The following is a 72,089-nucleotide window of genomic DNA, read 5'->3' on the forward strand; positions in this document are numbered from 1 at the left end:
ACCACTTCCGCGATGCCTGAGACCGCCAGCCAACCGCCAACCCCATCGCCTGTCATCTGTCCCGGTGCAGCGCGTCAGCGCGACCCAGCCATCGTCAGCGGCACCGATGACACGGATGTAGAAGACTGGTTGGCGTCGTATGAACGCGTAAGTGCGTACAACAAGTGGGACGACACCGTGAAGCTCACAAACGTCATTTTCTATTTGAGCGACGTCGCCAATCTATGGTTTCGCAACCATGAGAGTGACATTTCTACCTGGACGGCTCTCAAGACCAGCCTGACCAAAGTTTTTGGCCGTCCCGCTATACGTAAGCTTCGCGCCGAGCAACGCTTGCGAAGTCGGGCACAACAACCCGGCGAAAACTTCACCAGTTTCATAGAAGATGTCGTAGACCTCTGTAAGCGCGTAAACCCTACCATGAGCGACGCCGAGAAGATCTGACACATTATGGAAGGCATTGACGATGACGCCTTCCAGATGCTCGTCGCCAAAAACCCCCAAACTGTGTCCGACGTTATAAACTTCTGCCAAAGCTTCGATGAGGTGCGCAAGAGGCGGCTTTCAACACGACGTGCTGGCCTTCAGCAGGCCACTCTTTCCAGCTTGGCTCTCTCCGGGGATGGTGCCCAGGACCAGCAGTCGCTAATTCAGCACATTCAACAACTTGTTCGCGAGTAAGTCGCACGCCAGCTTTCCTTGTCCACCTTCACTTGCCCGCCAGCACCTGCGCCTGCGCCGCCGCTCACTCCCACTCTTCAGCGTGTCATACAAGAGCAGGTCGCTGAGGTTCTGCCTTCACCTCCTCAGCAGCCGTTGGTGGCGGCTCCTCTCACGTACGCTGATGTTTTGGTGCGGCCACCACCCCCTGTCGCCCCTGTGTACAGCCGGCCTCCCCTCCTATACGAGCCTCAGGGACGCCAGCAAAATGAGCAACTTACAATCCCACCTTATCGTCCAGTTCTCCGCCGTCGACCACAGCCACGCCCTTCCAACCCCTGGCGCACACAAGACAACCGACCTATTTGCTACGCCTGTGGAGTCGCCGGCCATGTGGCTCGTTTGTGCCGCAATCGTGGTCCTCGTCCTTACGACTATACACGTGAGCCAATGTACAACCTTCCTCCGTCCCCCTCGCCTGTGTTTCCTGAGCTTCCTCCGCAGTCCTCTTCAAGTTACGATCGCCGCTCCCACCGCTCGCCTTCTCCTGGCCGTCGTTCCCGTTCTCCGATGCTCCGCCGCCAACCAGCCGTTAACACGGAAAACTAACGGCCGCAGTTCCGGAAGCAAGAACTGCGCGCTCAGGGACCAACTCAAGACCTGTTCACGTACCAGCCAACATTATTACCATATTCATCGAGGGAGTTCCTATCGAAGCACTTGTAGACACTGGCGCAGCCGTTTCTGTTTTTAATTACGCCCTCTGTCGCAAACTCAAAAAGGTGATGACGCCGCTTCCTGCAATTTCTCTTCGCACAGCCAGCGCTCAGGATATTCTATCATTAGCCGCCTGCACCGCCCGCCTTGTTATCGACGACGTTCAATACACAATAGAATTCCTCGTCCTCGCCCGCTCATCACACGACGTTATCCTTGGTTGGGACTTCCTCTCCAATCATAACGCCATAATAGACTGCGCCCGTGCTCAACTTGAGTTATCACCCCTCAGTGACACTTTTTTCGACACACCCGCTGCTGCTGCAGCTACCGCGCACGTCGCAGAGGACACCGACGTTCCGCCTTTCTCCTCAGTGCTTGTGCCTCTTTATTGTGCTGCTCTTTCCGACGCCACTGTTATCTACACACCTTCGTTAAGATGCGCTGACCAAAAATGCGTGTTGCTGCCCCATGCTGTGCTGACAATTTTTCGCGACTCAAGTGCTATTTTTGTTTGTAACCCGTGCCCCTGCCCTACCACTTTACTTCGTGGCCAGTCACTGGGTAGTGTTGCTTTGCTCGTTTCCATGCTCACATATCCCTTCGGCGATACCATCGCCAGCCTTCACATCAGCACCATAACACCTATTCCTGTCGCCACTCCATCATCTCTCGAAGTTTTTCACCGGTCCATCGACGCTGGCCTGACGCCCTTACAACGAGCCCAGCTTGTCGCCATCCTACAACGTTTCGCGGCTTCGTTCGACTCCCAGCAACATTCGTTGGGGCGCGCAACTACCGTTACTCACCGTATTGATACCGGCACCCATTCCCCTTTGCGCCAGCGTCCGTACCGTGTTTCAGCCGCCGAGCGCCGCATTATTGACGAAGAGGTGACCGACATGCTCCAGCGCAACGTAATCCAACCGTCGCACAGCCCTTGGGCGTCTCCGGTCGTCCTGGTCAAGAAAAAAGACGGTTCCATCCGATTCTGTATAGATTACCGCCGACTGAACAAGATCACGAGCAAGGACGTTTATCCTCTACCTCATATCGACGACGCCCTTGACTGCCTGCAGGGAGCTGAGTTCTTTTCTTCAAAAGACCTGCGTTCCGGCTACTGGCAGGTGCCGATGGCAGAGGCCGATCGCCCAAAAACCGCTTTCGTCACACCCGATGGGCTCTATGAGTTTAATGTCATGCCATTCGGACTGTGCAATGCCCCTGCCACATTCGAACGCATGATGGACAACCTACTCAGAGGGCTCAAATCGCACACTTGCCTTTGTTACCTTGACGACGTTGTCATCTTTTCCCCAGATTTTCCATCTCACCTCCAGCGCCTTGAGACAGTTCTGCGATGCCTGACCAACGCTGGCCTCCAATTAAATTTAAAGAAGTGCCGTTTCGGAGCACGGCAGCTAACCATACTCGGACATGTCGTCTCCAAGGATGGCGTTCTTCCCGATCCAGCAAAATTACGCGCTGTGGCAGAATTCCCAAGCCAACTAATGTGAAAGAACTCCGCAGCTTCGTCGGCCTCTGGTCGTACTTCCGCCGCTTCGTTCGCAATTTCGCCACAATCATCAACCCTCCCACCAAGCTTCTGTCCAGCCACGATCTCTCAGCCTGGTCTCCGCACTGTGATGATGCCTTCGCGACACTCCGCCACCTTCTGACGACTCCGCCAATCCTGCATCATTTCGACCCTTTTTTTCCCACGGAAATCCACACTGATGCCAGCGGCGTCGGCCTCGGCGCAGTACTCGCTCAGCGGAAGTCTGGCTTTGATGAGTACGTTGTCGCTTACGCAAGTCGGACCCTAACAAAATCTGAAGCAAACTATTCCGTCACCGAGAAAGAGTGTCTCGCTATTCTCTGGGCAATAGCAAAATTTCGCCCCTACTTGTATGGCCGTTCTTTTGATGTCGTCACCGATCATCACTCCCTCTGCTGGCTGTCTTCTTTGAAAGATCCTTCTGGTCGACTGGCCCGTTGGGCTCTGAGGCTCCAAGAATACGACATTAACGTCATCTATCGCTCTGGCCGTAAACATGCTGATGCTGATGCTCTCTCACGTTCTGCCTCGCCGTCTGAAGCCACTCTTGCTATATCCGTTCTACATCCCACCGACATGCCCACCGATATGACTTCCGAGCAACGCAAAGACGCATGGATCGCCTCACTCCTCGATTTTTTATCTGGCCGCGCTTCACGACCTCCTTGCCGCACTCTCCGTCGCCAGTCTGACCATTTCGCCATCAGAGACGAGCTCCTCTACCGTAGGAATTACCTTCCAGATGGTAGAAAGTGGCTGCTTGTAATTCCGACCCATCTACGCTCCGTGATTTGCTCCCATCACCACGACGATCCCCAATGTGCCCACACCGGCTTATTGAAAACCTTCACTCGCCTGCGACAGCGGTACTACTGGCGTGGGATGTACCGTTATGTTCGTCGGTTCGTCCAGTCCTACCAAGAGTGTCAGCGCCGAAAACACCCACCTCGCCAACCCACCGCTCCTATGCAGCCGCTGGCCTGCCCAGCTCAGCCCTTTGAGCGTGTTGGAATAGACCTATACGGCCCGCTTCCTAGCACATCAACAGGCAATCGCTGGATCATCGTTGCAATCGATCATCTCACACGCTACGCCGAAACGGCGCCTTTGACATCTGCTACAGCCCAAGACATTGCCTCCTTCATCCTCCATCACATAATTCTTCGCCACGGGGCTCCCAAAGAATTGCTGAGTGACAGAGGTCCCGCTTTCCTTTCTGAAGTTGTCGAAGTTGTTCTAAGAGAATGCAAAATCGTTCACCGCGCCACCTCCGCGTACCATCCGCAAACAAATGGAATGGTTGAGCGTTTTAACCGCACCATGGGCGACATGCTAGCAATGTACGTCGCTTCCGACCACTCCAACTGGGACCGCGTTCTTCCATTCGTCACATTCGCTTATAACTCTGCCACACAAGCAACCACCCATTTCTCAACATACTTCCTCCTGTACGGTCGTGGGCCCTCTTGTACTATGGACACCATTCTCCCTTACCGACCGGATTCTTCCGAATTCACGACTGTTTCACAAGCTGCAACTTATGCCGAAGAATGCCGCCAGCTTGCCCGGTCCTTCACTTCTCACGCCCAGCAACAGCAGAAAACCACCCGAGATCAATCTGCACTTCTTCCTACTTACCGTACAGACTCCTTGGTCTGGTTATGGGTGCCTTCCTCCAGTCCCGGCCTTTCATCCAAACTTCTGAGCAAGTATCAGGGCCCCTACCGTATTGTCAAGCAAACATCCCCCGTCGACTACCTCATCGAACCCCTTACGCCATCCACTGACCACCGTCGCCGAAATCATGAAATAGTACACAGTAACCGTCAGAAACCTTACTACGATCCGGCCATCGTCTCATCGCCATGAGCCGCCAGGATGGCGTCTTTTCGCCCGGGGGAAGTTGTAAAACAGGTATTCGGCTCTGATATGTTCAGCGCCTATTGCTGAAGAGAACGACGACAACTACGTTCAACGCCCGTGACGCGCAGGAAGGAAAACGACAACGAAGCTCGCTTCGACGCTCGTACGTGTGCTGACACGTCTCACGACTGATCGCAGAACGTTCTATTGACTGTTGACGACATATCGCCCAGGTAAAGGTCTTCTACAACACTATATACACCACTTTTAAGTTTCCTGAGACCATAGCAAACATTTGCTGAACTGCACTACTCTGAATTGAAGCTTTCTGCTGCGTAATGACACTTGCAAATGTTGTCCGTCTTTGTCAAATAAAAAGAAAAAAAGAAAGGATTGAATCGGTGATCTTAGAGTAATGAAGAGATACACAAATCCTAGTATTTTATGAGAGGTGATACCAACAGTATGTGTTGCGTCTTGAAGCTATGCACACTATACACATATATGCTGAATCATCATATTGCAAGGAAATGTCTATTAGATGGCATATTTTTCAGTGTCACTGTAGGCTGCGTCACGCGAGGTGCATTGAGGAGAGCTGCACGTGAAACTCCAGGAATATATGTTGTGCAGTTTCCACCAGCAGTGCATAATCATTATGCTGCATGGAAAGAGCAGCTTGGTTGCTTTAGCTTCTTTACTGTATGCTGTAGGCCACAGAGTTAAGTTGAAATATTTGTATGGTCAGTTTTTTAATTGAAGTAAAAAGTTTGCAAACACCCCACACTGCCTTCACTTGAAGCTTCACCGGTAAGCTATTTTTGCATATCACATATCTTTCCTGACTGAGAGTTCAGGCTTTCACCCAACTGTCCTTGCTTTTGCCATAAGCTACAGGCATTAAAAAATTTCATCACCATTCAAGAGTTAAACAATGAAGTAGTGAGGCCCATATCACACAAGAAAAGATCGCTCTCAGGTGACCAGTGTGAGGTGACAGCCATAGATGTGGCGCCCATAAAGGAACAGTGGGCGAGCCGAATTGGGCTCGCCCACTGTTCTTTATAGGCGAGCACAATTCAGCATCTTCTGTTTCCAAACAAATCACTTGATCTGTAAAACGCCGTATAGTCTTCCAATATTAACAAACAAACAATTGCCACTGTAACTGTTTATGAACAGGAGTTTTCGTAAGGAACTTGGCAATGAATTTGGGCCAAAGCTCCGATTCGCCGAATCACAGACCGCGGTCAACCTGACGTACATGACAAGCACGCAGTTAGTTTGTCCAGCATCGCGAGAAAAGAAGCTAAACTCACGGTGGTCGTTCGATAGCACTGCTACATTTCTGAATGTACAAACTACAGGCGCGCATACATGACAAACATGCAGCGTTAGCGCGTAGACGCCCGACATCGTGCTTGCCACTGTTCGGCGACTGTTCGGAAGCCAGCGACTTCCTAAACCGAAACAATTAAGTCGAAACCAGACGAGGCAGCCGAAGCGGATTGAAGTGCTAGCCATAGCCATTATGAGTTGGTGGCGTCGCGCCTTTTTCTCTTGTGTGCTGCTGGGGGCCTTGCTGCTGGCGGCTTCATTCTTTTGAGATACACGAGGCACAGAGCGCAACACAATAGCTCGTGCGATGTGCAGAAGCGTGGTCAGGTTGTGTGCACACCTGTGCAAAAAGTGTGTTCGCGTACCCGACACGTAGTGCGTTTCCTTTGTGCGCTTTCACTGCAAACATTAGGCTGACGACGGGACTATTGGAGGGCGGCCACCACCCGGCATACATTTTACATCTCGGAGGTAAGTTAATTTCCATCTTTCCTGTAGATTCTCCTAAAAACTTTGCTGCGCAGAACTGATGATGCATGCCAACACAGCACTAGTTCGTAAACATCAAGACGCGCATGTCATTATAACATACGGTAGTTTGGTTTTGACGAGGGAAGGGTGAATGCGTTTGCAGTGTCTTGGAAAAGAGACAGTGCTAGGGGCTGCACGCTCAGAGTAGAATATGCCGTACAAATCATCACTCGTAAGACCATTGCGAGGTGCACGATGCTGGCGCCTACTGCAATTCAGCCTTCGGCAAGAACTTAGAATGGGCCAATTCCAAGTGCCTCGACCCGGGCCTTATGTTGCGCTGCAGTTGAAGATCCGGCGCTTGTGCAGTTGCATTTACACGGATTGAATAAGCGGTAAAATCTACCTGCGTTTAACAGGGCTAGATCATTATTCTTATGTTCCATAAATATTGCGTATTATGAGATATGGAGCCGGCGAACATGCGACGGCAGTATAATTCAGCAGCAACCGTACTTAAACTCCATTGTCGAGCCTTGGGTAGTAGGAGGGAAAAAAAGTTTTGAGCTATTTTGAATTGTTTCACGTGTATTGGGCTTGACATTTTCTTTTTCATACTTTGGTCATGACTGAAGTAATCCCCAAAAACTACTGAGCGCATATAAATGACAGACACCAAACTCAGACCTTCAGTTCAGAAATGTGAGTTAGGTGTAAAGGTAGTTATGCATTCAACAGTACCAATAATATTGATTTTCTTGTTTAATTATTTACTAATGAAGCGAAAAAAATCTGACTTAGGGCTGAGATGCCCCATTGGCATCTTCTCTGATATGAAATGTGAATCAAAATGTGTGAAGTTTCTCCGTACTCAGTATACCCCTGATTCATCACAGATGTGGGAATATGAAATTCATGCAGGTTTCAAAATGAAGAGTGCATGCAGAATTCCAAGCAAAACAAACATTTGCTTCTTAAAGTATCATTCAGTTGTGCTGTTTTTGTTTAAATTTATGCATGTTTTGTAGAAGCAACTGTAGATGTTGACATGGAATTAGTGTAGTGTCTGGATCTAGATTATCAAAGGCTACCACATTTATGAATTGCTTGGTTTCCACATGCACTTTCAGACATTGTTTGAACAGTCACATCACATTCTGCATTTGGCTTCTTTTTACTTTTTTGCATGGAAGCGTTTCCACTTAAGAGTGCGTAGTCTTTCACAATTCATAATTGATCGGGTGAGCATGTTTTGGCATGATAAAAGGTTTGGAAGTTCGAGAGCATTGGCCCTTCATGATGCACAAGGGGCAGACTGCTTACTGCACCGGTACCACTATCTTCCTAGATTCCTAGATATCACTCATATTTCTATACAGAATACATACTTTCAGAAATACATATTTCTTGTCCGACTCTGCACATTCTTCAGTTGACATAATGGGAGCTAGGGACGAACTTTTGCCTTTCTTGGTGCACTGCTCCTATTTCGTTTAAAGAGCCGCCACATCTTGTGTAACCCGAGTTGGGGTGCAAACACTGCATGTCCATAGGGTCGTGAGGGAGCAAACTTGGTGGCACTGTGAAGGCCATGAACAATATGCTGATGATAGGCTGCATTTAGACTGACTGGCTTGCATTTCTCGGTGTGTTTTGTATGTGCGAGGGTTCCATAAGCTGCCACTTATATTGCTTTGATTTGATGTTGAGGTGACTGGCATGATTAAAAAGTCAATGTGATGATCGAAGTCTTCAGATCATTCAGAACATGCTGTGATTGTACTCCTGGCTTAAGTTGCAGACATTGTTTGCTGGTTATACCTTTGAGAGGAAATCTAGTAGATGAAGCTACGGGCAGAGTGCTTGCTTGGTATTCCAACCTAACCACCCAAACGTCACTGTTTACTGGAAACAGATTTTTCAAGCTTCCAGCCTTCCGCTTGTTTACTCATACATTGCAGTGAAGCGCATTTACGCCTTAGCACATGGCAGGCTCAGGGACTCGTTTATCGCCACTGTACTAGGTTAGACCTCCAGTTGACTCGAAATGCCTTTTGCCATTGCCATGAAATAGTGTTTAAAAGAAGGTTCGATGACAGAAATACTGTTTGCTCTCTTAGTAGGTAAAGAAGAGTTAGCATAACATTTCTTACGGGTTACATTACCTGGAATTTCTAGATGCGCGTTGTGCCTGCTATGGGCACTGAATTCTTGGTGTGAGATCAGAGGTTCCTGCAGAATCGCAGACTTTTATAATGCCACTTTGAGCAGATCGAGGGATAGATGACAAGACTTTGCTAATGGTCAATTCCAATCACAGGCTTTAGTGACTTACAGAACATTGTTTTCTGCTCTTTTTGGAGTAACTGTATTCTAAATGCAGATCCGGAACACAGGTCCCATCTTCCCAATGCAGATGGGGAGCGATTGCTGAGCCAAGATCGGTCCCTGGAGCAGTGAATTGCTCTGCCGAAATCAACAGAACCGGCTAGAAGTTTGCCTGAGTATTTGTTCAGCTGCACCTTCCATTTCCAGTAGCATGCTCTGCTGTGCTGACTGTGCCCTCTGTGCTCCATAATAGATGATCAGTACTTGCCGCTGCTATGGATGCAAATTGCTGTCATGAACTAGTGTTACTCTTGAGGACAGCAAGTCTAAGAGCAGGAGTATTATGCAATAATCTTTTTTAAAGACCTCAGCTCGGAGTGACTAGAAGACTTTGTGCGGAAACCATCTTTATGTGCTATTCATGAATTTAAAGCCATTCCTGAACTCTGAAACAGTGAAAATGGTGAACTGCGACTTCCTTTTATTTGAGAATAGTGCCAAAGAAATTTTACCCTGCTTGCCCGCACTCGGCTATACGAAAGAATGGCATAAACTGTTGATGTGAATACCATCCCAAGAAGCAGCAGGAGAAATGCAGACCTATTACAGGTTTAGAAACAGCTGGCACGTGTAGACGAAGCACGGGCTAGCACACAGAATAACAGGCAATTCTGTCAGTCCATGGGCACCACCTACTTGCGCTGGCATGAGTTCCAAACGCAGTCGGGACACAATCTGTACTGGATGCAGGTGCTCTTTTGCGGAGCAGACAGACCACTTCACTTCTGGGATTGTAACTCACTGTATGTGCAGAGGAAAAGCAGGTGAACGTGTCTCTGTTGGCATATGTCGCATTGCCTGCTGTCATCCCTTTTACTTTCAATATGTGCTAGTGACAGGAATACTCATAGCACAAGTAGGAGTGAAGACACTGATCTGCGCCATTATGGAAATGCCGAGATGTTAGCATGGGCAAACATCTCTTTGCATCACCGCGAAGGTTGCTAAGGCTCAGTTCCATGAGTTCCATGTACGAGCAAGCTAGTACAATGCGGGCATATGTCAGACAGCTCTTTAGCTATGGGCCTACAGCAACTGCTGCCATATCTTTATTGAGAACTCTTGACTAAAAAGGCAACATGTTACAAAGAGCAAAGTAAATGACAAGAATGACTTTTTTTTCATTTAACAAAGCTGGTGGTCACAGTGAAGAACTCATGCCACGACTGTTAATATGCTTCTACTGCCCCATTTGTAAATCAAGCATATTGAAATTCTCGAATGAGCATGCTCACAGTCGTGAGCAGCTCTGTTAGATGTGTGTTCATAAGGGTGACACATTGTTTCATTGTTCAAACGAATTGTAAACAATGGGTGGTTTGGAACGTAAAGGAGAAAGAACAGAGAAGCTGGCTGTAGAGGCAGAAATACTGCAAATGGTGAGTGGTGGACAGGTGCCAAGCTGTTGTGATCTGCACCTGAAAATTGCAAGGAGCCTCGTGCTACTCATTAGCCGCAGCTTGGCCAAACCCAGCTTACATAAGTTTGGCTTGTACAAAACATGCTTGCAAATGTAACCCTCTTCAAGGCTGCCTACACCCTACTGTGGTGGTTTCAATGTTTAGGGCATTTGACTAGTGAGCTGGGTGACGCGGTCTCGGTCCGAGCCGGGGTGGTTACATTTCGGTGGTAGCAAAACGCTAAGTCCCCATGTGCTGTACAGTGTCAGTGCACATTGAAGAAGTGTAGATAGTCAAAATTATCCAGAGCTACCTACTATTGCCGACCCTCATTGTCTAAGTTTCTTTGCCATGTTGAACCCTATCATCAAATCAAGGCTGCCTACTGTTAGCATTAGTAGATGACTTTGCAATGCCACAAAGTCTACCCCTCCTCACCACTCTCCGAAATTTCGTTGTTTGCAACTCAACTCAGGATACTCAGAGTTTGATGACCCCTTTTTCTGAAACACTAGCAGTTGACGAACTCACTCCCATGCAGTGAACTCTGAGAAAAGTGCTTATTTGGTCATAAACGTTTTTTTTTCATAAGAATTTGGACAGTCATATGACCATTGAAAAGTCATCTGCTGAAATGTTAATGTGACAAGCTAGGTAGTGTTGTGATGCTGGGACTAAGTCGACCCGGCCTTCACTTGGTAGCGTGCAGAGACTCCGGGTTGATGAAGGATTGAATCTTCGAAGTTGGTAAAATATATATAAGCAGGCTTAATGGCACTTTGAGAAAAATTATTTACATGACAAAAGGGTATATCAGCAAAATGGCAAGCGTTAAGAGTTCATAGCGAGAAGCGTCTGGATGAGCCCTTTACCCAGGGTTCAGAGCGTCATTTCGTGCTCTGCAACATCCTTAAATCCCCCTACTTCCAGCCCCTCTCCGAAGATGCTTACCAATCAGTTCCAGGGCACACCCCTCAGATATCGGCAACCAATCGATCACATCACTGCACTGATGGTCTGATGCACTGACTGGTCCAGTATTGTTTCGTCGGGCGTGGTCACTTGTAGGCGAGTAGAGCTTGGGAACGGCGAGGAGGTAAATTTCGACTCTTCTGCAAAGATTCCCATTGTTGGTTCCGGCAAAAGGATTTCCTTCTTAGAAACCCAAGTGTACGTGCGCGCCACGAATACTGCTCCTAGCATTGTCCCTTTCCGGCAATTACAACTTTTTCCTGCATTTCCGGAAAATCCTCTAATGGCCGTAATCATCATGCTCCTTTCTTCTCCTGTACGTCAGCGGACGTGTCACGCCGACCGTCTTCTATGGACAATAGGCATTCCTCACTCAACCATAGCGCCTCTCGACGGGAAGGCTGAACAGTTGAACAAAAGCACTTCCGGCTATTTCTCACACGGCGGCGTTTCTTTGTATTGTTCTTGACGTTCCCTTGACAGGGCCAACTTGGCAGTTGTAGGGTCCCGACAAAGCAAAGCATGCTCACACAAAAAGTTTCATGCGAACACGCTCACTTGGATCCCTTGCACAAACAGCACATATCAATACCATGCCCACAGGCGCACAATAGTGCACGCAAGCGCGGACCATGCACGGTCACAACAGCCTCCTCCGCCGCCAGAAGAGTCACGGAGGGCAGCAGTCGCAGCTGATGCATAAAGAGACGACTTAATGGCCTGCACATGAACGCTTGAAGCTCGCTGTCGCTTGTCGCGTTGTCTTGATTGTCGTAGGCCAAATTGCTTGAGCTGTCTCTTAAACTCAACCACATGTCTAAGCAAGCACTCGGCTCCCGTCTGAAGAGACCAGGTCAAAAGAAAACTGCCATCGTTGTCCGAGAAAAGCCCACACTCAAGACGCTAAGGACCCACGTATGCCTAGAAAACCAAACGTGCTGCTTTACATAGTCACATATATACAAGCGCACGAAAAAATAAAAGAACCTGAGTATCAATTTGGATACATGGTGAGGAGCACCTCGGACCGCTTAGAAACAGCGGCTAAGCGCGTCCGCATTCCCATTTAACTTCCCCTTTTTGTATCTTATTTCAAACTTTTACTGCTGTGAAATCAAGCTCCACCTCAGAAGGCGACTGTTCTTCGATGTCGCAGTTTGCAGCCAAGCCAGGCGACAATGGTCCGTCTCTACGGTGAATTTGGCCCCTCCAAGATAGCACTGCAATTTTTGAATGGTCCATACAATGCAAGCGCACTCTTTACGCCTACCGGGGCTTTGCACTGCGTAGTTAGTGTTAGAAAGCTTTGCAACGACTTCAGCAGGTCGTTCCCACTGTACTTCGAGCTTATTCTGCCTTGAACCTCTCAGCAACATCACCTGGTCCCCGATACGAAACGTCCTTCGACGGGCTGACTTATCATAGTGCACTTTGGAACGAGACTGGGCTGACTTCATGCTGGCCTCAACGAGTTCCTTAGTGTTCTGTAAGCGATTCAGGAGGTTCAGAATGAATTCCACTACTGTTGGTTCTTCTCCGCGGCCCTCCCGGGCTTCGCGCACCATTCGCAAAGGCGAGCGCAGTGACCTTCCGTACACCAACTCGGCTGGGCTAAATCCAGTGGATTTGTGCGGCACTGACCGCAATGCGAAAACTGCTGCAGGCAGGCAGGTATCCCATTCGCGCTTGTTTTCATAGCACAGTCCCCTCAGGACGCGTTTGAGAACAGAATGCCATCTTTCTAAGCTGTTTCTCTGCGGATGGCAGATCGAGCTGTGCACTACCTTAATGCCGCATCGCTCGAGAAATGAGGTGGTGAGGACACTTGTGAAAACGCTACCCTGATCACTTTGGACCTTGGAAGGGAATCCAACTCGTGCAAACACTGACAGCAGCGAATCCACTACACTCTCGGACGTCACCTCGCGCAGCGGAAAAGCCTCTGGAAACTGTGGCTGGGCATAACATAGTGAGGATATAAGGGTATCCTGACTCTGTCACAGGAAGTGGCCCAACTACGTCTATTACTAACCGGTGAAACGGCTCGGTAATGATTGGTACTAACACCATCGGAGCTTTCCACTTATCTTGCGCCTTTCCAACTCGCTGGCGCGTGTCGCATGACCGTACAAAATTTTCCGTGCCCTTAAGGCATGTAGACCAATAGTATTCTTGCTGCTTTGGTTTCCTTATTCCAAGGTGACATGACTACGAGCTGCCATGGGAAAGTCGCAGTAAGTCTTCGCGGTACTTTTGGGGAACGACTAATTGGTCCCGCTCTACTCCGCGCTTATCCTTGGATAAGCGATACAGCACTTCATTCCTCAATATTCTTTGCTGTCTTAGTGGCGTGGTGGCGCTCCCCTATTTCCTTTATCTTAGGATCATTGGGTTTGCTCCATAGCTAAGTCCTCTCGGGTTCCACTTAGAAGTCTCGTGAGGTTACTAGACAGTGGCGGCAAGAGGTTACTCTCAAGAACGTCCTCAATCCGCGTCTTATCAAGCTCACTTTCAAGTTGACTTATCTGAGATGCCTCGCTCTCATAGTTTTCTGACCCGCTATCGTCCGCATCGACCACTGTTTTAACTGCCGTTTCCTCCGCTGTGGAATTTTCTGCAATGAGCAGTGTAGCTAGTTCTCGCGCTTTTGAACGTGTTAAGGCTTGCACAACTCTCTCCGAAAAGGATGCCCCTCTTTCGCAGCAGCATGTCCGATTTGTTGGAAAACAAATACCGATAGAGCTAAGGAAGCTTTCCTGAAACGGCAGCCTCGGTTGTTAACTCGCCGAAAGGGCCCTCGATGACCACGTTCGCGATTGGCAAGCACACACTCTGTTCCTCCACTCCTGGCGGATCCATGCACACTGTCTAGTATAGTCGGAAGGCGACACATACGCCGGATGGACAACATCCATGGGTGCGGCCGAATCGCGCAGTACCTTGCAAGGCTTCCCGTTGACTACTAGGTCATGCATGTAGGGCTCCAAAAGCTTCATGTTTTCATCGCAGTCACTGACATACGAGAAAGCACTCTTTTCTTTCCGGCAGTTGACGGCAGTGTGACCCCGCTCATTACACCTAAAGCATGTGAGCGACTTCCTCGCCTCAAGCTTGTTCTTTGTGTTCTGCGCGTTGGTCACTTCCCCACTTTTCTCACTGCTGTCCTTTCTAGGGAGTTTGCCTGAAGAAGCCTTCCTTTCTTTGTTTGAAACTCTAGCAAAGTCCCTTTCCTGACGGTTATTCACACTCAACTTGGGATTGCGGGGCCTATCCACTGCTGGGTTGCTGAATTGTCGACGCGAAGAGTACTCCTCAATGAGTTCGGCAGCTTCAGTTGCCGACTTAATGTCGCCTCGGTCCTGTAACCAATTTCTTTCTTTTTCTGGGAGGCAGTTATAAAACTGCTCCAAAAGAATTCGCTCGACTACAGCGTCCCTATCACTGTAGGAATCAGTGCTCTTTAGCCACTCGCCCACATTGACTCTTAAATTGTACAGAAATTCAGGGTAAATCTCGTCCCTGGACTTAGTAGCATTCCGAAAACGTCTGAACGCCTCGGCGCTAAGCCTATACTTTATCAGAAGGCAAGCCTTGACCTTCTCGTAGTTGTCCGCGTCCTCCTTGCTTAGCCGCGACAACCTCCGCTGCCTCGCAGGGGAGAACTGTCAATAATCTCTGAGACCAAGTGTTTCGCTGGAAGGGCAGTTTTTCGCAGGTTCGCTCAAAGTTAGTCAGATACAGACCGATATCCCCTGATATCACATATGGCTGCAGGTACTTTGACATCTTGAAATCTGCCTTCTTGTTGAGAAGAGGTACCGCTAGCTGGGGACAATTGTCCGACCTCTTGCTCAACTCTACTTCTAATTTTCGGAGCTCAATTTCTTGCTCCAGCCTTTCTTTCTTCTCTCTCAATTTCACGCTCACGCCTCTTTTTCCCGCTCTTTCTGCTGTCTGAGCTGCTCCTCCTTTTTTTGTCCGATGAGGTTCCATGCTTCACTGAGCTCCTCATCATCGGTTCCCAAATCAGTGATTGCCTTTGAAATCAAGAGTTTTCGTGCCAAACCACTTGTATCAATTCCCAATTCCTCACACAATAGCAACAGTTCCTGTTTCTGCAGCTTTTGTAGGTCTATGATCGCTCCGAGTGTCGGCTACTTCCAAACCAACTGTGCAAACTACCAAACCTAAAGGCGTTTCAACACTCGTTACCAGTTCTAAAATCTAACCCTGTTCTAGAACCTGGTCCACATCAGAAGAAAAGCCAAGCACTCACCCACACATGCGATCGACGTTCCGAGCTGCTCTCTTGTTGGCTGATTGTTGCTCCTGCTTGTTGCTTGAGATGCCTCCTCCGATCACCAGATGTGGTGGCTTGTAGCTTCAGATGCCACCTCCGATCACCAGATGTTGTGGCTTGTAGATTCTGATCCACCTCCAATCACCTGATGTTGTGGCTTGAAGATTCAGATCCCACCGCTGCCACCAGTTGTCGTGACGCTGGGACTAAGTCGACCCGGCCTTCACTTGGTAGCGTGCAGACTCCGGGTTGATGAAGGATGGAATCTTCGAACTTGGTAAAATATATATAAGCAGGTTTAATGGCACTTTGAGAAAACTTATTTACATGAAAAAAGGGTATATCAGCAAAATGGCACGCGTTAAGATTTCATAGCGAGAAGCGTCTGGATGAGCCGTTTACCCAGGGCTCAGAGCGTCATTTCGTGCTCTGCAACGTCCTTAAATCCCCCTATGTCCAGCCCCTCTCTGAAGATGCTGACCAATCAGTTCCAGGGCACACACCTCAGATATCGGCAACCAATCGATCACATCACTGCACTGATGGTCTGATGCACTGAATGGTCCAGTATTGTTTCGTCGGGCGTGGTCACTTGTTGGCGGGTAGAGCTTGGAAACGGCGAGGAGGTAAATTTCAATTCTTCTGCAACGATCCGCATTGTTGGTTCCGGCAAGTGGATTTCCTTCTCAGAAACCCAAGTGTACGTGCGCGCCACGAATACTGCTCCCAGCATTGTCCCTTTCCGGCAATTACAACTATTTCCTGTATTTCCGGGAAATCCTCTAATGGCCGTAATCCTCATGCTCCTTTCTTCTCCTGTACGTCAGCGGACGTGTCACGCCGATCTTCTCCTTTGGACAATAGGCATTCCTCACTCGACAATAGCGCCTCTCGACGGGAAGGGTGAACAGTTGAACAAAAGCACTTCCGGCTATTTCTCACAGGGCGACGTTTCTTTGTATCTTTCTTGACATTCCCTTGACAGGGTCAACTTGGCGGTTGTATGGTCACGACAAAGCAAAGCATGCTCACACAAAAAGTTTCATGTGAACACACTCACTTAGAGCCCTTGCACAAACAGCACATATCAATACCATGCCCACAGGCGCACAATAGTGCGCGCAAGCGCGAACCATGCACGGTCACAACAGTAGCTTTATAGATAGCTCGAATATGATACCAGAAGTGCTATGATGGTGAACTATGCTTAGTGTCTGCAATACCTTCGTGATGAATGTGGTGAATGCAGATTAGACATTTTGCTCCACTTTTATTTTACCAGTGGGTGCCTGGTGAGTTGTCAGTGCAAGCTATTGATAGTTTCACTTTCTTCATGCAGTTTACATAACTGTGGAATGCTCTTAATAGCAGAAGTATTATATTTATGGTTCACTAACTACTGTTTTTTTTAAATATAAAATAAGTAAATACGCCGTCAGCATCCCTTGAGTGGAGCGTGGTATTCACCTGGATGCCATAGATATTTTAATCATGCCATACCCCTCAGTTACTTTCAGTTTTCACTTCTACAAGTCTTTTCACGGTGGCACATCACTATACTCGGGGATAACTGTGGCTATGGGTTACTTCAGCCCTAGTGACCTTGCATTAACTCTCCAACTTCCTCCCTTCACTTCAACCCAGTACACTCCTAGCCCAAATAGTGAACAAACCACTCTTCACGGCAAGGGGACAGAAACTTTTCTCCTTTCCTTTCGTACCTAGACTCGGCTGCATAGCCCCAAAACATTGTCCCCATGTACAGCAAGATTCAATGCCACATTTCTTCTCAGTGTCAGAGCACCCTCTGCTTGTTCTGTACCACCCTTGCAGCAAGCAGCCCAGTGTTTTGTTTACCACAGAAAATCATGTCTGCGCAAGCTGTGTTGGCATGGAGAGCTGCATATCTGAGCCAACTTTCATGCTTTATGATGAGGCTCTCATTGATTGGCTTTAAGTTTCATGAAACGTGGTCATGTGTGTTGATTAGTGTCACATGAAATAAAATTTCCCTGACAATCATAAGGATGGCAATTTGGGTGAGTTGGTAAGGTGTCATCTTGAAAATAGCAGCACAAAAAAACAAGGACGTGAAAAGAAGCAAGCAGAAGCTAACTCGCAACTAAAGTTTATTGATGCAAATAAGAAATATATAATGCCAAGCAACACCGCAAACCGCTCAATCACCAATAAGCAGACAGCAAAATAGGAATGACTAATACTTCCGAACGGTCCCATTTGAGTAGGTATAGGTAGAGGTCAACTTGGCTGCGCATTGTTGGTTGGTTGGTTTGTGCAGTTTAACGTCCCAAAACAACTCAGGCTATGAGAGACGCCGTAGTGGAGGACTCCGGAAATTTCGACCACCCGGAAAGAATGCGCTGGTTCCTTTCAGTTTCTTTCTGCTGCGCACATTCTGGCTGTCATCCATTGTAAATCAGCTGGGAAATCATTGAAGCTAGACACATTTTACAACTAGGTAATGAATGTGTTAGTGAGCCATCCATCGTGTTACCAGTTACCATGCAGTGAGCTGGGTTATCTAGATAGGGAACTGTTCTTAAATTTTAGTGATTCATGTCTTGCTTTTCTCTTATCAGTGATTGAGTGGTTTGCGTTGTTGCTCGACGTCTTTATATATTTCACGTGTGCTTCAATAAACATTAGTTGTAAGTTAGTGCCCGTATTGTCTCCTTTCATACCCTTGTTTTTTCTTGCTGCTTCTTTCAAGATGAATTACAATCTTCGCTACTTCGGTCATAAAATGAATTTTAATGAAGTTTCACATCTCTTAGAAAAGTAGTATTGTAGTTGCAGGCTTGTATTAGGCCCTGCAGTACCAATTAAGGTGCTCGCTCGATGTAAGGCATAAAGAAAGGGAGGGCCTGTCTGATCTCGAACCAAGTGGGAAATGATGGATTATGGATAGGCTAAAATGTGTTCCAAGTGCTGTGCTCGTCCGTTCTATTGTGACAGGAGCAGTGCGCGCTAATGAACAGGCCCGCACCCCTCTTCGTGCTTCGCCGGGAGGACTCGCCGCCTGCCTGCGCTCAGCGGGACGCCCCCCACGGCGGGCTCTCTCACTCTCCTCTAGTTCTGGAAAACAAGCCCCATCCCCATCTCCGGCCTACGTTCCCTTCGTTCTTCGCCCGGCAGTTCGGCCTACTCCTCGGTCGACGCTGGTCGCACACTCTTATCTAGTGAATAAACGAAGTTAAAAGTTTAACAGTAGCGCGTACGTCTTTTCTACATCGACGATGCGCAAACACAACAGGCTATTAAAATGCACTTGCAGTTAAAGTCAAGTAAATGCTTTTTTATTTGTAACTAGGGGCACTGTGATGCCTGACTTGCTCTTTTGCCAGGCTGGCGACGAGATGGAGTAAAAGGAGTTATTTTATTTCACTGTTGGTATGTCTCGGGTGATCTCAACATTGTTTCTTCTCTGGAATTGTAGGCAATCGCCCTTCAACTAATTGAATCCCAAAGTGAAATTTTGAATTAAAAAAATAATAATTTAAGATTATTTAGCAGGCAGAGGCAAATTTCATGCAGCGACCTGCACCAGCATGTCGTGCATCATTTCAAGAAAAAAAAACAGTATTGTGGGGTTCCTACTCTGTGCCTTTATTTATTGCTCACAAAGCCTCTGCATGTACGTGTTGCACTATAATGCCGCGAAACCTTCAAGATTGTATTTGTTGTTTTTAACAGCCGCCGGCATACAGGCTTATCACTCTGATTCTGGACCGCGTATCAGTTCCGTAATCTTTTTTTGTTAATACTCGATGTCGCGAGTCACACCTTTATCAGTTTTGTTGTAGCGCAAGATGCACCGAGATCTGTCTCGAAGGTTCCGGCCACTTGGGTGTCTTTCCACAATGTTCCAGCTTGTGCTGGTAGCTGTTTGCAACGTTATCTAGATTGTTCTGTGCAGCCTTTAAATTGAGCGTTGACGAGTGTGACGGGCATTCCTTTGTTCGATGATCGACCAGCACGTTTGTTGCTATCGCCGCCGCCGAGTTGCTTAGTTCTTTTACGCGCGCAAGTCAGCCCAATAAAGAGTTAATTTCAGTACCATCAAGCCTGTGTCTTCTTTTGGGGTCAACGGCCTTGTCACCACTACGTAACAATATTACGTTTTCACTAATTTGTTGTGTCATGGTACTTTTTACCTTGCAGCAAGCTCCATGTGGCTTCGTAAGCAATGGCTCCTTGAAGCTCTACATATACCTTTGCCGGAATTGTGCTGTGCTGTGGTGGGTAAGAAGCAGGACATTGATGTAAGTACTGAAGACATCTTTCAGCATGTGTAGTTTTTTATTTGCCTAACCCTCTACTGCATTTGTGACCCCTCATGTTTATTTTGACATTTAGGTTTCATCAGTGTTTTCTTTGCTTGCTGCCCTTGCTTACCGGCTATGACATTTGGCTGTTGAGTTTGAGAATGCGGAGTGGAATGGTGCCTGTTCCCTGTTGATAGAAGCAAAATACAAATTTGACCACATTTGGTGCCACTGCATAGCTTGAAGATCTTTTTTGGAAGAGGGCTCTGGAAATTAACCCAGAGCCCTCCTTCATGATGTCTCTCATAGCTCATGGTGAGCTTTAGGGTAATAAAAGGACATTGAGGACAAGCTGAAGCTGGCTTTTATTATAAATTACTGCATTCGATCCACTAAAGGGCTACTTACTGAAAATGCGAGCTTACTTTAAGATAGGAAAAGCCAGAAATTTTGAAACAGATGTCATTACCAGCTGATTTCATAAGTTCTACATGATGCATCCATACTTTATTGGGCACAGGCCCCAGAGGCTGGTCTGGTAAGCCGTTCCCTTCAATATGATGATCATGGAGTGTGGTTTACACAGGCCTTTGATATCATTGAGTACCCTTGCTTTTCAGGAACTATTTCAAGGAGCTTTGGAACTCCTGAAATTATTTGCTTCTTAAACTTCTAAAAAAAATTGCATGGTTTTTCTCTAAAAGTGAGCCTACATGAAAACTAAAAGTGCACTTCAGAGGGAACAATCGAAGACAGCATGAGCCTTTATAATATAAACCCAAAGTGACAGCCTGGCATGCGTCCAGACCAGGGTTACAGGTGGCTCTCTTTTCACAGTTGCCACCTCTCTTGTCCCTATTTAATTTTTCTTTTTTTCAGCATGTCTGTTTTCCTAAATTTCACACAACATTTATGCAAAGCTGCTGTGAATAAATTTTTCTCAAATTGGAACTTCTTGAAGACCTTTCTGGAGGGTTATTTTTCTGGTCTTCCTGTCTTCAACTAGACCTGTTGATGGCTGCTTTCTTATAAATCAGCTCCGACAAGTTTCCTCTCTAAAAGGCACTTTTTTGGTAGGTAAACGTAGTGCGAATACATTTTGTATGTAAAGTCAAAAGAGAAAAGAGGGGAGTGTTATTGATAATACTATGCCATATGTAATCATAGACCATGAATGAAGTATGGAGTTTTTCTGGCAGAATATTTCTGCAGTGCTTCTCTGCTCAGCGCAAACCCCTTCACTGTGGCGGCCAAACTTGTTTTGGGGGCAGAAATAGGCGGCTGCGAGGAGACATTTCTTGTGACAATGACCACATTCATTACCTGCTCCAATCAGAAACAAAATTCATACCCCCCCCCCCCCCTTCCGCCCCTTCTGGTTTTCAATAGTGAAGGCATGCTCCTCGTCAGATTCGTGCATAACATGAGGTTTGATACAGAAATATTCAGCATTACACCCAACTTCTGCTCCAATGGGAATTGGGAGGATATTTTTGCATGTCTTCAGTGCACAATCACGTGATACATCAGTGACATAGCCTATATGTTACGTACACATATCTTGTGGAGTTTGTATCTTTTTTTTTCTTGAGAGAGAAGCGCTGCTCAGTCAAAAGGTATGATGCAGGGGAATTTAGAGTGAGCGCCGATTCCGTGCGTTGGCAATCTTTTGCTTAGCTTTCATTCTTTTTCTTCTGGTGGTTTAGCGGGTGTGCTGGTATTCGAGCAATGCAAGGACACGGAGTCAAGAGTCTGCTTCTTCACAGTGCGCTGCAGGGATTGTACATTTGTTTTCCTCATTGTAATGAAAACATGCAAGGCTGGTGCATGAGTTACTTGCACACACGCACGCCACACATATGCTGTTTTGCAGTGGCAGAAAAGAAAACTGTCAAGACTGAGAGCATCTTCTAAGGGCACATAAACGTTGGTGCTTGAAATTAAGCTGTAAATTCAAAAAAGATGTGGCTTAGCTTATGAACCAACAATTTTCCGGCACTATCGTTTCACACAACGGGTTTAACTTAAGGTACAAAGGTGGCCGATCGAGCCCTGTGCTCAAATGCGCTGCGCAAAGAAGCAATCAAATCTTGAGCGCTCCCTATACTGCTGCTCAGGCCACAGCAACCCAAACCTCGTTTTAACAAAATTGACGTGACTATGTCACTCCTGCATGTCTTGCATGGTCTTTTGTTTTCATTCTATTGGAAGGGAGTGAGAAAAGGGTTGCCTGGTCTGCGCGGGAAGGACGCAAGGGTGCTGGGATGTTGGCCGTCCTTTAAAACGAGTGGCGGGTGGGAAGGGGGAGTGGAGGTAATGGGAGGGGAGTCTAGCTGTCCTGCGAGCTAAGCGCACAGCAGTATGCATGCTTTCTTTTTTATTTAGCTGCGGAAAGGATGAAAGAATCGAAGGGGGGGGGGGGGAGGGGCAGGCTGGCCAATGCATGCGGCATGGTTTCAAGTGAGTGATGGCTTGGAGCTGCCTCGGCAAAGCACAGAGCAGTGTGCATGCTTGCTTTTCTTTTTTTTTTACTTAGCAGTGTGGAAAAAATGAATGAATCGGGGGGGGGGGGGGGGGGGCAGGCTGGCCAACGCAGGCAGCACGGTTTCAGGTGAGTGATGGCTTGGAGCTGCCTCGGCAAAGCACAGAGCAGTATGATCAAAACGCGCGACAGAATTTTGTGTCGTGAATATGTCGCGCGACACATATTTTTGTCGTGCGACAAGCGTCTCAGTCGCGCTTTTGTCGTGCGACAGATACTTGTGTCGCGGGTTCTGTCGCAACGACAAAATTGCCTGTAGTGGTTTCTGTCGCAAAAAAGTCTTCTGTCTTGTCCTTTGTCTTGCGACAAAGGTGTCTGTAGTGGGTTTTGTCGTGCGACAAACATTGTTCTTGTCCTTTGTCGTGCGACAAAGAGGCCTGTCGCGGGTTGTGTCGCACGGAAGAAATATCTGTTGCGGGTTCTGACTTGCGACAGATGTCTGCTTGGGATGTGTCGCATGACTAATTTCTGTCGCGGAATGTATGTCGCGCGCCGCATTTCTTTCGAGAGATGTGTGTCGCGGGACGCATTTTTTTTCGCTGATATGTGTCGCGCAAGAGACTTGTTTCACAAAAACATTTAACTGAGTGTCTCCGAACAGGCGCTGTCGGACTGAGACGGTCATTATACATTCAAAACTAATTTACCGCAGTGTACCCAGGATAACATAACCATTACATTCACCGCCGTTCCCAAACTCGGAGGGGAAAACTTTATTGATGAGAATTTGGTTTGTTTTTTCTTCGTGAGAGGACGCTTCCCCTCAAGCCGCCTAGGGGGTGGTCGTCGTTCGATAGCTCTCGGCGACCTCCTTGGCCCAGGCCGTGATGGCGTGTTGCCGGCCTGGATCAGAGCTAAGTAATGCAGCCTGTCACTGTTCCGAATCGGTAATCTACAGGCCCTCCGGGGGTTTCAAGGTCTCACATTTAAACAAAATGTACTATAGGTCTGCCCTCTGATCTCCGCAAAGGGAACATGATGGGCAGTACTCGCTAGGATACCATTCTGCTAATTTATGCGGACAAAAGCACGCACACTGCAACAATCCACAATTTCAAACTTCCCGCGGAAGGGCTGCCAATGCTTACCATTGGTTAAAAGTTAAAGAAAACTAAAGCTTTATTTTGGCTCTCAAAAACCTTTCAAAAACCGGTTTAATTTTTGTTTTAATAATTAAATAGCCTCAAATAATTATTGGCGCGTTTGTATTTATATATATCGTCTGCGCCTTCTCACGAGTCACTGCTCCACAGTTACCGTACTACGCAGCTGTTTGCAAATGGCCGTTTGCTTGGTTGAATCTCGGTGGGCTGGGTCGCGTTTTGTGTTCTCTGCCGTATTTTACTTCTACCTGCGTGTCAAGTCGGCATCAGCTTCTTTCCTAGTCCCAGCGAGCGTCGTGAACTAACAGCGGTGGATCCGTCGTCGTCTCGAGTGTTTCTGTGTCGTCTCGGTATACGGTCGGAGGCAGCTAGGGGTGAGTACATCGACAGGTAAGCCTTTCTCCACTTCTTTATGCATTCAAGCGGCTGTTATTTAGACATGTCACCATTGTGAATTCAGTTATTTATATTTGAGGTTTGAAAATCAGTGCAAGTAAATATGCAGACACATATTCCACGACATGCGCGGATAAAAAAAGAAAATTCATGACTAACTTACAGGACAAAGTGTGCAATATAAACACCGCGGACCCCAAGGGTCCATCAAGAGATTTGCGGGGTTCGTTCGCGCGATAGCTGTAAAAAAAAAAAAAAAATATGCGTAACTATGGCACAAAGTGTGCAATATACACACTGCGGACCCCAAGGGTCCATCTAGAGATTTGCGGGGTTCGTTCGCGCGATAGCTGTAAAAAAAAAATCATGCGTAACTACGGCACAAAGTGTGCAATATAAACACTGCGGACCCCAAGGGTCCATCAAGACATTTTTGCGGGGTTCGTTCGCACGATAGCCGTAAAAAAAAAAAAAAAAATCATGCGTAACTACGGCACAAAGTGTGCAATATAAACACTGCGGACCCCAAGGGTCCATCTAGAGATTTGTGGGGCCCGTTCGCGCGATACCTCTGAAAAAAAAAAAAAATCATGGGCAACTACGGGACAAATTGTGCGCAGTATAAAGGCGGAGTCACACTGCGGAAACACAACAGCGACATCAACCGAACAAGTTCGCCAAACAAGCCGTCAACAAGTTTCCGAACCAACTTGTTCCCCAACAGCATGTCACACCGCACGAACAGTCGGGAAGCCAAACAGGTTGCTGCAGTGTTACCTCGGTGTGACAGTGTTTGGCAACCAAAACAAGCAGGAAACAGTGTCCGTCAACGCTGTTCGGCCTGTTCGCTGGCCGGGCGAATTTCCGGACGACAACAGACCAACCAAAGTACTCATATTTGAGCTGATTGACTCATTCCTGCGAATTTCCTACTTGCAGATACGGTTTTCTTTTTTTGCAGAGTTTCCATGCAAACCATTTCCCACGTTGTGGCATCTTGCAGGCAGCGCATTCACCCGTTGGCAAGGGCACGGAGCTTCGGCAACGGCGCCTCCCGCGGGTGGCGATGATATGCGCTTGCCTGCCAGCCGTAACGTCGTCGGCTGACTTATTGCGCCGGGAATTCCCGCCTTGGCGGCGGCTGTGGGAACCTTGAACCAAACGTGAGCGTCCCGTGTGTGTGCCTGAGAACATGTAAACTGACAACCCCCATCTGCAGCGTCCCCCCGACGATTCGGCGCCGCGGTGGCTGGCGCCGTGCCATCCGTGTTTACCTTGTTTTGGTAGTGGTGTTTTCTTTGTGGAATGGGCCTAGCGCGCAGCAAATACAGGGTCCATGCTTTGATGCGAGAGAGTGCGATCACGGGACACCGAGCAGCAGTGCGTGGTGCGTCGACAATGAGAGCGGGCACGTGAAGAAATGGGCGAAGGAGTGAGTGGTGCGTCAGCACAGAGAGCGGATGTTTGAAAACTGTGTGCGAACGTGCGTGTGTGAAATGAAGAAGTGTATTTGTAATCGAGTCGTTAATTATTAATAAGACGTATGACGTGATCGAATCAGCGAAGCTCGCGTGGGCGAGCTGTATGGTTGTGCGGTCAGAACGCCGACTCGTCGTCCGGACGAGGAATTCCACTCGTGTTGTGTTGCAAGCCATGGTGGTGGTCTGTCGGATTCGTGTTCTCACGGTCGAGGCCTCACAAATGCCTCTCATGTGACTTTCCTGTACTCCTGTAAGTATGTAGATAAATCTCATGTAATGTCTTCTCTGCCGTAAGCCTCTGCCCATTCCTCCAAACTGCTCATCATTTCTCAGGACGGGACCTGAGGAGATCGACCACAGTGAGAGCCGAACCGAGGGTCCCACAATAACAGTGCCCTCGTTCATCATTAAAGCAAGCTCAGCGTAATTGGGACAGCCTCTTTGTCTATTAAATTTTTCACAGGCACGTGTATAGCGCATGAATTTGGGCGAAATAGTAGCAAAATGGGCGGCTCCTGACATCAGCGACTCAACGAGCAGCAAGTTTCCGCGGTGTGACACGGTGTCGCCCAACTGTAGGAGAACAAGTTCGCGGCAGCTGTTGGAGGGCGACAACGACATGTTTCCCAATAGTTCGTGTTGGCGCGATGTGACAGGGTCGCCAACACTGCGCCAACACGCTGTTGACGGACAGAGTTGACCAGCTGTTTCCGCAGTGTGACTCCGCCTTAAACAACCCCCTCCTCCCCCCCCCCCCTTTTGTGAAAAACAAATCATGAGACAAAGTGCGCAATACCAAGCTATTTGCTGAGTCCTCAACCCCCCCCCCCCCCTTACACACAAAGAAGGGTTGCGCGATAGCTGTGGTCTGGCTAGACGCAGTTCTACTGGGTTTTGCAGCGAGTTTCATAGCCTACTTTAGTTTCACAAAGTCAAAGAACCGCAAGTGCAGTGCAGAAGCAGGGAGTGCACGCAAGAGAGAGGAAAGATCGCCCCCACGCCCTATAGAAGCACGAGCTCTGGTTGCACTGTCACACGGGGCTGCAGTGCAAATCGTCTTGGTGGTTCGACGAGCGTGCGGCGAGGTTTTGGAGGTAGTAGAATCCCTGTAGCGGCACGCATACCAGCGGCGACACTCAACGATTCTTTCATTAATTTTTTTTTATCAATTGACTGGGTTTTCGCGTGACAACAATTCTTTTCAAAACACAATTCTTTCATTATTCTTTTTTAGCAACTGACTAGCCTTTTGCCTGACAATGATGCTTTCATTAATTTTTTTTTTAGCAATTGACTGGCCTTTTGCCTTGCAACGATGCTTTCAATATTTTTTTTAGCAATTGACTGGCCTTTTGCCTGATAACAATGCTTTCATACGATTGTTAGGGTAACTAATCTGCAGAAGCTAAGTTCTTGTGTAACTGCTAAGCAGCAGAGAAGTGCCACTGCTTTACTTGCTTTAACAAGGTGCAGAGGTGCAAACTGAATTCTTTTCTTGAATTGCCACTCTGCTGTCCTCATATTGCAATAGCTGTTTCCCACTGACAAGCTTAAAGTTGTTCCTTGCGAGCTGTCATATTTATGTCATTCATGACCGCCCTGAGAAATGTGCCTCTAATGGGGCTGCAGGTTTTTGCCTTAATACAAATATCTTGGTTATAAAGGCAAATATTTGGTACAGAGCATATTTGTTGTCATCTGATGTATGGCAATCAGTGCAACCTGACTCACCATTTCCTTTTAGTGCCCTTTTCAATTTAGTTTTCAGTCCCTCTAAGGTGCCCGCTTACTTTGAAGGAGTGTAAAATTGTCCCAGTGGTTTTCAACAATTGCAAGTACTCAGCCATGGGAATTAAAAAGCAAATGTAAGAAGCCAAATAGCATACACCTAAGTTGAAAAAGAGTGAATAATTTAGAATGCTGTTTCAGAGGTAGTTGCTGGAAATGAAACCATCTTATGTGCTCCTTTAACTTTCAGTCCCAAGCCAGCCTTAGCTGATACAAGCCGTAGTTCCCCCAGCAGCACTGCACTGGTCATACTTCCACTGTAGCCACCAGGTGTGAGTTTTTTCTTTTACAGATATTCTCATGTTCTTTACAAATATGCATAACGTTTGTAAAGTACCTTCCTGCTCTAAATCTAAGGATTCAAATGCATGAACCGACTGCATGCTAAACAGGGTGGTATGTACTATAAACTGTAAATGAAAGTAAATGAATAACCAATAAGACTAGCGTAGTGGCTTTAGGGCCATGCTAGTGTAACCTGACTTTTCAGTGTCCTTTAAAACTCATTTGTCAATGTCTGTGAAGTGTCCTCTTACAGAGGTGGAGGGTAAAATAGTACCAGTGGTCTTCAGAAATAAAAAAACTTTAGATGAGGGGAATTTTTTACTTCCTCCCCGCTTGAGTTGCATAAACATTAGTTGTAGAGTGTGGCAAAATTTCGAAAGTGTCAGAGATATCTGCTAGAAATTAAACAATTCGCTGTATTTCTTTACCTTTCAGTCCCGAACCAGCCTTCAGCTAGTACAAACCATAGGTCCCACAGCAGCACTGTACCACTTCTACCTCTGCCACAGCCATCAGGTAGGAAATGTTTATGCTTTTCAGATATTTGCATGTTCTCACAGGCACAGAATTTTTATGAATTTTGCTAAAATCATAAGAACATAAATGCTTCAGCCTTGTAAATACTATCTAGTATATGGTATGTATTGTCGGCTAAAAAACTAAATTGGCCACCACTCATTGCCACAGAGAATCAGTAGTGCTACACTGTTGTATAGTGCCGCTTGCTTGTGGCCAAAGTGCCATGAGTTATGAAAAATTTCGCTCTCACTCTTGCACGGGGGATTGCCAGACAAGTTTCTAGTGTGGCGTTCGGCAGCTCTGCTGTTCATGGTTGTAATGAAGAGGAGTGCATATTGCACTGTGGCAAAGCAGTGGGACGGCCGTGATCTATCAAACTGCTGAAAGAACGAGGTACTGCGGCCAGGTATGCCGGAAAACTACCCGAGATGCAGCATCGGTGGCTATCGCAATGTGCACTTCAACCCAGTACAGCAAGAGATGGCGTGCTTTGCTGCAGTGCTACTTCTTTTTGGATACTGTCTTTATTATTGCCTCTGCAAATGCGCTTGATATTCTGTTCAGTGAGTCCTCTTAGCACTGTTTAAATTAGGTGCCGTGGCATATTTTTAGCAGCATGTAGATCTCATATGGTAAGTTATAAAGTTTTTGGATGAAACCAGATAGAGAATCTTATCCGTTATAGGAGTATCCTTAGTCCAGTAAAAAGTTACCGTCAGACTCAGTGCCAAGTCTGCTGAAACAAGCCATTGTTTTTGATAGAAGCATATTGTCACACTAAGTAAACTGTTATGCCTGGTTCACACTGCAGAAACATTTGGTCAACCTTTGTCTGCCAACAGCACATTTGCATAGCTTTGGCAACCATCTCGCCACTTTAACAATAACTGTCTGGAAATATGTACCTGTCACCCAGCTACACAGTGGAAATTTCTACGGGAACACTTGGCGAGCTCCTTGTCTCACTGAAAAAAAAAAAACTGACAGTGCTCCCTTACTGCTCCTCAAGCATAGCCACTCGTATAGTCCCATACTGCCTGCGTGCTCATTTCTGGGGTCAAATACTGTGCATGGAGGAGAAAGGGAAACATGCGGCACCAGCACAGCTGGTTTCAACGGCAGCCTGTCTGACTGCTTGCAAGGCGTCATGCTACGTCATGCAACAAAGCGATGAAGAAGAGTTTTCTTTAAGTGCTGTCTTGATGCATGGAAACTGTTAAAAAATGGTCAGTTACCTTTAAGTGCATGCTGTGGTGGTGTGTTGTTGCCGGAAGTTTTGCTCAGCTGGCGAAAAAATCAAATAATGCTGACGGACGCTGTCTGCATTTAGTTTTCGTTGCCCGAGGCAACACCCGGCAACGTGCCTTGTTTCTCAGCTCTTTGGAAACAAGTTTGTAGTGAAAAAATTTCTGGCTTGCTGGCAAATGTGTTTTGTTCATGCCGCTGATGTGTTCCTCCAGTGTGAACTGGGTTTTTGGTAGCAGATATTATTATTTATCACCTTTCATTTTTCATAATGAAGATTATGTTTGTGATTCATATTCCTAACAATCTCCTCATGACATTTGCATAAGGGACAATGTATCCAGCCATTAAACTGAAGCTGTTGTCAGGGGACTCACTGAAAAAAATGTCGAACACATTGCAGAAACAATGCTGAAGAGAGTATTAAAGAACAAGTGAGCATGTTAATGGCTGATGCAATGCCTTAGGTCATGTTGCCCAAACTGGCAGGATGGGATGTATGTGACTGACAATAACTTCAAGATATTAAAAAAAAAATAAACAGGAAAAACATCACTTAATTTCGGCTGTCCGATAGCTCTGCGACAGCACGATGAGCTTTCTCACTGGTGGTGTGCGCTCTTCGATGTCATGACCATCAACATCAGGACAGCTGGATAGCACGCTAGAAATTTATCAAGCTTGGCAGGCGGCTTTGAGAGGGAAGGGGAAGTTTGTCATCACTTTTTTTTTATCGGAAGCTTGCCAGAAGGCATATTATAGAAACTGATGTAAAATATTTTCCGTAAGGAACCGGAGCAGGCGCCCGCTCTTATTGTTGTCGGTGAGCCATTTAGAGAAGTCCTCTTCCCTTGTTGTGGTTAGTCCCACTTCCCGCAGAATCTGTGTCCTTGATGCCTTTGTCCCTGCACAAGTCCGCAGCAGGTGGCGAATGCTCACTTCTTCAGCTGGTGTGGAACACTTCGGGCATGTGGTTGGTCCGATGTCTGCTTGAGATTGCCATCGGCATGTTACCGACGGAGTAAGGGCCGCCCCAGCTCTTATCCTCCTAAGGGAAACCTCCTCCAATCTCGTTAAGTTACGAGGGAGGGGGAATGTACACGGGGTTATGAGGGCACATGTACTTCTCCTTAAAGAAGATGCTAAGATGGGAACTTGAGTACACTGTCACAAGCCAGTGGTGCGATGTAATAGTGTCGAGTTGCAGTCTCACTGCTTTGAGCAATAGTTTACTTTTCTGGCTGTTGCTACTGTTTCACCGATCAGTTCAGTTCAGGCGTTCAGTCGTGTCCGACTCTTCGTGACCCTATGGACCATGTCACGCCACGCTTTCCGGTCTCTCACTATCTTCTTAACATCACATAGCTTCATCTGCAATGCCTCGAGAATGCCATCTAACCATCGCGTTCGCTGCCTACCCCTTCTCCGGCGACCCTCAACCTTTCCCAACATCAAATCTTTCTCCAGCGACTCCTCTCTTCTCATCAGATGACCAAAGTAGCTGAGCTTTAACTTTAGAATTTGACCCTCCAATGAGCAGTCAGGGTTTATGGTCGACAATATCGACTGATTTGATCTTCTGGCAGTCCAAGGAACTCTTAAGTCTTCGCCAGCACCACAATTCAAACGCGTCAATTCTTCGGCGGTCAGCCTTTTTCACAGTCCAACTCTCGCATCCATACATCACAACTGGAAAGACCATAGCACGGGTTATACGGATCTTGGTTCACAGACTAATGTCTCTGCTCTTTACTAGGCGGTCAAGGCTAACCATTGCTCTCTTTCCCAGAAGCAGGCGTCTCCTAATTTTATGGCTGCAGTCTCCTTCCGAGGTAATCTAGGCGCCCAAGAACAGAAAATCTGTCACAGCTTCCACATCTTGTCCATTGATGCTCCAGGACTTGATAGGGCAAGACGCCATGATCTTCGTCTTTTTAATGTTCAGTTTAAGCCCAAACTTCTCACTCTCTTCTTGTACGCGCATCAGAAGTCTCTTGAGTTCCACTTCACTTTCTGCCATTAAAGTGGTATCATCCGCATATCTAAGGTTGTTGATACGTTTTCCAGCAATCTTCACTCCAGCTGAAGGCTCGTCCAGACCGGCCTTCCTCATGATGCACTCTGCATATAGGGTAAATAGGCAGGGCGACAGTATGCAGCCTTGCCTCACCCCTTTCTCAATCGGAAACCAATCAGTAAGACCATGACCAGTTCTGACTGTGGCCTCTTGCCCTTCATAAAGGTTCCTGAGGAGACAGATGAGGTGAATTGGAACTCCCATCTCTTGGAGAGCTTGCCACAATCTGCTGTGATCTACGCAGTCAAACGCTTTTGCATAATCAATAAAGCAGAAGTAAATGGGTTTCTGGAACTCTCTTGCTTTTTCCATGATCCAGCGAAGGTTGGCAATTTGGTCTCTAGTTCCTCTGCCCTTGCGAAACCCAGCTTGCACGTCCGGAAGCTCCCGATCCACATACTGCTGCAGCCTACCTTGCAGGATTTTTAACATCACCTTGCTAGCATGCGAAATAAGCGCGATCGTGCGGTAGTTGGAACAATCTTTGGCACTGCCTTTCTTTGGAATGGGGATGTAAACTGACCTCCTCCAATCCTGTGGCCACTGCAGGGTTGTCCAAATCTTTTGACATAATGTATGCAGTGTGTTAACAGCGTCGTGGTTGAGGTTTTGAAGCAACTCAGCTGGAATACCATCAATTCCGCTAGCTTTGTTCTTAGCAAGGCTGGCTAAGGCCCATTCAACTTCACTCTTCAGGATGCCCGGCTCGAGATCAGTAATCACAACCGTCCTACGTTGGGCTTGCACATCCGGGTCCTTCTTGTACAGTTCTTCTGTGTATTCCTGCCACCTCTTCTTTATCTCTGAGGCTTCAGTGAGGTCCTTGCCTCGTTTGTCCTTTATCACGCCCAGCTTAGCACAGAAGCTTCCTTTGATATCTTTGATTGTCTTATACAGAGCTCTTGTGTTCCTTAATTGGCTGTTGTCCTCAACTGCTTGACACTGTATGTTCAGGAAGGCATTCTTATCTCTCCTTGCTATTTTCTGAAAATCCGCATTGAGAACCTTGTATCTTTCTCTTTCCCCCATACCTTTTGCCATCCTCCTTTCCTCAGCTATTTGCAAAGCCTCTTCAGATAACCAGTTTGCTTTTTTGCATTTCTTTTGCTTTGGAACTACCTTAGTAGCAACTTCTTGTATTATATCACGAACATCAGTCCACATCTCTTCGGGCTCTTTGTCTTGTAGATCTAATTCTTGAAATCGATTCCTCACTTCCACAGCATATTCTAATGGAATCTGATCCAGATCATACCTGAAAGGCCTTCTAGTTTTCTGCGTTTTCCTCAATCGAAGCTTAATTTTGGCAACAAGAAGCTGATGATCGGTGCCACAATCGGCCCCAGGCCTTGTTTTTACTGCTTGTATAGCACTTCTCCATCTCTGCCGGCAAATAATATAATCGATCTGATTCCTGTACAGACCGTCCGGTGAAATCCATGTGTACAGGCGCCTCTTGTGCTGTTGAAAATGAGTATTCGCTATGGTCAGGTTGTTTTCTTGACAGAACTCTACTAGCCTCTGCCCAGCTTCATTTGGCTCACCAAGACCGAACTTGCCTGTAATTCCGGATATTTCTTCACTCCCGACCTTAGCATTCCAGTCTCCTATGAGAAAAACGATGTCTGATGATGGGGTGCGGTTTAAAAGGCATTGTAGGTCCACATAAAATCTCTCAACGTCAGCTTCTTCAGCAGGCTTAAGATACACAGTCGTAAATTTGTTCAGGAGCAGCTGTTCTGGATATGGTGAAAAGAATTTTCCACAAAACGATTGAAGGTTTTTCAAAATATATTCTCAATTAAAAGATACATTTTACAGGAATGCATTTGTTTCTTTTAGCACTGGCGTCTCTAGGGTCACCCGCACCTGGTGCAAAGGAGCGGCACCCTTTCTCCCTCCCCATGTTTTAAGCACCAATTCGTAACTTCCTTCTCTGTCCTCATGGTTTCCTTTGAAGTCAAGCTTGCTTTTGCACCCAACCATGCAGAACAAGTAAAGTGTATTTTTTTAACCCTTAGACGCAGCGATATTGTCCCAGGAATGACAATTCATTAAAACATTACGTCAAAAGAACATATTTCCAAAAAAGGCAGAAGCACTAGCATGTGTAAGTTGCGAGGACATTCATTGACTTAACTAAGTGGCTTAATTAAGACAGGTGATTGCCCAGTATGAGAAGTATTGGAAGTCCACTTGTACCTCGAAAAGGTGCAGACTGATTTCCGCATCTAGACTGCAAAGTTACCAATGCTGATTGGTGCCATACCAACAAAAAATGTTAAGCGCCAAATGGCCTTTTGGAGCTGGGAGACAGGGGGCATCCCCAGGCTCAATTTTGTTAATGATTTCAGTTGAATTTCTCATTTTAACGATGACTTTGCCTTTTCCAGAGAGAATAATGCACTACGTGAGCACCCTTGGGTACATTCTCAATTCTCCTTTTAAAGCACCTGGCCTTTCTAAAAGTGCCCTCCTTCTCATATTTTTTTTGTGGTCAGCACGTCATGATCTGACTTGCCATTCCACTCAACAACAGGCATTCTGTGCCTTTCGGCGTTTTGAAATTGTGAGGCGGATGGGACTGGATCGAGTAGCGAGAAAGGCACAGGAGATAAATGAACAAGACAACTGCCTGAGAGATACTGCCAGCAATGCCCGCTTGGGAAAGGAGACTGAACTTCATATAAAGAAAAAGAGGCATGGCAGTACGGCTGCTGACTGGTGTCATCTAACATGCTTTTGTGCAGGGGTTTCTGATGGGTATCAGATTAATGCTGGTGTTTTCAGGGTGCACCCGCATGCACAGGCCCAGTTCAACATTAATTTGGCATGGAGTCTGGCATAAACTAAGGCCTGTGTTTTCAAGAACTCCAAACAGAACAATTAGTTCACGAGAAGGTCGCATTCTCCAGTCAGTGTCTCAGCAGTACCAATACGCGCTTTTACACAATAATTCATTTTGCTCCCCACCACTTCCTTTCTTTCACTGCCCAGCTGCACCCTCTGAGTGCTGCACTCTGTGCGGACCACACCTCACGCACCCCTTTCATGAGCCACGTCTTTTAGTATATCATAATTGATGTTATGACGGATCTTAAATATTTCCTTCAAAGTTGTTCTGTTCATGCTAGCTGTTCTGTCACTGCTAAAATTTTCTTTTACTGTAGCTAAAGAAAAACATTTTTTTTTTACTAGAATGGGCTGTGCTGTTGTTGCACATTTAAAAAACCTTTTTATGGGTAGAACATTTGTGTGTGCAAAACACTAATTGTTGTTTTTGTTTCAATAACAGTGAACCACTGTGAGTGCCAAGGCCTCTTTGGGTGATGCTGCAGTCTCACAACAGGCAGGAAAGCAGTCAAAAGGTGTGTTTCTGCTCATTATACCGAAAAAAATATTGGAGGTTTTATGGTAATCTTATATGGTCTTCAGCACTTTTGCACCAGTATTTATTCCTTGGGAGGGAAAAATAAACATAACTCAATAAGTGTAACTTAATGAGTTTGAGCATTTATTACAAATGCAGTCTTCCTGATTCATTGAGCTTTGGCAGCCCACTGACCACAAGTCACTCCTGCTGAGAGGTAGTGTGATGGTGATGTGGGCAGCCTTTCAAGCTCCACATTCTGTCTTCAAGGCTAGCTCTCTGGGCAGTCAATGTAGTTCTCTACTGCACTGTGCAGCTGTCTCATTGATATTTATTTTACATATTTATTTTCATTTCACAAGATAGTCAATCATATACATGCACCTTCATCATCATTATCATCAGCCTGACTACACCCACCGCAGGGCGAAGGCCTCTCCCATATTCCTCCATTTAACCCGGTCCTGTGCTAGCTGCATCCACTTGACCCTTGCGAACTTCTTAACCTCATCCACCCACCTAATTTTCTGCTGCCCCTGCTAAGCTTTCCTTCCCTTGGAATCCAGTTTGTTATGCTAAGCGTCCATTGGTTATCCTCTCCTCACACTACATGTCCTGCCCATGCTCATTTCTTCTGGGCACTTTGCTATTTGCTAAATGACTAGTTTCTTATTTTCGCCTCTATCATCTGGCACATATGCATCAGCATGCAGTACTAAGCTACTGCATTGTGTGAAAGCACAAGACACAGATGTAAAGCCCTTTTAACAACCCCTCCAAATTACTCGGCTTAGGGATGGCAGCTCTGATGCCGCTCTGTTCCAAGGGTCAACTTGATGGGTTGATTGGGATCTCACCCTCCCATTTCAGATGAGCTACTCTAGGTTGCAGAAGTGCTTGGCTGCTATAATTTGTGCACAAGTAGCAGTTTATGATTCTCATCTTTTGTTGATTTATTTTTGCTGTTAAACATTTCTCATATTTCTCAAGTAAGAAGCCAGCAACAGGAACACTAGCTACTGCAATGCAGACAGCAAAGTATGTGCCTGTAGGCAGGAAAAAACTCTCAACACCTCTCGTCTACCCTTTGCACCACTGAGTTGCCGAGCATTGCACTGCTCAAAGCTAGGTTTTATGAATGCCAATGTTGTATTGACTGGTGTGGAACTAAATGTCTCTATTGAACACCATTGAGTTTTATACACTTTTGCTAGAAACATGCAGAGTCCAAGTTGACTGACTTTCTGAGTTAACATGATGAGTATAAATGTGAGCTCACTACCTTACTTCAAGGAAGTGTGGTGCAACAAAGACAAACACTATGAATTAAACACAATACAGGCATACACTACCAACTGTAATACAAAACAGAATGCAAACTTCGTCTTTAATGCCCAAGCACAATTTCCTTCTCTACACACAAGTCCTTCATATTCGCACACCTCTTTTTTCCTAAGCAGATATGTCTGGCCAACAGTAAATGTTTGCAACCCTCACATCCCAGGTATCGTCCAAGCAGCGAATACAAGACCAAATCCATCACTCACATCATCCAAACAGAACTCATAACTTCCACCACTGAGACACAAACTAAAAAACCAACCACACATCTGGAGCTGCCACAAATTGCGTTCACTCACAATGCATCTAAAAGGCAAATCCAGTTTGAGTCTTAACAGGGAAAAAATGCATCAAGGCAACCCTTGCAATCACTGATCACCTTGGCCGATCTGGTCAGCTGCAGTTAATTACATACTGCGATGGCTTTTGATCTACTAGCTTTGTTCTATACAAGTACACAATTCTTAATTGCCTGGGTCACCTTCTGTTAGTATTGGCTAGCCAGAACCACTGCAAAGCCTCCAGGGTTGTGTGGTGCATGAGGGGAATATTGGATGGGCTGGATTGTACCCCAAGGACTTCTCAGAAGATGGATCTAGTACTGCAGGAACATACTCTAAATAATGTTTTTAGATGATAACCTTCGTCTTCTTCAAATGGAAAAAGGGGGCTTCAAAGTGGTTCTGGCTGGCCTATATGAAAAGAAGGCTACCGTGAAGAATTTTAGGAAGAATTAAGAATTTTCTGCTTGTGCAGAAGAAAGCTATTAGAGCAAATGTCATCATGTTATGTAAAAAACTGCAGCTGAGCAGATTGGCCAAAGTGATCAGCGACTGCAAGAAGGGTTGCCTTGATGTGTTTTTTCTTTTTAAGACTCATGAACTGAACTCTCTTTTTAGATGTATTGTGAGTGAACATGATTCATGGCAGCTGCAGATGTGTGGTGATCTTTTAGTGTGTGTCTAAGTGGCAGAAGTTGTAACTGTCTTGCGCAGACAATGTGAGGGGTGAACTTTTTTTTTATTTCGCAAACTTTATTTCAAAAATTATGTAAAGCATTTTCTATGTATGCCTTATGGCAAGTTTGGGAAATAAAAAAAAAGTCCACCCCTCACCTTGGATGGGAGGGTTACTAACATCTATTGTTGGCCAGGTATATCTGAGTATTTAGGAAAGAAGAGTTGTTTTAGTGTGATGTACTTGGGTGTGAAAGTGAAAGCTGGGGTTCTGTTTTGTGTTATAATTGGTAGTGTGTGCTTGTGTAGTGTTTCTCTTTTCGTGTTTGTCGTCATTGCACTGCTGTTCTGGGTATCATGCACCATTTCGTCCCACATGCTGTTCAAGGAAGTGCATTTTGCTTATAACAAATGGAGCAGTTTTCTTCATAAGTGAACATTAGAGTAGTACAGCGCATGCGAAATGTGTTCTATCTTGTAAACTGATGGCTCCCTAATTCCACAGGGGTCTGCAGAGCTAGATGCCATTTTGCTCACACTTTTGGTACTATATAGACAAGCGTCAGCCAGTGAAATCAGTGGAGATGCGGTGGCACTGGTGACAGCAGCGATTTTTGGGGTGTAGGCAAAAACCCTAGCCGTCTGTTTGGTTTTCAAGCATAGTTCTGGGTATTCCTGCAAGCTGTGGTGCGGTCAGTTACACCACGAGGCACAAGAAAGAAAATGGCACCTGTTTTCATATGTTTCTTACTGTCTGATAAAGATGAGTGCAAAGGGCAGCATGAGCACTACAAGTAGACCCTTCAGCGACGAATTGCCTTTGCAGCTATCATGCATTGCACATCTGCACTGCAACTTGATCAGGTAGTTCACAACCCTTAATTGTCGCACCTACTTTTTGGCCGCACGGCGAAGAGCGCAATAGCAAACACCTGCAGTTTGTGGACATTTTGTTTTATATACTGTCAATTCATAAGAAGTTTAATCAAAACTCCTTGACAACCCATTCACCTGCAGTGCCCATGTGTTCGTACAGAAAAGGACACAAAAGCTGCTGCGAAGGTAACTGTAGTTATCTTAAGCGGACACTCCAGCCCGATATTGCCTAAACAGGCGCTGTCTTCTGATGTAGCTTTTCTGTTTTCACTTTCACGAGTTTCAATGAGTGACTTCATAACCAGCCCTATAAAGCGAGTGAGCATCATTAGTATCCCGGCAAGGTTATGCAGTGTTATTTCTCAGATCAATAAATTTTTTTTTGAAAGTCATCAGGAACCTGCAGAACGAATTCAATATTCACGTAAAACCTAACTCTGATCGAACAGTATATTTAAATATGGTACATATGGTATATTGAGTTTAATGCCCCAAAGTGGATTCGGTTATGAGGGTTGCAAAATAAGCAGTTATAAGATGACTTGAATTTAAATAAAAATGTTCCAAGTATAATAAAAAAAGATGGCAGATTGCTCAAATTTTGCTATGCGCTCATGGAGAACATTGCAGTTGTGCTCATGCACCTCTCCTATACAGCGAAAAGAACAAAATAAGAGCACTCCTAAAAGCCTTCATGTGTATATTAACCTGTGAATGACATTGATGCATCTATACGAGGAAACAGGCGTGACACTTTTTTTATCGACCAAGATGAAAGCTTGGCAGCGCACTATAAGAAAATGTTACAAAGAACTATACGATGAATTTCTGTCTCCTCAGTTTCAGGTACATAGGGCTAGAAATATGATTCCTAGTTCCCTATTCAGTTCAGTTCAGTCGTTCAGTTGTGTCCGACTCTTCGTGACCCTATGGACCATGTCACGCCACGCTTTCTGGTCTCTCACTATCTTCCTAACATCACATAACTTCATCTGCAGTGCCTCGAGGATGCCATCTAACCATCGCGTTCACTGCCTACCCCTTCTCCAGCGACCCTCAACCTTTCCCAACATCAAATCTTTCTCCAGCGACTCCTCTCTTCTCATCAGATGACCAAAGTAGCTGAGCTTTAACTTTAGAATTTGACCCTCCAATGAGCAGTCAGGGTTTATGGTCGACAATATCGACTGATTTGATCTTCTGGCAGTCCAAGGAACTCTCAAGAGTCTTTGCAAACACCACAATTCAAACGCCTCAATTCTTCGGCGGTCAGCCTTTTTCACAGTCCAACTGTCGCATCCATACATCACAACTGGAAAGACCATATAGCACGAGTTATACGGATCTTGGTTGGCAGACTAATATCTCTGCTCTTACTAGGCGGTCAAGGCTAACCACTGCTCTCTTTCCCACAAGCAGGCGGCTCCTAATGTCATGGCTGCAGTCTCCTTCCGAGGTAATCTTGTTCTTTAGAGTAAATTGGTGCTTGGAGCAGCGGAAAGTCTATCAAAAAGAGTCGTCATATGAAAAGCACACTTCAAGTCATTCATATCATTGTCCTCCTTTCATGCGCTAGCAATTGACCCAGAAGTTTAACAGTGTTGACCTTTTTGTTATACATTAAACTTTTTCGTATTCATTTTACTTAATCAGTTACTACAGCCACCCATGTACTGTAGCCACGCACTGTTGAAGTCATGGCGAAGATGCCAATGTAGCTCTTTTCCGGGTAATTCCAGCAGTAATCGGCTTCAGAAGTGCTGAACTAACACCAGTGGCAAAGTACTACTATTTCAGTTCCCGACAAATGCCCACACTGCGAAGAACCCGCTTGCGACACCACTGTCTGGCATCTAATATGGATATGCCCAGGAACTTTGCATATACGCAAGATCATTTTACGAAAAGCTGGACTTGCACCGACTAATGACTCTCATTTCCACTTATGGATAACAAACAACATTTATGCGTGCAGTTTATGTGACTTCTTGCACATGGCCGCACTCCACACATTCCTGTGACTCTACCACCATCTTTTATGCCGTGTGGCAAACTCAGCGCCATAAATAAAATAAAATAAAAAGTGCTGAACTACTCTCCAGGCATAATCCAAACCATTTCTAAGCACAAGCGGCGGTCGGCGCTTTGGTACTGAGCGACGCTTTTCTAATTGGTCTACTCATGAAACTACCTATGTGAATCCTAATCTGCCATAGTAAAAGAATGATATGGTTAACTTTTGCAAAGCAAAAATCGCAGAGCTAGTACAGGCAGGGCGGTTGAGCCCAATTTGCACCGGCGGCAGCTGGCTTTGGCTTGAGTTGAAACTTACTTGTCGCGGTTATCGCTCTTAGCAGCAATTTGCCACTGGTCAGCGATTCTCAAGAGTGATTCAATTTTGGTAATCTACTCAGTATTCCAGACACCAACAAATTTTGCTCGCTTCATTTCTGACATTGGCACTAGCGATATGCTGTTTTGTTCGCGTACGGTTTGCGGGAGGAGGGGCCACCGCAATGATGTTTACGGTGGTCGAGGAGGTGCTGCCCTTGTGTGGTGCTTGACCACGCTGTTGGCACCTCGTCGGTACGACACTCCGGGAACCATTTATAAATAGGATATTTGTAAATGCAGCTTCAATCTGCCAATCACGGCGTCGCTTCAGCTGTTGTACTTAATGGGCAATAACTGCTGTAACTGAGAACGGCAGTGAGCTGTGTAACAGCAGCGAACCGCGATTGGCAGTTAACCATGCTTAAGTTCGGTAGCCGTGATTAAGCTAGCCGAGTAACTAGGGTATAAGAGAAACTTATGGTCAGTTTGAGTAGCAGAGCAGTTTCAGACAGGAGGAAATTGTAAGCTGTGAATAGAAAAGAATTTGGTTGGGAGATATGATTAGTATGCTTGTAGCAGGGAAGATGGCTGCAGGTAAAGCAAAACAGGGATAATTGAAAATCAGTAAAGCAGTACTTTGTCCTACAGTGGAAGTAACTAGCCTTGTGATGTCGATAATTGATGCAGACTTACCTTGCAATCCATATTGCACTAGTTTCTGTAGTATATAGTGCAAACAGTGCCACAATTTCTAATTGCATTAAATTATTTGTTGTCCAAATGGTTATTGTTCCCCATCCCCTTACAGTAATTGTGTAAATAGTCGAGTTGTATCAGTCATTGATTCTGCATGCATTGTTCTTGCTTTCACTTCGTTCCTATATTACTTTGCAGGTTGTATCTGCACTGTGGTATTATGGATGAGTGTTTGTAGTTTTGAACCTAGTCAGATTGTAATATTGATATTTAACCACACTGATATTACCTATTACCTAATATTGCAGATTCCTTGTGGCACTACCTCAAGGCGAAGGCCTGCCCTGCCGATGAGCTGCAGAAGCGCTACATAAAGGTGGCAAGGTACCTGGCGAGAAGTGCTGTAACCTGCGGCGGTAAATATCTTCTCATGGTCATGTTTGATTCTTCTGTCCAGTTTAGGCAGAATTAAGTGGTTGGCTGTTATAATTTGTTCAGCATCACAGTAGCAGGTAATGATTGTCATCATGGGTGTGGTGATCGTCTTCCTCGTCGAGCTCTTCTGATATGTTGCCAGTGAGAGGAGAGCAAAATGATCATCACCTGTTGCAATGCACGGTATAAAAAAGAAGAACCGAATAAGGGTAAATAGGGTACGCCTCAGGTCACATATGAGCCAACGTTTCGACAAGTGGACTTGTCTTTGTCTGGGCATAGCTATCATCACTGGCAGGGGTTTAAATACGCTTTTGCTTCGGAAGAAGAAAAGCTGGGGAGGGGAAAGTGGGTGCGAAAGAGTGGGGAGGAGAGGATGGGTGAGAAGAAAGTGGGTCATGAAGTGGGAAAAAAAAGACATCTTGAGTATGTACTTATCAGCCATGGAACCAGGGATTTCATAGCCTGCAAAAGAAGTAAAAGCGGCCATACCAGGAAAAAAAAAAGACTACTATGCTGGTTAGGTGATTAGTCACGACTAAAGACCATTTGGTGAAGATACACCTTACAAAGGGAGGCTATGCAAAGGGCCCTGATAAGGCATATATCTAGGGGGACAATTCTTAAAAGGAAGGGGTAGGGCGGGGAGTACATAGTCACAGGATAATAACCACATAGTGAAAAATAATAATAACCTTAAGTGTGTATCTCAACCTGGAACCAGAGATCCTGTGGCCTACAAAAGAAGTAAAAGTGGCAGTACCAGGAAAAAAAAAGAGAAAAAAATCATAGTACTGGGTAGATGATTAGTCACCACTTAGGCGGGTTTGGTGCAGATAAACCTTACAGAGGGCCCTGATAAGGCATATATCAAAGGAGGACATTTCTTAAAACTTTCTGCAAAGGGGGGGGGGGGAATACAGTCACAGGATAATAAGGGCACAGGGAACCAACACTGACATGAGAAAATAAAAAAAGAGAGAAAAAAATAATAATGATAATAAAAAAAAATATGTGAGGACAAATTCAAGCAACAAGTGATAAGGAGGAAATGTGTTTAGAGGAACGTGTAGGGTTATGCTATTGCAGAAGGGAATAGGGTGTACGTGCGTTGTGAATAAACTGTACAATTAAGGCTGTGAGATTGTTTTTCCGAATAGTTATGATGGAGAGGGAATATACCTAAGGGATTCTAGCGTTCCCTTAGATATATTTATTCCTGCTGGTTCCAATGTTCTAAATTTATGAATTAGATACGCCTCTCTGTATTTTCTGTCCCTTGCAGATTTAAAGCCTGACTGGAGAATATATAATTTAATTTCTTCGAACTTATGGTCTTTCTGATTGAAATGCTGGGAAACTGCTTTCGGGAGGTTTTTGCCTACGTCTGCCCGATGTCCAATAAGCCGCATGTTCATTGGTTGTCCTGTCTCTCCGATGTACTGTTTATGACAAAAGGAGCATTCTAGAAGGTAGATAATGTTTGAAAATGTGCAGTTAAAGCCTGATTTTATGTGAAAAATGAAATCACTTGCATTGCTTTTAACCGTGGTGTCTTTTTGTATATGACTGCACGTCTTACATCTAGGTCGAGAGCAAGGGTGTGGTTGTGTTGGATGCTTGTTGTCGAGTTTAGAATGTACTAGATTATCTCTAAGGTTCGCGTTACGTTTGTATGTCACTCTTGGTGACATAGAACATTTTACGAGTCATCATCCGAGACATTGTAAACAAGGAATATTTGTAGGACAGGCGACACGGCTTAGAAGAATATGTAGCAATGATAGTGACTACCTAAACGAACTACATTCATTGAAAGCAACACTAATCCTGAGGAACTATCCCGGTAACTCCCATGATACGGCCCTCGAAAAAGCAAGCACTTTAAACCGCAACGGTGTGCTCACGAAACGACCAAAGGCCAACAGCGAACGACAGCCTTCTTTTGGTAATAAATACTCCAGTGCCCTTCCAAACATAAACAATATTCTGCGGAAATACCATTCCATGCTAACGTGTAATGAACGCCTCAAGAAAATATTTCCGGAGACACCAAGAGTGACATACAAACGTAACGCGAACCTCAGAGATATTCTAGTACATTCTAAACTCGACAACAAGCATCCAACACAACCACACCCTTGCTCTCGACCTAGATGTAAGATGTGCAGTCATATACAAAAAGACACCACGGTTAAAAGCAATGCAAGCGATTTCACTTTTCACATGAAATCAGGCTTTAACTGCACATCTTCAAACGTTATCTACCTTCCAGAATGCTCCTTTTGTCATAAACAGTACATCGGAGAGACAGGACAACCAATGAACATGCGGCTTAATGGACATCGGGCAGACGTAGGCAAAAACCTCCCGAAAGCAGTTTCCCAGCATTTCAATCAGAAAGACCATAAGTTCGAAGAAATTAAATTATATATTCTCCAGTTTGGCTTTAAATCTGCAAGGGACAGAAAATATAGAGAAGCGTATCTAATTCATAAATTTAGAACATTGGAACCAGCGGGAATAAATATATCTAAGGGAACGCTAGAATCCCTTACGTATATTCCCTCTCCATCATAACTATTCGGAAAAACAATCTCACATAGCCTTAATTGTATAGTTTATTCACAACGCAAGTACACCCTATTCCCTTCCGCAATAGCATAACCCTACACCTTCCTCTAAACACATTTCCTCCTTATCACTTTTTGCTTGAATTTGTCCTCACATATTTTTTTTTATTATCATTATTATTTTCTTTTTTTTTTTCTCATGTCAGTGTTGGTTCCCTGTGCGCTTATTATCCTGTGACTGTATTCCCCCCCCCGCCCCCTTCGCAGAAAGTTTTAAGAATTGTCCTCTTTTGATATATGCCTTATCAGGGCCCTTTGTAAGGTGTATCTGCACCAAACCCGCGGAAGTGGTGACTAATCATCTACCCGGTACTATGATATTTTTCTCTTTCTTTTTTCCTGGTACTGCCGCTTTTACTTCTTTTTAGGCCGCAGGATCTCTGGTTCCAGGTTGAGATACACACTTAAGGTTATTATTATTTTTCACTATGTGGTTATTATCCTGTGACTATGTACTCCCCGCCCTACCCCCTCCTTTTAAGAATTGTCCCCCTAGATATATGCCTTATCAGGGCCCTTTGCATAGCCTCCCTTTGTAAGGTGTATCTTCACCAAACAGTCTTTAGTGGTGACTAATCACCTAACCAGAATAGTAGTCCTTTTTTTTCCTGGTACTGCTGCTTTTACTTCTTTTGCAGGCTACAGAATCCCTGGTTCCATGGCTGATAAGTACATACTCAAGATGTCTTTTTTTTTCCCCACTTCATGACCCACTTTCTTCTCACCCATCCTCTCCTCCCCACTCTTTCACACCGACTTTCTCCTCCCAGCTTTTCTTCTTCGGAAGCAAAAGCGTATTTAAACCCCTGCCAGTGATGATCGCTATGCCCAGACGAAGGGATGTCCACTTGTCGAAACGTTGGCTCATCTGCGACCTGAGGTGTACCCTATTTACCCTTGTTGGGTTCTTCTTTTTTTTTATACCGTGCAAACCATCTTCTTCCTTTCGTTCTACCTGTTGCAATGCAGCCAGCAGGCAGGAAAAAACTAACGCCTCTCATCCATCTCGTGCACCACTGATCTGCCAAGCATTGCATCGCTTAAATCTAGGAGTTGCGAAAGCCTGAGATCTGTAATTATTGGTGCACAAATAAGTGCCTCTAATTAACAAGCATTGGACATCATTGGAGCTATGCACTTTTGCTAGCACTAAGTTGACTAAATTGCCAAGTTAACAAGATCAGGATAGGTGAGAGTTCACTATCTGTTATCAAGGAAGCATATTGTGCTTATAAAAATGGTGTGGTTTTCTTCATAATTGGTCATTCGAGCTATGCAGTGCATGCGAAATGTGTTGTTGCAGTCAACAGATGTCTCCCGAATTCTGCAGTGGTCTGCATAGCTAGGTGACATTTTGTTGACACGTTGCATACTTATGAGCTCTGGAATTCGTACGTATATTTCTTATGAGCATGCAGTCTCACAGTCTTTCTCTTCTTCAGCTAGGGCATGCTGAACTTGCACAAGCAGAAGAAAAAAGAAAAAGGAACGTCATCAGCCGGGAGTATTGTGCTAATAAATTGTTTCGCCCCAAATAAGGTGTTTTTGATGTGCATGGCCATACTTAAGAATGCATGGAATGCAGAGCTAGGCTGGTGCTCCGCAGCTGTATGTTAATTTATCAATAGCAACTACTTGACGAGGCAGACTACAGAAATGCACCTCACTACACAAATACTACACACCAGGAGACAGACTACAGAAGGACAACACTACAAAACACACTACAGACTTGCGACACACTACAAAAAACAGACTACAGACATGCGACACACTACATAAGACAGACTACAGAATTGCTACACACTACACAACGCAGACTACAGAAAAACTACACAAGACAAACAACACAATTACGACATGCCAAAAATACGACAAACTACAAACTACAGGAATTTTTTCTGTAGTAGTTCTGTAGTACGTTTTGACTGGGCACGCTTGCTTTTTTTGTAGCACCGAAGGTTTGACTGCTTCTGTGTCCGCACATGGGCCGGTTTTGTACCTTGAGTTAAGCCCCTCATGTGATACAAGCCTGAGTCGCTTTGGGGCGTTAAACCCCATAAAGCAAATCTTATGTGAAACATCTTGTATAATTCCATTGCTTAATCCAAACGTCAAAATTTACGTGCCCTTTAGAAGATGCTCTGTCTTGGCAGAATTACTTTTTTTGCGCCACTACAAAACTGCATGTGTATGAGCGCGTATGGGCGTGCGTGTGTGCAAATAACTCGCACTCAGGTACTCAATATATATGCAGCCCCGCACACGGCAAGTACTCTTCCACATTTTTTTTAGACTGCAGAAAGCAAACGCACCATCCCGGCGGCATGCTGCGAAAAAGCAGACTCACGACTCCAGAATCGCCGCATCGCATTGCATGCCAGCCGCCCCACTAAACTATCTGAAGAAACAACGAAAACAAAAAATTGCAAACGTACAGAATCGGTGCGCACTACACTACCGCGCATCGCGTCTTTTGACTGAGGAGCATGCCTCTGTAAAAAAAATCTAGGAGATATGTGTATGTGACATATAGGCTACGTCACCCATGTGTCACGTGACTGTGCGCCCAGGACGTGCAAAAATATTCTCCCACAAGGATTTTGCTATATAAGATAGGCGCCACATTGAGGTTTGCAAAAGGTCCAAGTAGGTCATTGTGCTACTACTTTCACCCTGGCCAATTCAAGGGGTGAGAGGCAATTAAGAGCACAGTTACCTACTATATATGTTCTCAAATGGGCCAGGTGCAGCAGACAGCTTGTGAGATTGAGTATAGTGACAGAAAATCTTCACGTCATAAGAATACATTCACTTCAACTCCACGCAGCCCTGAATGCCTGCTTTTCATTTATTGGCAGTTATGCGACCTTGAGGGCTCATAGACTGACACTCACCTTGTAAACACTTGACATCTTATCATTTGCTCTCTCTGTGGGCTTTGTTCTGCGGGTTTACAAGCTTTTTACTAAAGTGGATACAGTGAGTATGCACAGATCTGTTCTCTGAAGCATTGGCTGAGTGACAGCCCAGCTCAACCCTGGTCAACTTAGAACTTCTGGCACATTATTTTTTCTGGGTATGGCTTTGGCATCCCTCCTGACATCCCAGCTTCTGACACCAAGTATGCATAATCATGGTCTATCACTAACTTCAGGGCTGTAATTGATCATCACATACTTCTGTGGTGCTCCACATTTCAGGTTGTCACTGTATATGAGCAGTGCTTCTGAACCTACTTAGTTCAGAGCTACGGTACAAATTTGAGGACTAATAGCAAGTTTGCTCTGCTTGGTGGCTTCCACAGACAAGGACACACTTGTGGGGAAGGCATTTTGCGTGCATACCTGCAGCCAACCCTTCAAATTTTCTAGAAGACTTCAGATTTTGACCAAACTTTCTGACTGCACAATCACTGTCCTAAATCTTTCGATAAGGGGCTTCTGCCTGCAAAGAATGGCTTTTGTGGAACCGGCATCGAGGAATCAACAGCCGCATTATAATTTCGAGCATCTCCATCAGAGGCCACACTAGCACCATCGTCATCATCGACTAAGCAGGAAATCAATCTAAGCAGACTTTAGCCGAGCAAGAGTAGGTGTCGCTGGCTGCGAAAACAGTTGGTGTACTGCGTTTCGTGTAGGCAGCGATGCACAGCTAATGCAGCCACTGTAGATATAGATGCTCTGCTGGCTTCGCTTTCGATCTCAGCTAAGGGCAGCCACTCAGTGTACTTGAGGTTAAAGGCTTTGCCCAAATGTCATGTTATCTGATCCTTCTTATTGAGCTCAGCCGCATGCCTTATGCTACCAAGCTGCTCTATGCTCAACAATGGCGTGACTGCTCTCCTTTCGGAACCAACGCAGCCAACAACGGTCACGGACGAAATTACGTGTTAAAGGGCTAGTTATGGTTTTGCATCAAAATACTTAAACAGCGCTCCTATGGTGCTGAGAGAAAACTGGTGGTGGGCATGCAGATCAGTTTTGCGTTGGCTGTAGAGACATAGTGAGAACGCTCGGTGGCGGTCTGCAGATATCTCGACGGACGCACAGCTTTAGACATGCATTGCATGCTTGCTGCTGCATGTGTTTATGCTTAGGATGTTTAGATTAGGACGCATCAGACACTGCCTGAAAGTAGCAGCCGCCTCCCCCTTTTGTACACACACGCTGCCTCCCACCCAGTTTTGCAGTCTTCCCATTTTTGGTCTTACCAAGTACGTATAAAGGAAGCTGGGGCCACTAGTAGTGTAATTGAGCCTTGTGAACAATGTCAACATCTGTGCTACAGGCATCAATGGCTTGCTTGTCACATCAGGGTACTATGTACGTCTTCGGACACACGGTGCTGTCAAAGCGGTTGGTTCACTTGTTCTGTGGAGAGATAATCACGGTAGGCAGAAGGCATGGCTTTTCAAGTGCAGTGACCATTGTGGCGGCCAGCTTTGTTTGAAAACTGAAATCAGCGAGATGAATTTGTTGGTTTGGGTGTATATGTAGCAAAGAAGCATGCATATTTTCTTCCCTCGCCCCTGAGCCCTGCAAGCTCAAAGATCAAGTGTAGCAGCAACTTCAAACCAAACCTTAATAAACAAATCTGGTCACTAAATTTCACAGCATTTCTCAATGCATATGTCATGTTCTACATGACCAGTATCACCGCGGCAGCGACATTTTGCCTAACATTACGCGTTTTCAGCTGTTTTTCACAGCTGCCTTCTCATGCAGCCTGAGAAACATGTTCTGTTAGCCTGTGAATATCGAGTTTGCTTCTGAATGTTCAGAGGACTTGACATTAGGACATGAGTGTTTTGCGTGTGGAATAGTTAATTCAAATTTTACCCTTGTGGCCGAATTCAAAAACATGTCTCCACTCAACGCTACCTCAGCTCCATAAAGTGAAAAAAACAGTCTTTTGTCTACTTAAGGTTCAGTTCAGATTCTTGAATGCTTTTCAGCATTTCCTCCGACTTACCCTTCAGAAATATTTCTCCACTCCAGACAGCACAAGTGGCATACGGAGACAATACTAATAGCGAATTCGAATGGGAGAGCAGGCGCACTCGAGAGCACTTCGAAAGTGCTCTCAGTCAAGCGGGTGCCCTCCAGTGGTAGAGCAGGAGTAGAATCACTGGCTTCCAATGGTAGAGGAGAAGGTCGTTTCCTTCGCTGAGAGCACCTGAATGCACTCCCGGCTGCTCCCTCATCTAAAGCGAGTGTAGAGGAAGTCACATGACATAAAGCGTTGTATTCGCGCCATCTTTTTCTCGAGTCGGTGACGCTCTAAATGGCGGCTGCAAAGCAGTTCTCAGGTTTGAGAGTCACTGCTGGCATCGAAAGGGCCAAAGGAGGCAGATCGCCGCGCTCTGAGAACAAAGGCATGCAAAGCAAGCAGTTCTCCACGGAGTGCTTGCTTCTCCTCGGGTTGCAACTGCTGCTACTGCGGGCAGGCGGAGAATGCTGGGGAGGGAAGTGCGGTCACAATAGTCGTGGCGCGCTGCTCTCGGCACGCAGAGAACGTTCCCGTGTGAGGGCAATTACACCCTCGCTTGGCGTGCTCCTGTACTTCTCTGTACTTCTCGGCGCCTCTGCTCTCGTCCCCCAACCGAATGGGCCATAAGGCCACAATTTGGCCCGGAAAGTGCATGCCACTACGTGTAACATGCTCATTTTCTAATGTCAAGTCCTTGTGAACAGCATCTACAAGCTGCCTCAAGAGTCACAGGCTAGTAGGCTGTGGCGGCCGCTTTTCGATGGAGGCTAAAAGCAAGGCGCCCATGTGCGGTGCGACATCAGTGCACGTTAAAGAACTCCAGGTGGTTTAAATTTCTGAAGTCCTCCACTACAGCATTTCTCATAGCCTGAGTCGCTTTTGGACGTTAAAAAAAGTCACAGCCTAGTAAAATATGTTTTGCAGACTGCATGAACAATGCAGCTGTGAAAAATGGCTGAAAACAATTCACATCTACCAAGATTCACCGCCAGTGACATATGGCTCATGTAGAACAGGATTTAGGCATTGAGAACTGCTCGAACTGCTGTGAACTCTTATGACCTAGTTGCATGCTTGCCCTCTGACTGCTCAACGGCGAGCGTTGAGCACATGTGAGGTGCAAAGAAGTATGTTATAGCGCATGCACCCGAGCCAACAAATTTGACTTTCCAGAAGCAAATGCCGCTTCTGTTTCCAAGCAAGCTAGGAGCTATAATTTTAAGCTCACTTGAAAAGCCATGCCTTCCACCAACTTCAAATATCTCTCCACAGCTAAAAAGACAGAACTTGACCCCCCCCCCCCCTTCAGCACTGCATCTAGACATACAGGTATATTTGAGGCAATCAGAAAGCCATTGATGTGTGCTGCACAGGTGTTCCATGGCACAGCTGCACCTCCGGTACCTCGCTGTCTTCTTATTTACAATATTACATTCCCCGCGATTGCACCACTGTCCACAGTGGTTCACAGAAACCACTGCCCATGCTTCATTTGCTGTTAAGACATCAAATGCTTTCTGCAACTTGGCACTCGGCATGCTCTGAAATGTTGCTAAGTATCTGGTGATGACTTGAAATGTGCCTACACCACAGTAGTGTAATGCGATGATCAACTACAGCATTGAAATCTGAAACTGACGATAGTTATCCATGCTCAACGTCAGCCGCAGAAACATAGGAGGCTTTTCTTGGTCGTACTTGAAACGATGTTTCAGTATTTTCGAGTCAGATTGAGGTTCTTGGAGCCAATGCTTCAGAGAGTGGGTCTGTGAAATGAAAAGCTTGGTATGCAGTAGAACGAAGTCTGCACAGTGCGTGAAAGCTGCGATGCCCCATGTTTGCAAGTGGAAGTCTAGGTGTCCCCGTAGTAGTGTCATTGCCACTTATAGATGCTCTGTTTTCTCATGAACTCGAGGAGCAATTCAAGTGGAGATTCATTTAAAAAAAGGGCCTCGAGGACCGTTTGGAGTAAAGGTGTTAGTCAAGGCATGTTTATGAATATCAGTTAACCTGATCCCTATGCACTGTTTCCACTGCCTCGGGTGGTTACGGTATTTCTCAAGACCTTATTGGAAGGAAGGCTGAGGGGCCGTCATGAATCCTAACCAAGCTTTTAGCAAACTTGGGGGGAGTTGTGGCACTTCTACATGGCATTCTCGATCACCATTGAAATATTCGATCATCTCACTGTAAGCTCTTTTACCCCGCTCTTGCCATCGATAATTCGCTGCTGGGCTGAAGTAGTATTCGTGCACTTTTGGAGATGTGTTATCAACTGTTTTTGTACAAGTTGCAATGATGATACACTTTCCGCACTGTTCTGCGTGCAATTTTGTTTTCCTTCTATGATCATATATGTAGGATTGCATAATCTTTAATTTCAGGTTTGGTTTTATTCCTTAGCCCTGTGTGCTAAGCCATATCCTAGAATGCACACTTCTATTTCTCAAAGGCCATTTACATCTCCAGTTTTGCACTGCTCTGTTCTCTCTAGTTATTGTAGCTTTCCATGAAGCAGTGCTCAAATGTTTTGATTGATAGAATATGGTTCAAAGACCCTTGAATTGTGATGGACTGATGCTGAACAGCCTGTATTCTTGTGTCAGTTCCTCATCTTTCTGTAGTTCAGAATCAAAACTTTTTGAATTGTTATCAATTAATAATAGAGCAGCTACTTACCCCTTTCTCAGAATGTTTTGTAAAGACATGAGCTGAATTTTCGGATTTTGGAATATAGTCCTGCCTTTTTTTTTGCAGTTTGCAGACGTCGCACAGTGAAAACCTGTATCCAAGCTCGAATCCAACAGGCCAAGAGCAGCTGAAGAAGGAAACCTGTATCCAAGCTCGAACTTGGTGGACCGAAAGCAGATGTTTGGTGACGACGGTGTATCAGCCAATAAAGCCAATCCAGGTGACCACATGTATCTTTTGGAAGCTTGCATTATTTGCACTTGAGACTCATCTCATGGAGAGCATCATTTCTGCAAAACATTTTGTATCGTAACTGTAGCAGACACTGACTGAGGCCTTGCACAAGGCCTAAAGCTGGCATATTAGTATTATGCGCAACACAAACATGAGGTGTGATATAGGAGCCTTGCAACCATGCAGAGTATCACCATAGCATGGTAGCATTCCCATGCCGAATGTCTCATCGTCTGAGATGAGACTAATGTCTTGCACCTTCAGAGTGCACTCATTCCTTGCACTAAGTGAGTGCCTACATCCATGCACTTTGAATGTTGATAGCTATGCAGAAATTTTGCCGCACACACACGGGTACAAAAGTCCTCACAGTGTGCACGCCTTCGCGCCGTGAGCACGTCGCACATTCTCCCACCGTGCACACATCGCACACCCTCGCATCGCACACCCTCGCATCACACATCCTCGCATCGCACATCCTCGCATCGCACAACCTCGCGCTGTGCGGGCCGATAACCACGCAGAGCCTCGCACAATATTTTCAGTAGGGACTGCCAGCTGTTTTGAAGTCACATGCCAAAATAATGAAGATGCTAATCCACCGGCTACACCAGATTTCCCGACTATTGAGGAAGCAGAGCACCTGATCAAGCAAGGACGGACATCCTGGTTGAAATGCCACCGTACTTCACAGAACCTACCACCAGGATGTTCAGGCTACACCACACTCACGAAGACAGCTACACCCCCTCGCCAAGCTCTGCTACCAACTCCAGGATCACCGCATTTCACTGCGCGCCCAGCCGCCGCCCAACCATCCAGAACAACAGGAGATGCCACACCGGATAACCAGACCTGCCCATCATCAAACCGCCCATTCCTACTACCGACGCCCGCTGTGCAAGACGGTACGTCACCGGTTTCCACGTCGCCGAGTCCCCGATCACGGATGGGTGCAGTCTCAGCTGCAGCACTTGGATGCCAGCAAGCCTCATCCACCATGCAGGACATCGGAAATGACGCCACCACGCTCACTCCAAACGACACAACAGGACACCAACAACCTCCTGCCGATGGAAACGACCACCCAGAGAGCGCCGCTACACCGAAACAAAGGTATGACCTCAGGCGACGCTGTGGCTCAGCTCACCGGATTAAGCGGGACTGACGGGTTGACCGAGCTTGCCCGCCTACTGCTTCCTCCTCAGATGATGCCACGCACTCCAAGCATTTTTTAAAAGTAAGAAAAATTATAGACAAACGAATCAGGCACCAGCTCCATGAAAAGCCCTTAAGATCTATCTCCAATCGAATATGGTTCCGAAAGGCCGTTCTTTAGATTTAACTCCGTCAATGGACAACTTTTCAAATCCCCATAAATTGGCTTGGAGCCAAGAACTTCACAATGCTTCATTTAACCTTTTGAAAATAATCATAGATCACTGCGAAGAGACGTTGGCATCACTGAGTCGGGAGGAGGGGCGGGTGCGTCATAACATGACACTATCAACAACTGAGACCAACTTGAGACGAGCTTGAGGTCTTCCAGTTCAGGAGAAACGCAGAAATTTGGACTAAGAAGTGTGAAACATTTCAAAGAGATAACGTCCCTTTTCATATATAGGTCGAGCATGACGCGACACCACAACATAGTATAAATCCCTAATTATATAGCAAAAGATTCAACAACCCACCTAAACCATTCTAACCAAACACCAGACAGACCACACTTTCAGCAGAAACTTATTAACTTCTCGAACGCAATACTTACCCCGGAAGAAAAAGCAATCCTTTCCCGTGGATTAAAATTCTGCCGAAATATGGGACGATATGACGAATATAAATTACTTAAGGATCTAGACAATTTTTCGCGAACCCTAAGACTACAGGAATATTTTTTTGAAAAACCTAGCAGTAATTCGGTCTCATTTCCCCGGTCTCAGAAACAGTGAACCCCTGGATCTGGTATGGAAAAACATCTGGACCTGTACATAAAAGCTTTACAGCGGGACATCCTTCGCGCTTTCGAGACATACAAACCCGGACCCTCTAACATTTCGAGGAAAGAACGTAACGCCTTATTATCACTTAGCTAGCGAACGAAAATCGTCATAAAACCTGCCGATGAAGGAGGGGGTATAGTAATTTTAGACAAAGACGAGTACATTAACGAGGGATATCGCCAACTCAACAACTACAATTTCTATAAATTACTCCAATCAGATCCCACGGTCGAACACCAGAAAATTATAATACAAACTCTAAAGCAGCTCACCGAGATAGGGGAAATACCACCGCGAGTAAATAAGGCACTAGAGGCAAATGATCCATCCCCAGGGCGTTTCTACATGCTCCCGAAAGTGCACAAAGAAAATCATCCCGGTCGACCAATCGTATTCGGCATTGGCACGTTCACAGAACCAACATCTAACTACATCGATTCCCTCATCAAATATATCCATCCCAAACATACATCGTACATATGCGACACTAACCACTTTCTGAAAGAATTATCTAAATTTACTGTCCCCAAAGGTGCCCTTTTAGTGACCCTTGACGTGGTGTCCCTATACGCGAACATTCCGCACGAGGACGGGATCAAAGCTCGAATCACATCCTATGAAAGACACAAAGCTCCAAACTCCCCTAGCCGAACCGCCATCGCGTCATTTGCTAATCTTGTTCTAAAACTCAATTCCTTCGAATTCAATAACTCGTATTACCTTCAAACCAGTGGTACAGCAATGGGAACAAAAATGGCGCCAAACTATGCCAATATATTCATGGACCACATTGAATCAGAGTTCCTACGCTCGTACCCCCCCCCCCAAAAAAAATAAAAAAACTGCTTTTTATAAACGCTTTCTAGATGACATATTTATCATATGGACTGAAAACGAGCACGAACTCATCCAATTCATTACCTCATTTAACAACATACATTCCAACATCTCATTCACACATTCCTACTCCTCCACTCAAACTACCTTCCTGGACGTTATAATTCAATTTGAAGAAGGTGCACTAATCATCAATGTCTACAGAAAACCCACGGACATACAACAATACCTTCATTTTGAAAGCTGCCACCCGCGCCACTGCAAAACATCCATTCCTTACACAGGCAATAAGATTCAAACGAATCTGCCCACGCTCAGAAGATTTTGCGGAAAATTCCAACCGCATGCGGGAGGTTCTGAAACATCAACACTATCCGCCCCTTATTATTGATGATGCCATCCGAAAAGCGTGATTAATTGATCGATATGGAATGTTTGGGGAAGGCCGAAAGGCAGCACAAAATGAACACCACGCAAATCTGATAACTTTCGCAAACAACCTTCCGAACATCAACAAAATACAAAAAAAAAAGCACTTTAACATTAGCGAACAGAGTAATCGCCTCTTCAAAATTTTTTCTATGGCTCCGCGGGTTACATACAGACGACCAAAAAATTTACAAAATTATGTAGTCCACTGTACTGTCGATAAAGCAGATCCTGTGGGTTGCTTGCCGTGCGGAAACAATAGATGCCAAGTTTGCAAACACGTGCAAACAACGACCACGGCAAAGAGCACAATGATTTTAAACACTCCATTCGCGGAAATTTGAATTGTGACTCCAGGAACGTGGTATACATCCTCGAGTGTGGCGAGTGTCAAATGCAATACATAGTGCAGACCGAGAACCCCTTTCGAATTAGATTCAACAACCATTGCGCGCACACTAAATCTCTCCCCCACCTTCCCCTGTCCAAACACCTTCAAAAGAAAAGTCACGAATTCAAGAAATTCAAAGTTATCCTGCTCCAAAGCGGATTGCGTAGTAACCGCGAACGGGAACAACGAGAATCGTACTTTATTTTTAAATTTAATGCCCGACAGGCCTATATAAATGAGAGCCCTGGCACCTTTTCTCCAGTTCAAAGTTCAGTTACCCCCTAAAAATTTCTGCCTCAAACACACTCACTGCCAAGTAAAGCTTACTGCAAGTAGCTCAAAGGAATGTCAGCCTCCCCACCATACACACAATGAAGGCCACACAATGCCTGCTTTCGTCGCCTGTAGTCATACCTGTTACTGTACTTCCTCCCATGTGCCATCTTTTTTTTCTTTTTTTTTTCCTACTCTTCACTTGCAGGTTTCATCACTCCCCATCTGCACCTGCTTTTTACCCCAACAATACCATTTTACTTCCCACCTGCTAAGCCCTCTTTCCCTCTCCGCCACCTGTTTCTTTTCCGCTCTTCGCCTTTAAATCTACCTTTAAATCGCCTTTAAATCGCCTTTAAATAAAGGCCAGCTTCCGGTCGAAACGTCGAGTCCAATAAATGGATCTTTAAATGAAGCGTACATTTCACACTATAGTTTTTAAAGCGGCCTAGTACGTTAAATGTTCTCGCATCCTATATATATATATATATATATATATATATATATATATATATATATATATATATATATATATATATATATATATATATATATATATATATATACCTCGCTATACTACAACTGCGACCCTGCCATCTTGCCAACGCCATAGGTCGCTAGGGTGGCTCCTCTTCTCCCCGGGGGTCCTTGTAAAGACGAAGACATACAATAAAAAGTGAAGATTCTGCGCGCTGTCTTCTGTGGTATCGCCATCAGTGTGTGCGCTGTGCCTAACTGTACGCGGACTGTTCGTGCTGTGCTTCTGAATAAAGTCTCAGTACCTCAAATAAACTCCCATCCTACAAAACAGTAAAGTATAAAATGCGATGTGAATAATTGGAAGTGGCGTAGCGTGTTTTAAAGCATTAACTCTACTACTCTCGTTGCAAATCTCAAGCGGATCTGTCCCTGAAAATTTGACCGCAAGGAGGAGGAGGAGAAAACATTTTTATTATATTCAGTCACTGGAATGGGGAGGGGGGGGGGGGGGGGCGACCCTCAGTCCTCAAAATTTCGCGCTCGGCAGCGAAGATCGTCGTCTTCATTATCATTGGCAGGTACGAGAGCAATGAACTATCACCGTTGCCAATAACACCTCGTGCAAAACTGCAGCATACTCTCGTGCTCTGCAGCAATCGTTGTCGTCTCCATCAAGGTCCAATTAGAACATTTCCGCCCAGTGCAGTGCACAACGCTATCTTCATGAAGTTTCATCTACCGATCCTTCATTTAACATAGTAAATACGCCATAAACATACGCCATCTGGGCGAGTTGGAGCGAAGTCTGCGGGCGTGGTGTCGGGAAAATCCGCCAGACCACGTAAAGAAAAAAAAAAAACGGCCTGTCGTATACGAAGTCACTTGCTAAATACAGACCGCACTCGTGCCATCCAGGTGGCCGAGACCATCGAACAACAGAACGCCGCACTAATCAGTTGGTGAAAAGCTTACCAAGCGTGGAAGTTAGCCAGGATCGGAGCGGCAGCAGCCCCTTGGACTGCGGCCGATGGCTTACGCTCGTGAAGCTTGGTTTAGGGACAGTTGAACCTCTGAAATTCCTTTATACTCTTTTTGTTCTTTTTTACTCAGTGGAAGGAAAGTATTTACGTTATCGATGGAATATAAATATATTAGATTCCAAATTTAATTTGGAGACGTTTATCCCTAATGCTTGCAAGGTTGCGAAATTGGGGATTAGAAATGCCCCTTTCTATTTTCTCTCTCAAAGATTAGAAGCCTGAATGGAGAACGACGAATTGAGGTTTGTAGAAACTACATAACCACATTGAGTAAAATTTTCTGAAACTGACTTTGGGGCCGGTATTTCCTATGTCGCACGATGACGATCTCTTGCTCATTGACTGTCCTGTTTATCCAATGTATTTTTTCTGCCACAAAGAACATTGCAGCTTCTGTATCAGATAAAAAAAAAACGCATGATTAAGAATAGCGTTGATGTTGAAGATCAAATGATTTGTCGCGCTTGTCGTTTTCTGTGAGGCTGACAGCTCATATCTGCGCCGAGATCAAAAGTTTGTTTTCGATAGGGGTTACTTTCTAATCTAATCTATAGAATACACTAGTATATCTATCAGGTTCTTATTGCTCCTTTATGCCGCCATTAATACATCCGAAGTATTTTAAGATGACCGCTGTCCGTCAAAGGATAGGAAAATATAGGAGGCTATGATTAAAATAAGGTGGCACTTCTACAAATGTTGCCTATGCTGAAAGGTGTTTTAGTATTTTGTTATAACTGAAGGCGCAGCTCAGTTTTAATGCTTCGTTGACCTTATGTACTTCGCCGCGTTTTCATCCAGTTCCTCGCTGCAAAGCCTTATTCAGGCAGTTGTGAATAGTTCCTACCAAATTAGGGTGTGTTTTAAAGAATTGAGGTACTTAAAATAGTTGTCATAGTCGTTTCATATCAAGGCGATTTGTTTTCCCTATAAATCATAGGCTATCTCGAAGGATACGAAGGAAAAATCGAAGTATCGCAGCCGTCTCCAGGTTTCTTGTAAAGCGTAGTTTTGAACTGGTGGTTTTCTAAACGAACAGCGATGTCGAGAAAGTTTCCTTACGTTCTAGAGTGTTAGAGTGAGGTGAAGTCATTTGTGTTAAATGTCATGTTTTTGATTACTTTCATTCCATACGTGTCTCTGACGTCGCGTCAGAGCGGATCAGTCAGAACTTACGGGCTACTCAACGCCACGGCGATGCGGCCGCTGTATTTTGTACGACACGTTACTCGATCACTCGGAACCATGGAGGAACGAAAACAAAGGAGGGAGCGCGCGGCAATGCTCTTGATTCTTGAAGCCCAGTCATCGGCGCCGCGCAGGGTTTGCCGCGCGCGCAGCACCGGCGAATCGCCGCGATAACCCATGCTCGCCACAACAGATGGCCGCGCGCCCGCGCCAAGGCAGACGCGCGCATTAAAACATACGGACATCAAAACATAGGGAGAGACTGGGAGAGCGAAAAACGGAGGGGGGAACGGCTTCCTCGGCGCTTGGCTTGCGAAGGTTGGCCACGTGACGTCAAGCTCTCTCCTCAGTTTTTTTACGTCCATGCTCGGAACAAAGAGAAGGTATCATTTTGTTGTATATATAAATCTAGATTTTTGCCTATTGACTTTGCAACTGACGCCAGTGTTTTCAGCATGGATAGGTCTGGTTGATGTCTGGGCTCATATTTATGGACCCGAATATTATCAGATGCCGCAAAATGTTGCATTGGTTTGGTAAAGGAAAGTAGGGGAGCCCGTCACTGTTAACACAGCGCAACGGACACGGACTACAAGGAGACATAGTCACGCATGGGCGCGGCGCTGTGTGTGTGTGTGTGTGTGTGTGTGTGTGTGTGTGTGTGTGTGTGTGTGTGTGTGTGTGTGTGTGTGTGTGTGTGTGTGTGTGTGTGTGTGTGTGTGCGTGTGTGTGTGTGTGTGTGTGTGTGTGTGTGTGTGTGTGTGTGTGTGTGTGTGTGTGTGTGTGTGTGTGTGTGTGTGTGTGTGTGTGTGTGTGTGTGTGTGTGTGTGTGTGTGTGTGTGTGTGTGTGTGTGTGTGTGTGTGTGCTTGCGTACATACATGTGTTTGTGCGTACTGACTACGTGTGTCTTCTACCCCTCCGTCAGGTGCACTGTGTCAACAATAGATCAATAAATCGCCCAAGCTTCCACAATAGGGGATTGCAAAATTAGAAACTTTCGGATATCGAATCGAATAACCTCCTGTTGATTACGCGCACGAAGCAAGTAGTGTTTGTTCAAAATTATTTGAAGCGAATCGAATTAGTTCTCAACCTTTCGGATATATTTGGAATGGCCCCGCGGCAATGCCTGAGCATTTAGGGCTCCAGAATGCTGATCCCGAGAACTCGAGTGCAATTCCGGCCGTGGCGCTCGCTTTTCGTTGGGTCGAATAGCAAAGTGCCCGTGTACTACGTCATCACTGTGCATGTGAAAGAACCCGAGGTGGCCAAAATTTGCGAAGCCCTCTACTACGACGTCCATCATTGCCTGAGTGGCTTGGAGCGTTACACCAGAAACGTAGCTATTTCGAATACCTTGCACGAAGTTATCAAGGCCTCTAATTATTTTATTCAACGTTTGATAAAATAGTAGTGCCCGCCCTGATGTTCCCACAATATGACGCTATTAGTTTACGCGGAAGTAACGGTTCGGCGGCACAACGCACTTCATATTCTTCTGATGCATTATTACTGGTCATGCATGCGTTCTAAACATGGATGGCGCAGCAGGAGTAAGACAAGACCAGCAAACTCTAACTTGATTAATTGATGCCCAATCGCAATGACCACGTCTCATACGTAACGAGCGTTCACTTCATGACCTTGAGTATCGCCCTAATTTATAACTTTTAGTCTTAAATAGCAAAATGTAGGTCGAACTTGATGGTAATACAGCTATTGCAGTCACTTATCGTTGCGACCCCTTATAATGGAGCTTAATGTTGTATAATAACAGCTTTGGTTTATAGCGTTGTGTCACGGCGCTTCTCGTCTAATGTTTAGAAGGATAGCCCTTCTTGTGTGTTTCTACGGCAAGTAAATATCAGTGAGAAGCTTCGATTCCTATTTTATTCGGTAGTCAAGCTACACTATTCGTATCCGATTCTGTTTGAATTCTTATTCGTGCACGCACCCAAAAGAAACCAAGTAAACTACATTGTGCTGTGCAGCTGTTTGAGTGCTAGAATTTATCGTGTATTGAATGCAGATACCAAGCCTAGAATGCCTCTGCAGATATTTTAGACACCTAGCAAAGCACAGGACACAGCACGCCATAACGATAGGCGACCGCGCTAGCTTCAACGTATCGCCCTTGGCGCTGCAACTGACATACAAGTGCGCGGCGACCGTGCGCCGCAACCGAGCAAGATGTGGACGACGCGGTCCAATAGGGCGACGATGCGAGGCCAGGCTAGCACTTCTTTCCATTTTCCTCATCATTTCTTCCAGCCATTTCCTCTGCGGCGTTCAATTACGCAACGACATCGCTCTCTTGGCAGTCTGGGTACATTCATCGAAAGCGCCCACTTAAAGCTATAGGAGACGCGCTGTTTTTCGTCTAGCTGCCGAACGAGAGGAGGCGCTGCTTTCGCCTAACCTTCTCACTGCCGAGATCCGCCTTCCGAAGGCGCGCGTGTGCAGCGCGTGTCCGATTGCGTCGTTGGCTTGCCTGGGGCAACAACATTATTTCAAGCGCGTCCCTCTCGGCGGCGCTGGAATTCCTGCTGCAAGACCCTTGCTCTTTTCTGCACCGCTGTGCCCGTCACATTGTCCATAGCGTTCAAGGTGGGTGTGAATATTTGGCTCGTGTCACTCCGTCCGGTATAAGCTCCTAGTAACAGCCATAGGGAAGGCAATCTCGTCACGTTTTCTCATGCATTGCTAGGTGAGAGCTGCATTGCTAATGATTGTTGCTGCTCTTGAAGAGGGCTTTCTGTTTAGTGCGAAATCACATACGGATGCCAGACGCGAGCAATGACCTTGTCAATGATGTTGAGCCCAACTCCTTATTGGCCCGCCAGATTGTGACGCCACATTCCACGTGTCCTGGAGGGGGTAATTCAAACCGTGCTTTCGCATAGTGTCATCGGTCTGACCAGGTTAAGTGTCTTATTATTTTTTTTTGTTCTGTAAATACATTGGCAGTGCTTACATCAGCCGGGTAAACTAGGTTAATTTAACGAAAAAGGCAATCATGATTGCCAAGAACGAACCTGATCCGAAACATGTGTCAGGCCAGATATCTTTAAAGAATGTCCCTCTGCATCAAGCGATATGATGTGCCTGCGAAACAGCCACAGGCTGCCGTGAAAGGTGTCGGCCTTCTTAAGGTTCTATAGTATTTCAAAACTTGCGACAGTGCATACCAAATACCAATGTACTCCTACCGTTGTAGAAAAAAAAAGCCCAATGGAGCGGGTCTGGAGATAAAGCCGACACACTTGACCACTGTCCCATTTTGTTTTTGCGATTTGTTTCTTTCACAATGTTGCGAACTCACCCAACAAGGTACATTGGCTCTCTATAAGGCAGGAAACGAAAGACGCTTAACATGGCCTCTAGTACAGCAGAAATGACTTCAGACGTATAGACGCACCATGAGCGCGAAGTCTATGGAACTCCGTCTGAAAATCTGCAATTAGTACGCTTTGCTGCTAGACCATGAAGCGGCAATGAGAACGTTGGAAATTGACGTTTTCAACTCTCATCCGTGCTATAAATATCATAAACGCTACAGCATGCGGCTGCTTTCAAATGCAAGCCGACGTTCGAACGCGTAGTCGCTTTTATACGACGTACATTCCCCAGCACAACAAACCACCCTTTGAGCAGCAAGGGAGCTGCGGAGTAGCGAATATTTGGTCTATCGCAGCTGGACAACAAAGGAGTAAATTCGCATGGGTGGGAAGGAACTCCATTCCTCAACAAAAAAGCGCTCACGATTTCGCAGCCGACATGCAAACGCATTCCTCTCCGCATCAGTCACAATGATTACCCGTTAATTACCAGGTTCCAGGCTCACGTCTGCCCAGTTAACAGTCCACGTTGAGAAATCTCGCTACTGCCTCTCATTCTTAAAAGGGACGTCCTTGAAGGAGGCATTCTAGCGTGGCAGTTTTTCTCTTTCTAGGGTGACTTGTTTTTTTCAGACTGCTTCTGAAGTCTTTCATTTTCCTCGGATATGTTTTTCTTTTGCACGGTGTAGGCACGCGATTGGAGACGCTCGATGTAGGCGCATATGTAGGAGAAATCCACTTTAATAGCTAGCGCGCTAAACAAAGCGCGCCAAAAGGAAAAGAAAAAACCGCGCTCCGCGAGTGTCGCTGAATCTCCGTTTTATTTGTCCCCTTGAGCGCTTTCAACTGCTTTATATTGCCGTTTTTTTTCGGGTGATACGACCGCTTGAAATTTTGGAACCCTTTATATTTAATTTGTTCGGTGCATTTTTTCATTGCTTCTGCATTTCTTTTACAGATTTGCTGGCGCTTGACTATGTTTACCGGTTCATTTTACCCCGATTTGGGTCTGACCGCCGCCGGTGCAGCAGCTAAAATAATATCGCTCATCGCCAAGCTACTCGCTTTGGGTCTTTTGACAATGTTTTCACTGGCCGTGATTTATTTGACAGCGGTCAAGATGATTCAACTGAGAAAACTTCGCAACCTCAAGAATGTGCCACATAGGTGGGAACCGCTGCCGTACACGAACCTGTGGGCACTCCATAAAAGCACTGAACAAGCAGGACCAGAACTGCTTAGCTGTTGTGAGTGCCCATTGTTTGCCAGTGTTCAGCCGATGCTGAACCTCTGCACCCACTTTATTAGAAACAAAACGCTGTGTAGCGCATCGCCCAATACACTTAGTAGAATTGCTTTGATTCTCAATTCGCAACTTTTTATTATTATTACGGCCTATTACATGCTTACAGTTGGTATCTGCAGCAGGCGGAACAAACGTCCAAGCTGCAAATGGGCCTCTCTCTGTATGTACCTTAATGACAATATATTTACATGTAGGTACGACAAAGAGACGAAGTGTCGTAACTGTGCAGTGCAAAGGTCCGCCGAAGGCCGTCTTTCCCATTGTTATGTGCTAGAACCTTTGTTAGTGGCAGTGTGTCAAAAGTGTTGAGACCGTCCTGACTGCCCCGCCGGGGTGGCGCAGTGGCAAGACGCCCGACTACTGTGCCGGAGTTGGAGTTCCCGGGTTCGAACCCGACCTCGGCGGCTGCGTTTCGATGGAGGCGAAACGAAGTGGCGTCCGTGTGCTGTGCGATGTCAGCGCACGTTAAAGATCCCCGGGTGGTCGAAATTACTCCGTAGCCCTCCACTACGGCTCCCCTTTCTCTCTTTCCACTTTCACTCCCACCTTCCTCCCTTCCCTTACGGCGCGGTTCAGGTGTCCACTGAGCAAGTGTGACAGATACTGCGCCTTTCCCTTCCTGTGAACCAACCAACCAACCGTCCTGACTAATGTGTTGCTTTGAAAACAAGTCTCGTCTATGTCCGCACGCCACCGCATGCAATATCAATATCAAGTATTTAGACCAGTTTAGGAAGTAAGACCACTTAACGGAAAATGGCTTTCAGCTGTACCTTAACATTACCAAGGGCCCAGTCGTTATGTAAAAAAAAAGGAGGGGGGGGGGGGGAGGAGGGTTCGTTCATTTTTCTCCGAAGGCTGCTTTTAGATTCAGAACCTTGCACTTCTTTAACACACCTTTTTCATTAGCAAAGCACACTTTATATGAAAATGGTCAATACAGCAGAAAATTTGACAGAAAGCTAAAAATGCCCAGTATATGTGAGAGCCCAGTATTCACAGCTCTTTGGCCCATTCTTTCAAGCACTCTCTTTGCACGTTGCATCTACTAAGGCAGAAGGCATTCTGAGGTGTTAATTTGTGACTTCTATTTTATTTTTTAACGTGAACATATGTTTGCTCAACGTTAATATGTTTGAAAGCCGACATATCGCTCCTTTGAAGATGCTGTCGTTATTAAGTTAATGTGAACCTTGCTCAATCATCTGGCAAGGTTCCATTGAGTTCCTAATCAGCGAAATATTTTGAATAAAGCAGAAACCGACCTTTGGTTTTGTTTCTTTGTAGCACTGTTTTCAGCTGTTGTCGGATTCCATCGCATCTACAGGAAACACGGTATGCACATGTTTTTCATTGGTACAACGCCATCAGTAAGCCTCCAAAGAGCGGAGTTTGTTGAGGCGAGTGGTCATTACCTTTTGCTTTAAGAAAGCATGACAAAGTTTTTGAGTGCCCTAAAAGCAACTTAACCAACACTTACTGCTAAAGACGCGTCAAGTTGTAGCAACTAATCCTTGAAAATTTTCACGTGATTTGTTCTTCAACCTAAGGCAAGTTCTGGCTGTAATTATGGGTTAAAATGTATAAAAATAGGTACTTATGGTTATATAAACAAGGAATGGACATTTCAGGTTAAGGCAACAATTTTGATAAAACCCAAATTAGTTTATATTATCTGCAAGTGTGATTATTATAAAAACGGTCACCTGCACCTTCCTGACAATTTTCACCTTTATCGCAGGAGGTACTCTCGAGTAATACGCTTCTTGCGAAGGGACCGGAGTACGGACTACTTCACAATTGGTTGGGAACAGGCCTACTTACAAGGTGCGTAATACCATTGGTTTGCGAACTGCCGTGAATAAGCCCTGATACTCTGTTTTTGATTTACTATTTTCTCGCTGATTCCTTTTGTGTCATGTCTGTCAACCGCAGGATATATTGCAGTTCCTCTTACTGGCAGCGATTTGCCAGCTATCAATTCCGACATAAAACGCGGTAGCAACTGTCAATAAAAGGCAGAAAAATATACCGTAACGAAAATGCAACGCAAGAACAATTTTCAACCGTGATTTAAACAAATCTGCGGGAAATAAAATTGATGTGTTATTGTCAAACACTGCCATCAAAAAAGAGAGAGTATTGGTTGTGGACTGTCCCTCACGCTCCATTTACAAAATACAAGACTTACGTAAACTCGAGTGTCAAATAATCAACGGACTCTTTCATGCTTGCCTTGCATACTCGAACAACACGGCAAGCCTCTGAGTCGAAACAGAGGAGAGCTCGCTCATTTAAAGGCCAGCCTAAGTTCTAATTTCAATGTGCGTCAAAGGTTCGGCAACATGACTAAATTCACACTCATGTGACGTCTGCTTATGACGATGTGGCGATATTCTGTTAACATTTCTTTCTCCCAGTAAAGGCAATAAATGGAGAACAAGAAGACGACTGTTTACCCCAGCATTCCACTTCCGCATTCTCGAAGACTTCTTGTCTACCATAAACATCCAATCAACAGTACTTGCCGACAAGCTCGGTAAAATGTGTCAACCTGGGAACTGCACCGATATTGTCCCTCTGGTCACGTTGTGTACCTTGGACATTATTTGCGGTAACGTGGCAATTTATTTTCATTCGTGAAGGAAACTCAAACTATGAGCACTGTTTGCAGGATGCTAAAGATTTTGCATAGGTTAATATTTACTCAAGCTTTGACTTTAGAATCTCCTCCTAGCGTATATTTTTTATAAGCTCATATCCATTTTGAGCAACCCTATTCAGTTGCTCCTTTAGCAATAACATGAATCAGAGAAAACGGAAAATTAGCACTGATAAATCGGGACCATTCTTTAACACTTTTTTTTGCAAAAATAAGTTCAGTGTTTGCTACATATATTAGATCAGCCACTAGGACCTATTCTTTCCTGTTACGGCGCACTGCCCTGAACAGACACCTAGTCAAACTGGTCTTCCTAGGTAGCAAGATCAAAGCCTAGATAGGCAAATTTTTTTTTCCAGAAACTATAATGGGAATATCAATTCGTGCGCAGTATGACGAACATTCTCCATACGTGATGGCTGTGAACAGGTAAGTGCTCCCACTTGTCTCTTCATATCGCTTGCTTCAAACCGAGATAAAACTACCCAGGTAAATTGAAATAAAATGTAAATGAAATCAAAATCAGGGATAATAAAGTGTTTGTGATGAGCGTAAAAACTGCAAATAAGCAAAACATGGGGCAATTTATTTAACCTTCACTAATTCCGCCAGATTTGAGAACATGTTAACAAAGTTTTATTTTTCTGGATCCAAAAAATTCGATTCGTTCGAGTTCATTGAAGAGAGGTAAGTTGTCAGCTTGAAAATGAGCTTGAAATCAATCAGAGATTGAGTATCTTGTTGAAAGCGTTCTTTCTTGCGCATTTTTTACTCATTAGTACTGTTATAATGAATAGACAGTGCCTTTTTTTTTTCGGTTCGTAATATAGAGAGCCCATAAAAATGATTTCATTATGTTTAGGTGATCAATTCTTATTCATAATTATCCTTGAGTGAATGACACTCTTTACCTATTGCAAAACTTTTGCTAAAATTTTTACCAAATACAATTAAAAATCTGGGATAACAAACCTTGTCCAAGCACAAACTTTAGGCGTAAAATTAGGACGCTTTGTGCAAGTGAGTCGTAAACAAGAGACAAATTTCGGAGTCATCTCACAAACCTCTTTAAATAAAACATTTACTGATGAAGGACAAAAAAAAAGTTATTTGAGCGCGCTTGCTCGAGTAAAATACTACCATGAATTTAATTATGGAATGTTTTATAAAATGTTTTTTTCTTTTGTGTTCTGAAATGAAATTTCAAAGGGAAGTCATGTGTTGAAAATAAAGCAGGAATTCAACAGGAAAAATCAAATGGCAAATTATTGAATACTTTAGATATTCGTTAGCATTTGAATACCACATCTCTTCTTAATTCATTTCAAACGTATATATAACAGGAACTGCCGTTTCTACTCTCTTCGTTCTTCCGGCGCATCTTACTTCTTTTTAAATCAACGAGATGGATAAAACGGCTAGAATAGAACATTTCTCTAATAGGCATCAAAATCTTCATTTATATCGAAAATGCCGTTTCACTGCTCACTCTACGTTAGGATAAAGCTGCTCCTGGGCAGCGAAAGCCACTGTATATGAGGCTGACTCCAGCGCAACACATTCGCATTTTTTAGAGCGCAGCTCTCTGGCGTCATTTCTGCGTTTCGCGGCGAACCAGCTCCGTCCCCCTTTCAGCCCCCCTCTTCCTCCGTGGCGGCGACCGCAAGTGTTATCGGATTGCTGCACGCGCTCTTCTTGCCACCCCCGATCGTCGCTGCGTATACCCCCCCCCCCCCCCCCCCCCTCTTCCTGCGTGGCGGTGAGGGCGTCCCTCTCTCTTCCTCCGTGGCTGCGACCCCGCACGTGTTTTCCGATTGCTGCGGGCGATCCTGCCACACCGTTCGCAGCGCCGTGTACCCCCCCCCCCCCCCTTCCTATGGGAGACGCTATGAGAGACGCCACACACACCCACGCACGCACACACACACACACACACACACACACACACACACACACACACACACACACACACACACACACACACACACACACACACACACACACACACACACATATATATATATATATATATATATATATATATATATATATATATATATATATATATCTCGAAACGTCGGCACAGAGTCCACGGAGGAGCAATCCCTACACAACAGGAGGTTGAAGGCATCGTCGGCAATGCCTTTTACTATATGGCCGACTTTATCCTCCTCAGGCATGCCTTGGTCGACTTTGCGGCATAGAGACAGGACGTCTTGGATGTAAGTGAGATAAGACACCGTAGACGTTTGGGCGCGAGAGGCGAACGCTTTTTTGGCGGCAATGTGGCGGCCAATAGGCTTTCCGAATAGGTCGTGGAGCTTCTGTTTGAAAATATCCCAAGATGTTAGCTCGTCTTCGTGGGTTTCAAACCACACCCGCGCGGTCCCAGCCAAGTAAAATATTACATTCGCGAGCATGAGTGTGGCATCCCACCTGTTGTGCTTGCTCACGCGCTCGTATAGGGCTAGCCAGTCGTCTACGTCGACGTCGTCGGTCCCGCAGAAGGTTACGGGGTCGCGGGGGTGGGCCATTACAACAGCAGGTGCGGCGGCTGTAGAGGTAGAGGCGTCTGTAGTCATTGTGGTGGTTCCGATGTGGCGGCCGCTGCGGAGATCCAGCTTGTGACAGGGGATCGAATAGATTCACCTCCACCAAGAGATGTTACTTGGAAGATTTACAGTCCCAAAGCTGTCCGCACAGCTAACGTTGATGAGGGCACCGATTTCACAACACTCAGCGTCGTCGTCTACTCGGAGTCTGTTGCACTTCTTCATCCTCATCACGAACAGCGAATACAGCTAAGTAGCAATATATATATATATATATATATATATATATATATATATATATATATATATATATATATATATATATATATATATATATATATATATATATATATATATATATATATATTTATATATATATATATGTATATGTATATATATATATATATATAACCAGGTGTTTTTCTGGTGCAGGGTGCGTTCAGACGTTCGATATTTCAACGGCGAAGTGCGTGCTGCCGTTTAGACCGCGAACTTGTATGCATTAAGAAGTACTTTGGTTTGGGCTAGTTGGTTCATAGCTGACGTTAATTCTGAGGACGACGCGTGTTCCTTTTTTGTCCTCGTCCCTTTCGCGCCGTCCTCAGAATCAACATCAATATATGCATTAACTGCGCACCAAATTATAATTTTTCCCTGGCGGCTAGTGATGAAAGAAGTTTTGTCGATAAAATTTGAGCCATTGTTTAATTTTTGTTCTAATCTTTTTCAGTCTTGGAGAGCTCTTTATACGGCGAATGCTGAACCCGCTTTTTGTGTCTGAATTTGTCTTCAAAAGAAGTTGCATCGGCAGAGAGTACTACAAGTGCCTTAACACACTCCACTCCTTCACGCGAAAGGTACAAGTGTGAAAAAGGTGCTCACTCTGGTCAATTTTTGTCATTGAAGGTACCGATGGGCTTCCTCCTCTGTCCAAAGGAGGTTAACGGAGTGTCTCAAGCACTGATTCAGAGAAGTCACTGGAACTGAACGGTTTTCCCAAAGGTTGCCGTAAAGTTTGCAAGTGCATACATCTCTCTCGTTTCAGCATCACTGGACAGAGTTTATTCATTCTGAGCGTAAAAAAAGTTTCCTGTCCAGCGGGAACAGATGTAACCTAGGCAACCACGTTAAAATCCTGTAGTGAACAAGGCCTAAGTGGAATATTTAACTGAAAACAACGCATTAACTTTTCAGTTGCGTAATTTTGTTGAAAATTGAATTCGTAAGAAGTGGTCTCCAGTTAATTTTTGTTTTGTTGTCTTTCTACACTGCACTTGCGCCTCAGTCCCTTAACCCAACAGCGTTATGACAACCTTTTGTTTTACAAGGTGATAGCAGAAAGAAAAGAAGTCCTGCGAAAGCAAGGTGACCTTGAAATGAAGCATGACGGGGACTCAAATGACGAGAGAAAAAGTAAGCAGAAAAGGCCATTTCTTGACCTTCTCATTACTGAACACTTGAAGAACCCAATCAGCATCACGGAAGAACACATACGGGAGGAAGTCGACACATTCATGTTCGAGGTAAGCCCGGTTTTCTCGATCATACATGAACCGGATGACATTTATCGCTTGCATATATCTCCAGCAGCATGAAACCTTCTACATAAACCACGATAGCTGTCGTAATGTCTGGGAATAAAAGAGTAGTATATGCAATTAAACTTCCCGTGTTTTGATTGACAGAAAATGTGCAGTACACAGGGCCATATAGCTAAATTTTTCATGTTCGTGCTCGGCCTAGCGCAGTCTCTTTGCGGGGAGTAGTCTCGCTAGCCTTGCAGGGCCGGTGTAAAAGTATTGCTGCAGAACGAAAACTGCTGATTTCCTGCAGTACTTGAAAAACAGGTCTATTGATCCTTAGATTCTGTCACATCTGCGCTTTATATGTAGATTTTTTGTACCTTGCAAACGGGACAGGCTGACATAAAGGTTTTTCGCTTTCTCTGTGCAGGAGTTAGCCTGCCACCGTCATCACTTTCGTACCATCAGATTTAATACTTTGGTAGCCGTTAATTGGACATCGTAAAAGGCCATTCGGAAACGAACTTTTAAAGAAGGCAGAAAGTTGAATAATTTACGATCTCAATGTAACCGTAAAAATAGCAAAACCAAAATACTTTTCTGAGTGCCATGTTTTATGTTCTTATTTTATCCTCCACTTCGTTCGTAACATACAAAAACATAACAGATGCCTGTTGGGACAAAAGTGACACGGTTGTTTGCTCGGCAGTGAAAAGAAAGCTCTCCCTCATTTACCTTCCTTAACTTGCTGTGATTGGCGTGCTCGTAAAATGAAAATATTAAGTAAATGAAGCTTCTTGTAGCTGAGAGAGCAAAAATGAACCCGCTCTACATACCCTTCCTCGCCTTTTGTGATTTCCGCCAGTTATAAAACACAGAATCATTTATCGATTCACTTTTAAGTCTAACAATGCGCAATCATATTATAGAGGACTTCAAGTTGTACGAAATAAAAAACGCTTTGATGAGCAGCTGCGGTGCCTAAGTGGCTTTAGCGTCTGGCTGGTGATCCTAAGATTAGGGTCGATACCAGCATAGGCAGCCATTTTTAAGCGAAGGTTATATACTGAAACGCCCCTGTGCTGCGCACCTCAGCAGCATACATATGGGGATCTGACCCCTCGACTACGGCTTCCCAGCTCATATCTAATGCTTGAGGCGGCTGAACCCAACAATGCGCAATTTTTCGAAGTGCTTTTCATAGCACACGTCTCATGAAAAGGGAAAAACAAAACGATTCGTCGATAAAAGTCGATCTTAGAACGTAAAGCAGTCAGTTTTTTTCTGAACAGACAGGCGCATTCAAAAGTTTGTCCGCAATCGCGTGACTACCGCTTCATGGGTTTTGTACTACCTTTGTATTTTTTTGGTCGGGCTCCCATTAAGTCCCTGCCGCCCCACCCCCTCCCTTCCCTAAGAAAAAGTTACCATCCCGTGCATGCCACTTGTGCTTCTCTCACCGTTCAACCTTCGTTGTCATGGATTCGGACGTCCGATTGTGAAGCCGCCAAGCTCTTTCAAACGCCTCTTGATGCTTGTGCATGTCTGTGTGAGTGTTGCGAGTACTTCTAAACAAAGACGCGGTAGCAGGTTTATACTGAGTGGGCAATAACCTGCTTAGTACCTGCGTGAGGACAGGTACTAAGAAAAAGGGGACAAATACGTGCACTTTGTCGTCTGCGTTAAATCGAGTTACCATTTTCTGATGCCTGCCAGTAGACCTCTCCCCCACTTGCAAAACAATGTGATTTGAAGAATACACGCTTGGGGGTGGGCGCGCCTAAATAAAATCGGTTTGGTGTGGAAAGCGTCCTTTTCAACCCGTCTCTCTTCTTTGTGGAGCTTCATGGAGCTGTTAGACGATGTACAGTTTTTGCCTCAAACTGTGTATTAGTCATATTTAGATCAAGATCAAGTAAGAGGCGCTCTCCAGTATGCTCCATTAGCGTTTAGCACCCGCAAAAATGATTGCAAGTACTCGACAAACGTGAACTTCGGTGATATGTTATGTTCCCAAAACAGGCGCAGTTCGTTATAAGGAAGCCTTACATTCCTTCCAAACGTTTGAAACGTATATCGCACGCGTAAATGCGGTTACTGCAGATCTCAATCGATA

At 45.4% G+C, this 72,089-nt stretch overlaps 1 protein-coding gene and 1 long non-coding RNA gene across 10 annotated transcripts in view; both read left to right on the forward strand.

The window, feature by feature from the left end:
* The first annotated feature begins 23,733 nt into the window (after positions 1-23,733).
* LOC146203494 (uncharacterized) lies at positions 23,734-45,587 on the forward strand. Of its 6 annotated transcripts, none has more exons than XR_014703882.1 (7): positions 23,734-23,988; positions 24,998-25,157; positions 27,454-27,533; positions 27,984-28,064; positions 34,685-34,757; positions 41,271-41,378; positions 45,473-45,587. It is a non-coding gene; the product is annotated as an uncharacterized LOC146203494 (long non-coding RNA). The 6 variants fall into 6 exon arrangements; XR_014703883.1 differs by having other exon boundaries at positions 23,734-23,972; XR_014703881.1 differs by having other exon boundaries at positions 23,741-25,725.
* Positions 45,588-61,042: 15,455 nt separating this feature from the next.
* Positions 61,043-72,089, forward strand: part of LOC146203495 (cytochrome P450 4c3-like) — a 13,706-nt gene continuing 2,659 nt past the window's right edge. Inside the window, exons 1-9 of one of the 4 annotated variants that reach the window (XM_084588793.1) lie at positions 61,062-61,199; positions 61,436-61,513; positions 62,889-63,177; positions 64,524-64,636; positions 64,978-65,063; positions 65,657-65,850; positions 66,258-66,327; positions 69,181-69,307; positions 69,779-69,973. In XM_084588793.1, coding sequence (XP_084444919.1) covers positions 62,907-63,177; positions 64,524-64,636; positions 64,978-65,063; positions 65,657-65,850; positions 66,258-66,327; positions 69,181-69,307; positions 69,779-69,973 — 1,056 coding nt within the window. In that variant the 5' untranslated portion in view covers positions 61,062-61,199; positions 61,436-61,513; positions 62,889-62,906. Of the gene's footprint in view, positions 61,200-61,263; positions 61,300-61,435; positions 61,514-62,888; positions 63,178-64,523; positions 64,637-64,977; positions 65,064-65,656; positions 65,851-66,257; positions 66,328-69,180; positions 69,308-69,778; positions 69,974-72,089 lie in introns of those variants that run through there. The other 3 variants (XM_084588794.1, XM_084588791.1, XM_084588795.1) reach the window with 3 other exon arrangements.

This window comes from Amblyomma maculatum, chromosome 1 (assembly GCF_055883805.1).
Source record: "Amblyomma maculatum isolate TAMU_Amacu chromosome 1, ASM5588380v1, whole genome shotgun sequence".
In the NCBI taxonomy this organism is placed as follows: Eukaryota; Metazoa; Arthropoda; class Arachnida; order Ixodida; family Ixodidae; genus Amblyomma; species Amblyomma maculatum.